This window comes from Hyla sarda, chromosome 4 (assembly GCF_029499605.1).
Source record: "Hyla sarda isolate aHylSar1 chromosome 4, aHylSar1.hap1, whole genome shotgun sequence".
NCBI lineage: Eukaryota > Metazoa > Chordata > Amphibia > Anura > Hylidae > Hyla > Hyla sarda.
The window spans coordinates 5941522-6013610 of NC_079192.1; the positions used below are offsets into that span (position 1 = coordinate 5941522).

Here is a 72089-nt window from a genome sequence, read left to right on the forward strand (position 1 = left end):
TTGGTATTGTACTTCCTAGAGGACAGTTGTTCTAAATCTGTACTGACCATTCTCACAAAGGTATCTATGTTGCTGAATTGACCAAAGTGAGGTGTAGTTTTACATTTGGGTTTTAGACTTGTAAAGGGAGGGAGTGGCAATCTCCGCTCTCCCGTCTCACTTTCTTCTAACAGGTCAGCCAAATCTGTCACTACCTGTATATCTTGTCTTGTAGTATTAGTATTTATTTCATTGTTTTTATGTACCTTATGCAAAGCAAGTTTCCTTGCAAATAAATTTATATCCTTTACCCATGTAAAGGAATCGTATTTAGGAGTGGGGGTGAAAGAAAGTCCCTTCCGTAGGACAGATATTTGATCGTCTGTAAGTTGTAATGATGTTAGATTACACACTTGCATTTCTTCATTTTCCCCTAAGTTGGTTTGGGATGAAGGGGATTTTGTAGATATGCCCACTTTTCCCTGTCCCTGAGTTGGACACCTCCCCCTAAGAAAAGGGGGGCAACTTGTGGGGGCAGGTATTGATTCACATTCCCTGCTGAGTTGACAGGTGGCATTGTTGTAGTCACTACTTGTGTAGAGGGATATAAGGACTGTGAACCAGAGGATTGTATGGGAGGACATGAGGACTGTAGACCAGCGGGTTGTGATGAAGCGGTATGAATATGTGGAGGCATACCACTTACTCCTGGGGGGCACAAATTTAATTCCTGCAGCCATTGTTGTTGGGGATTAGAATTAGGATTGAGTTGACTCTGATAACCGTATCCTCCCCTTTGTTGATTACCCTGGTTCTCCCCCTGTCCTTGGCTTCTGTAATTTCCTCGATAAGTTGTTCTTTTGTTGTTATAAGTCTTACGTTTGTTCTTGTTCCTATATCTACCCTGGTTTGGATTTTTTCCCCCAGATGGGTCATCCGATTCTGACACCTCTGTTTCAGAAATGTCAGTGTACTGGTTATTCGAATTATAATTTTCAGGTCCCCTCTTCACGTATATCAACCCTGTGTCAAAGTCTTTTTTGTCTCTGATATATTTACGATGTTTCCGCTCCTTTAAGTCTGACTGAAAACTTTCTATGTGCTTTTGTAGTTGTTGTTCTAGGTTATTAAATTCTGTCTGTGGTTTGAAAATTTGTATCTCTTCTATCTGTCCCTCAAGTTGTTTACTGATTTCATTGAAAGCCTTTTCTTCATATGCTAGGAGATACTCCAACATACGGAGTGAGTTTTCAGTTAACAGTTGTTGCCATCCACGAATAAATTCCGGGTCCTCTCTATGTGAATTAGGAGTTATGTTTATCCTAAGACCCCTATATACGATTTTTTGTGAGGAATAGGTCTCTAAACTTGCAATCTCCCACCAGGAGCGCAAGTAACTTTTATAAGTTTTTTGTAGGTTCTTGAATGCTGATTTAATGTCCACCTGATTTAAGGGTAGTTCATTAGCTGAAAAGACATGCTGTGCTTGATTCAAGAATAAATCAGGATTTGGTTTGCCAGATAAAAAGCCTGCCATTACATTTGATAGCTGTTTATGCCTGGTCTTTATTTTGAGGTAATTGTCCTCTTATTAATCGAATCAATGCACTGGTCAAGACCAGTATATGGAGGGTTAATCCAATCACTTTTCCAATAGATCACCCCTTGGGGCAATCCAATAGTACCCTAATTTCCCATATACCCACTAAAATATTTAAACTTTATTGTTAATTGAATCAAAAAATATATCAAAAATATCCACACTTTAAAAAGGTATCAGAGCAGTACTCCCTGGTTTGTATCCAAACACTGTAAGTATCTCCACTGAGACTATTATCGTTATCTTTCGCTGAGTGTGCCTGCAGCTCACACTCCAGCTTCCTCCGGAGACTGCTCTGATTTACTTAAAAACACCCTACTCAGCCCCCCCCCCCGACATGTTTCGCTACTATGTAGCTTTGTCAAGAGGTATGGGGCTTCTGAGTATGGGCAGCGTGTGTCGGGCTCTTTATTACCTCTGTTTGTAACGTCACATCCCATATTGATGGATCCCCATCCAACTAAATCCTTTCTTTTTAATCCTTGTCCTCTGGTTGGTACAAATTCCTTATTGACATAAGCTTCCTCCAATGAGATCTCGGTTCACTCCTCCGAATCCCATTGGTTTTCAATGGATAGGTATCTCAACCAATCCGTATCTTTGTTTATAGTTGTCGTCATCTGCGCGTTCTCCTCTGCGCTCAGACTTAGTTTCAAGGGGAGGGGGGGGGAGAGGGGAGGGGGGTGTTGGGTTGGATGTTGGGGGGGGGGTGTTGGGGGGGGGTGGGAAGGGGTTCTGGGAGGGGGAAAGAGTTCTTTTGAATAGAATTTCTTTATACCTTTTTGTTTCACTGTGAACTATAAACAAAGATACGGATTGGTTGAGATACCTATCCATTGAAAACCAATGGGATTCGGAGGAGTGAACCGAGATCTCATTGGAGGAAGCTTATGTCAATAAGGAATTTGTACCAACCAGAGGACAAGGATTAAAAAGAAAGGATTTAGTTGGATGGGGATCCATCAATATGGGATGTGACGTTACAAACAGAGGTAATAAAGAGCCCGACACACGCTGCCCATACTCAGAAGCCCCATACCTCTTGACAAAGCTACATAGTAGCGAAACATGTCGGGGGGGGGGGCTGAGTAGGGTGTTTTTAAGTAAATCAGAGCAGTCTCCGGAGGAAGCTGGAGTGTGAGCTGCAGGCACACTCAGCGAAAGATAACGATAATAGTCTCAGTGGAGATACTTACAGTGTTTGGATACAAACCAGGGAGTACTGCTCTGATACCTGGTATATTGGTGACACTTACTTAAGGCTAGCTACAGCCTCCACTGACTGCCTAAAGTCACCAAATAGGGAGGTACCCACTAACTACAGAAAACAGGTAAAATTGACTTGATCATTTAAACCTGAGGGGGTACAAGTACCTAATGTATAGATCCATCTGCACTCCCTCTGTAGCAGGACTCGATCAATATCTCCACCCTTTGGTGACTTTTTCTATTCCCATAAACACCAGGTTATCTGTCTGTCCGAGATGTTGTTCAGACATATGTCTGGCTAGGGGCTTATCCCTTTGGTGCCTAATATCCCCCAAATGCTCGAGGATTCTGGTCTTCAGGGCCCTCTTGGTCTTACCTACATATTTCTTAGAGCATGGGCAAATAGCTAAATAAATACCTGATATTGTCGAACAGTTGATAAATTCTCTTACTCTAAATTTTTCCCCTGTGGATTCATTCTCAAAATGTTGGGACCTGTTGATGTTTGCACAGGGCTTGCAATGTCCACAGGGGAAACAGCCAGATGGTTTCTGTCCATGCTCTAACCAGGTGGCTCTAGGTTTCCTCGGTGGAAGATGGCTTTTGGTCAACATGTCCCCTAGATTACGACCTCTTCTGAACGTCAGCAGAGGGATCTCTGGGACCTTTTCTCGTATATCAGGGTCCATTTTTAAAATGTCCCAATATCTCTGTAGGATTTGTCGCATCTCATTTGAACCCTGATCAAAGGTGGCAATGATCCTTGTTGGATTCACTGATTGATCATCCCTAGGTTTCGACTTTAAAAGTGACTCCGTAGGGGTGGCCAATGCATGTTGATATGCAGCAGATAAAACATGTTTAGGGTATCCCCTATTTTGAAATCGAGTACGAAGCTTATCCGCCTCCGGTACAAAGTCACGCCTCTCCGAGCAATTTCTCCTGAGGCGGAGATACTGCCCCCGCGGGATACCCCGTTTCAGGGGTCCCGGGTGGCAGGTCTCCCACCTCAGGAGGCTATTGGTGGCAGTGGTTTTCCTATGGATGGTAGTTCGTAAAGTACCATTCTCATTTTATGGATCATAATATCCAAGAAGGCAAAAAAATTATGATTTATCTCAAAAGTAAAGTACAGGCCCAGGTGATTCTCATTTAAAGACTTAATAAAGTCTTCAAAACTCTGGGCCGTACCCTGCCAAAGAATCAGAACGTCATCAATGAACCGCGCCCATATAAGGGCGGATTCACTGAAGTGTTCCCTTATGTCAGCAAAAACAACGGTGGCCTCCCACCAGCCCAGGGTCAGGTTTGCGTATGTGGGGGCGCATGGGCTCCCCATGGCCGTACCCCTGAGCTGGTGAAAGTAGACACCATTGAACAAGAAATAATTATGCGTTAATACAAATCGCATTAAATCTAGCACCAGTTGATTATGTGCTTGCATATTAATATCTCTAAAAGATAGAAAATATGAAATTGCTGACAACCCCACTTCATGTGGAACCGCTGAATACAGCGACTCAACATCAATGCTAATCAAAAGTGTATCTTGGTCTATCACTACTCCCTCCAGGCACTTCAATAGATCTGTCGTGTCTTGAATATAAGAGGGTAAAGACATCACAAAATTCCTAAGCACGTTGTCTATATAAATCCCTATATTTTGTCCCGAACCTCCTATGCCTGCCACAATAGGACGCCCCTTCAGAGGTGTAGTCCCCTTGTGAACCTTGTGCAAGGCATAGAAGGTTGGGACAACCGGGTTTTTAGGGATTAAAAAGTCACTCTCCTGATCACTTAATAGATGATCGGTTTTAGCCTTGGCTACAATTTTCAACAATTCTTGTTTATAGATACTGGTAGGATCACTCCTCAGTTTCTCATGTCGACCTATCATCCAGCAAATTTCTACACATTAGGACGTATTTGTCCCGGTCCATCACTACGATGTTTTTCTATACAGGTGGACTCCTGATGTCCTGTTCTATTACAGGTGGTCTTATACAGTTTTGCTGTGATTTTAAGATTCTTTCACCTACTATTTGTTAATAGGGTGCTCTCGATACTGAAAATAATTATTATAGGGTATCTGAGTTATGCTGATTTGCCTCTCCTGAAGACACCACCTACTGTTAGCAGAAACGCGTTGAGAGCTATGAGAATTACACCCTACTAAATTGTATTATCACATGCTGGAGAGCGATATATGCCTCGACCAGCATATTTAATCTTTTGTTTTGGGTTATATTTGTGCACTATAATTTGGTGATTTTTTTACTTTTCCCTATTAAAAGTTAAGTATTAATGCACCTCCCCAGGGAATTAGTATTTTATGGCCACAACTAACAGAGTTTGCCCTGGAAAAGCTGTCTTGCCCGGCCAGTAGTGTGCCATCAGAGCGGGTATTTAGTGCGGGGGCCATAGTCACCCCAAGGAGAATTTGTCTGTCCACGAAAAATGTGGAGACTGACCTTTTTGAAGATGAATTAGGCATGGATTAGCCAGGATTTCAGGCCACCAATGCCAGATGCATCAGAGTAGATTGACCATGCTGCTACACCAACATTGCACAAGTATGGATAGTGCCAAACAGATTTAAGGTGCTGCTCCCCAGTTACAGATATTCCTCCGCATCAGACCACAAGTAAGTATTGAGGATATGCATTAGCTAAAACTTTTCTACGGATAAAATATATGTACTAAAAAAAATGTTTTAATCAAACAAAAGGAAAGGTGTGCAAAAAACCCCATGTGCCACCTACACCACCAAGTATTGATGTGATGCAAAGACTTCTAAAAGGTGAAAGGGAACAACATATTGTCCATTGTATCAGGTGGGGGTAATAACTTCCCCTGTAAGTCCCTACTCTCGCATTATTAACTCCCTTCTGTGCAAGTGTTACTCGCCCTAAAAATGGCAGCCTCACACAGGAACCTCTCCCTATTTTTCCCTACAAACACTGCCGTTTCCCAGGGCAGTGGGGCTTTACATGTCTTGGTAACACTTGCCAAGAAGGGAATTAATAGTGCGAAAGTAGGGCCTTACAGGGGAAGTTTTTACCCCCTCCTGCTACAATGGACAATACATTTTTCCCTTCCACCTTTTGAGGAAAGTGTTACTTGTCTTAAAAAGGGCGGCCCCACACAGGAACCAATCCCTATTTCCACCTAAAAACCCTGGGTAATGGCAGTGTTTGTAGGATGAAATAGGGAGAGGGTGTGGGGCCGCCCTTTCTACAATGAGTAATGCTTGCAAAGAAGGGAATTAATAATGTGAGAGTTGGGCCTTACAGGGGAAGTTTTTACCCCCACCGGTTACAATGGACCATACGTTGTTCCCTTCCACCTTTTAGAGGTCTTTGCATTACATAAATACTTGGTGTAGGTGGCACATGTTTTTTTTGCACACCTTTCCTTTGGTTTGATTGGAAAACATTTTTGGGGGGCTCTATATTTTATCCTAAGCATATTATTAAAAGTTATGTTTTACATATCCTCAATATTTACCATTTTCTTCGGCCTACCTGCCTCAGCTACTAATCTGATCCAGCTACCCGCCTGATGCCACATATCTAAAGCCAAGATATCCTTTTTTTTAACCACCTTCTTCATCGGGTACTGGTATTGCCACCCACCGCACCACTCTGTCAATAGGTCACTTTCAGGACTCCTGATGCTGCTGCTGCCACCTTCAGGCTGTCTCGTTCTGCCACCATATTTTCTCCTTGTGCTACTGCCACCTCCAGGCTGTGTCATTCAGCCACTATACATTCTCCTCATGCTGCTGCCACCTCCATGCTATGTCATTTAGCTACTATATATTCTCCTCCTGCTGCCGCCACTTCCAGGCTGTGTCATTCAGCCACTATGTGGTCTCCTCATGCTGCCAACACCTCCACACTGTGTCATTCAGCCACTATGTGGTCTCCTCATGCTGCCGCCAACTACACTCTATGTCATTCAGCCCCTATTTTGTCTCCTTATGCTTCTGCCAACTCCAGGCGGTGTCATTCAGCCACTATATGGTCTCCTCATGCTGCCAACACCTCCACGCTGTGTCATTCAGCCACTATATTGTCTCCTCATACTGATGCAACCTCCAAGCTCTGTCATTGTGCCGCCATGTGACATGTGACTCCTTGTTAGATTTGGTCTTTTGTAACCACACCGTTTATTAAAGTAAATGCTGGGGCCTGGGACATTAAACTTGGGAGTGTCATATTAAATTTAAATTTCAAAATTTGTAATTTACATTTCAAAAAATTGATTTAATCTTTTCAAGACTGAGGCCCTATGGTCGTCAATGTCAAATATTACCTGTGGAATTACCACAAGAATCCAATGAAACAGGTTGGAGCGATAAAAATGAACCATAACTGATTAAATGAAAAATTTGCAGTTCCACAAAGAGTAAGACAGTGTGTGTGTGTGGGGGGGGGGGGGGGGGGCACTGAGAGGATCGGGCTGGAACAGGTGGTAGCTCGCCTCACGTGGACCGCCAGCTCGATGTTCACCAGAATGGGTGCTCAAAAAATGTAAATAAAATCAAATTAAATTAAATAAAAATTACCTAACCCCTTAAGGACCAAGCCCATTTTCACCTTAAGGACCAGGCCAATTTTATTTTTGCATTTTTGTTTTTTCCTCCTCGTCTTCTAAAATCCTTAACTCCTTTATATTTCCATCTACAGACCATATAAGGGCTTGTTTTTTGCATGACCAATTGTACTTTGTAATGAAACCTCTCATTTTACCATAAAATGTACGGAGAACCCAACATTTTTTTTCTAGGGAGGAAATTTAAATGAAAACCACAATTTTGCACATTTTGGAGGGTTTTGTTTTCACACTATACACTTTACGGTAAAAATGACATGTGTTCTTTATTCTGTGGGTAAATACAATTAAAACGATACCCATGGCTAGATACTTTTATATTTTCGTACCGCTTAAAACAAATCTAAACCTTTTTTGTACGAAATCAGTAATCTAAAATCACCCCATTTTGACCACCTATAACTTTATCATTTTTCCATATATAGGGCGGTATGAGGGCTCATTTTTTGCGCTGTCATCTGTACTTTTTATCGATCCCACATGTGCATATATAAACCTTCTAGATCATTTTTTATTAATTTTTTTAAATAAAATGTGACAAAAAAGCAGAAGTTTTGGATTTTTTTATTTTTTACGTTTACGCCATTCACCGTACGGGATAATTAACATTATATTTTGATAGTTAGCCAAATATGTTTATAAAAAAAATTACGCTTTTTGGGGGTAAAATGGGAAAAACTGACAATTTTAATTTTTATTGGGGGAGGGGATTTTTCACTTTTTTTTTCACTTTTTATTTTTACATTTTCCAAATTTTTTTTTACACTTTTTATGTCCCCATAGGGGACTATCTATAGCATCTATGGCAAACCTTTGATTGCTAATACTGTTCAGTGCTATGTATAGGACATGGCACTGATCAGTATTGTCGGTGATCTTCTGCTCTGGTCTGCTCTATCTCAGACCAGAGCAGAAGACCCCGGAAGATGGCATTACATTTACGTCTGTGGTCTGTGGTCGTTAAGGGGTTAAAAATATTTTTCGTTTTGATGCCCTATGGTCCCCCTGCTGCCACATCCAGATGCTCTGCAGCAGTGATTCTAAAAGGGATGCCTGTAATCTGCATGTCATAATGGATAACAGTATTATTTCACTAACACAGCACACTCCCTATGCGTGTTATAGCAAAGCAAAGTGTTCTACACCTTTGAGGCTCTCTGTAGACCAGAAATAGCCGTTTTTAATAGTGATTTGCCATGAATAGATTATAAACAAAACACATTTTTGGGGAAAATTCAGCGAATCGGCCAAATTGAATTTTTCTAAAAATTTGCTCATCTCTAGTCATGGGCAGTTATTGTCCTGTTACCATATGGACTTCTCAGATGAGGTCTGGCTATATTGTGGAAGGGTTCACCTTAGCTTCTCATGAATGCAACCATCAGGTAGCTTTCTAGTGATGCATATGATTTCTCCCTCTCTATAATGAACTACATATAAGAACTATATTTATTTCTTGTAAGATCTGGTATGTGTTTTTTAAAGATCTAGAATGTATTTTTGTGTAACATGGTTACACTCACCCACCTCCAAGTTCGAATTATCTGGTGGTCACAGTATTAGTTTACTATCCATTCATATTCTGACTCATATCTCTGTTTTGGGATTGTACATTGAGTTGGATTTACCCATTGAATTTCTATGCACCTTGATTTGCTATTCTATTTAATCTCCCATAGTATTTCTGTGCTTTTCAGGTTAACCCCTGAAGAGCCCACCTACGTGGCGGAAACGCGTTAGTATACCAGTGCCCGGGTATGCTTGCACTTTAGGGACTTCTAGGATGAGTCCAAGAGATAGTTCTGGGAAGGGGTTGCCCTTATTAGTGTCAGTGCCCCGACTGTCCCTGTGGGAGTAGGGGCAATAACACTACATCTCCCTGATAGGATGTTCCTGGGTTTTTGCCCATCCTAGGGATCTATACACCCAACACCCCACTCCCTCATTTTCTGTTATCCACAGGCCATCATGTGGAATAGACATCCTTATTCATTCTTCATTGTATCCCATCCAATCAGTGATTGTGAAGGTTATTTTCTCATTAGCCCAATGCAGCTGAACAAAAAAAAATAAAAAGGTATGGCTGTCCGAATATGGCAACACATAAAAGAGGGGAAAAAAAAGGATTTTGTTGTTGAAAAGTTGAAAACAACATAAAAAGCTATATAAATTGAGTTTCAACATAGTTGTACTGACCCATAGAATAAAGATAACATCATTTTTAAATGGGTTCTCCACCATAAGGTGATTTTCGTACGTACCTGGCAGACAGTAATGAACATGCTTAGGAAGGATCTGCGCATGTCTTGGGGCTATATGGCTATATTGTGAAATTACCATAACACTGTGGTTAGCTTTTTTTGAACTTGTATATCCAGGTTGAGTTTTTCTTTTTTGCCTACAAATCCCATCATTCCATTTTCCTCCCACCCACACATCAGCCACTCCACCCATTGAAACATAAATGAGCTGCATCCATTCAAAAGACCTGTAGTTTTCAATCAGGGTGCCTCCAGCTGTTGAATTAGTTGCAGATTGATCTCTCTCCTACCAAGCGATCCCTTCACCCATTGAAGCAGACAGGCTCCCTGTCATCAGCCGACTAGTGAGTCAGGTCTCGGCCACATTGCAACCTGGGAAAAATCTTAGACAACAGTCATTTTATTTGTTGTTAAAAATAAATATTGGGGTGAAAATAACATAAGAATTATGAGAAAGCCATCACACACAGGTACAGACACTATATTATGAACTACACTAACTTTACAGCCCCTGTAGCATAGTCAAAGAAAAAAAACAGGATTTTTTTTTTCTTTGACTATGCTGCAGGGGAATACCCCTTTAAGGCACAGTGAACACCACTGTGTAGCAGCGGAGAAGAAAGCTCAAGTCTGCAAAAGCATTTACAAACCACCTCCAGACCACCAAAGTAGCCATCGTCATAGAACTGATGAAAGGAGGACCAGGTATGTTGTCTACATGAAATAAGAGCAAAGATCTTGTTTGCCAAGAATGTTTGCCAACTCCTCCTCCAGAGGTAACTAGGAGTTATAAGTAGGAATTCTAATCCAGTTTACCATGGTAAAAGGTGTATATTTTTGTATTAGAATTCAGGAATAGACTACCCGATAACTCCTAGATGTTGTGCTAAATTGGGGAGTTTATTACACCTTATGAGCCAGCTTATGATTTGTCTAAGGGAGGGCAAAAAGGTGGTGGAAATAGGAATTGGAAACACTTGCATAAGATAAGGCATGGTAGCATCAGTGACATAACAGTGTTTTTCCTCCCAGACCAAGTGTCAGGAATTTACCTGAGCCTGCTCCTGCACTATGTCCTCTCTCCAGTGTCCAGGCACCACTCCCGTTTTATGCCACATTGTGTTTCCAGGAAGATAATGAAAAGGTGAAATTGTTCATGGATGGCTTCAGTGGAATAAATATAGGGACCTGAGGTTGCAAAATCTGCAACAGGGCCCCATATGGCAATTATAATACTGCATCCAATGTAGATAAACAAAAGAATGAAGCACTCATCCGGTCTTGACACGTAGTACAACTTCTTTATTGTATCATGACATGTTCAACATAATGTGTCAGGCGGGGAGTGGACAGGAGCAGGTGGAGTGGGGGAGTGGGATGGGCGTCAATCCATATCGTGCAATCAGTGCTTCGTCAGGCCCCTACTAGGCCCCTACTACATTCTTTCATTTATCTACATTGGATGCATCTTCTATCTTACATGTGAGCACTGGAATGGTCAATTAGCCAGAGGAATATAGCTGCTTACCTATTTGTGAAGTAACAGTGCCTATCTATATGAGGACTGAGTTTACAATTATAATACTGGTCCCTTATGGGGAAGATGTGCTTCGGGCCCCGATGCGACTGCTACCTCTATAGCTATGGCCCTGGGTTTATATGCTTGGAGAGAGAACTCCTAAACCACACAACAAACTTATACTACATCAACAGAGAGGTGGTACCGGGACACTGCAATCTCCCACTCTTAAGAAAAGCCGCCCTCAGAAACCATAATAGTAGGAAATGTAGCATCCATTGACAGTTTTTTTTATACTCTAGTGAATGTCCATGTGCTTATAAGTAGTCTCTTTTGGTAATAGCATACTGTTTATAAACATCACTTGATAGCATTGGAATATAATGCAAAGTCTTTGGTATGAACCAGGTATAGATATTTAAATCAATAAATAAATTGTCCAGATATAATTAAAGGATATCTAAAGGACACAGAAATGATTGACCAGAGGGACTGGATGGTAGATCCAGTAAGTGGCCAAGGAGTCTGGTCATAATTGTGACTGTTCAGACCCCTATTGCTATACCACTGCCTGGGCGCAGCCGTATAGCAATGTAACAAATGTAATGTAGAGTAAATGTAGTAAATATGCATGTGTCACTGTAATGTTAACTTTTTTATTTATTTAATTTTTTTTCCTTTTAAATATTCTTTATTCAGTATAAAACCAACAAAGTACATACTTTTGCACCATCATTATACAACATTGTTATACCTAATTATACATTTACTACCCCCACCTATACTTCCGCCTGGCTGATTATCCAAACTCTTTATTTCTAAATCTCCCTTGTTAACAACCCCATGTCGTGTGAACATTTTTTAAATTCTTTTTTGACTCTGTACTACGACACTTTTCATAAATTCTAATCTTCCTGAACAAATTGTCCCAGTGCTTCACTCTAGAAACATTTGTAGTGAACCAGGATTTCAAAATGAAGTTCTTTGCTAAGATTAGAAGCTTAGTAAGGAGTCTATTATAACATCCATAATTAGAAACCTCCTCCAAGATGATCGTTTTAGGATCCAGCTTCATTGTAATTCCTACATGTTTCTCAATAAAACTGGAAACTTCATCCCAGAATTCTTAAATTTTTTGACAGTCCCAAAACAAATGAAGTAGATTCACATATTGCAGATTACACCTTGGGCAATTGTCGTCCTGTCTACATTTTATCTTCTATAACTGCAATGGAGTGTAATATAATCGCAGAATTATCCTCAACTGAGTGTATTGATATTGTTTATTCATTGTGCAGTATACAGTTTTCTCCAAAATACTATCCCACTCTGTGCTAGAAATTATACCAATTTCCTTCTCCCATTTGCTTTTTATTTTAGCCAACCTATTTCCAAGTAAATTCCTTAGCAAAATCTTATAAATTTTCCCCAAATACCGTCCCCCTTTATCTTGAGTGTGTGTTTCTACTGAAAAAATCTCTTTTTTACTAGTGCGTCTGTATGCTTCTGCCATTTGGAAGTACCAAAATTAGTGAAAATCACCTAACCCCAGCTCTTCCCTCATACTCTCGAAGGGTTTTCAATACTCCCCAACAAATAGTTGACTAACCAATCCAATCCCCTTCTTTTCCCAAAATTCCCTCCCCATCCCCCGATTAAATTCTACAAATGAGGTTTCTCCACACTTTAGTGAAATCAAACCTTCCCTTAAAGGGGTACTCGGATGGAAAACTTTTTTTTTTTTTTTTTTTTAAATCAACTGATGCCAGAAAGTTAAACAGATTTGTAAATTACTTTTATAAAAAAAAAATCTTAATCTTTCCAGTACTTTTTAGGGACTGTATACTACAGAGGAAATGGTTTTATTTTTGGTACACAGAGCTCTCTGCTGACATCCTGACCACAGTGCTCTCTGCTGACACCTCTGTCCATTTTAGGAACTGTCCAGAGCAGCATATGTTTGCTATGGGGATTTTCTCCTACTCTGGACAGTTCTTAAAATGGATAAATATGTCAGCAGAGAGCACTGTGGTCATAATGTCAGCAGAGAGCTCTGTGTTCCAAAAAGAAAACCATTTCCTCTGTAGTATTCAGCAGCTAATGAGTACTGTAAGGATTCAAAAATTTTAATATAAGTAATTTACAAATCTGTTTAACTTTCTGGCACCAGTTGATTAAAAAAAAAAGTTTTCCACGGGAGTACCCCTTTATTGTTACATATCCCCTTTATTTAATCCCATACCTTTCTATTCATCTCACATACTCCCAAATGTGCAATTTTTTAAATAGAAATCCTGATTCCGCACCTTCCAATACACTCCTATAACTTGATTCATTTTATACCAGATATTCCATTACCAATTATATTTACCTTTTTTAAGATTCTGCAACTTGATAGCTAGATAATACATTTTAAACTTGGGAAGGCAACAGCCTCCCTCTTCTTCTAAACCAGTAAGGTCAGCATGATTCATGCGAACCCTACTTTAACCCCAAAGTAACCTACTCAATTCGGCTTCTATGGCCCTGAACCATTTATCTGAGATCCAAATAGGTGCCGCAAAAAGGAAAAAGAGAACTTAGGCAGAACCACCATTTTAATCAACCCCACTCTATCGGCTATAGTTAGGGGCAGAGCTTTCCATATTCAAAATTTAGTTTGAAACTCCTTAATTATAGGATCTAAATTTTATTTAGAGAAGGATTCAACTTTAGCTGATATTTTTAAACCCAAATATTCTAATACCTCCTCCTTCCCCAACACCTTAATACCTTCCATAACAGGAATAACCTGATTGCCAATAGGGAGTAAAGCAGATTTATCCAAATCAATTTATAGGCCAGATAGCTTCCCAAACTCTTCAACTACTTCAATCACCTAGGGGATCATCAATCCTGCATCCTCCAAAAACAATAATACATCATCTGCATATAGAAGCAGCTTATCCTTCTCTCCTTTCAACCCAACCTCCATACTCTTTTGAATGACATTTGCAAGTGGCTCAATAAACACAACATATAACAGTGGGGATAGGGGTCATGAGTACCTCTGGTCATTTGAAACACATCAGTACATTAAATAACATTTTTGCAGTGTTTATTTTATTTTTTAAAGTAATTTGTCCCATTAAATTCAAGTTTTTTTTTATAAAGTAATTTAACATATCTAACACATTTTTTCCCAAATCCAAACGCCTCAAGCATATACCACAAAAATTCCCACTCCACACTGTCAAATTCCATCATGGCATTTAGTGACAGGGATGTGATCCCAGTTGAATATTGGCAAAGATCCTAATTAGGTTTGCATGAATATGTCTACATGGAACAAAACCCGTTTGCTCTTCCCCAATAATGTCCCCAACCTTTGATGCCAATCATCTGGCCAATCCTTTGGCCAGAGTCTTGGCATCTGTACTGATCAGGGAAATCAGGCAATATGATTCTATTTTTTCAGGATTTTTTTCCTTTTTTTAAGATCAATATAATCTCTGCTTCCAACATAGATGCAGGCAAAACCCCTGAATCGTAAGAATCGTGAAATACAATACATAAATATGGTAATAGAATCCCACTAAATTCTGAGTAACTTTCAAATGGTAATCCATCCGGACCGGGTGTCGATGACCCCTGACAAGATTTAAGTGCTAGTTCTATTTCTTCCACCGTAATTACCCTATCCAACTTAGTTTTCTGTTCTTCTGTCAATTTCGGTAACTTACATTTCTCTTCCAAATATCTTAAAATTACTCTTCTCCCACTAGTCCCCTTTTGAATGATACAGATTTGAAAACACATTATTTAATCCGCACTGTATTTTTAACTTTACTGAGGCTTTCCTGGTGAGACAAAAAGTGTTTGGGTACAGTCATAGGAGATCTCATGTCCTCAAACAATATTTCTATATCTGTATTGGCTATTGCAAACCCAAAACAGCATACAAATACGAATCAAACCTTTCAGCCACTTCATCCGAATCTGAAACAAGATGAAACTTTTGATTTGCCTGTTTGTAATGGTGATATCTGAGTTAAGAGTTCCAGCACTGCTTATTAAACTGGGGTGTGATGCCAGGTTTGTCTAGGTGTATGGGGCTAAATAATCCCCTCTTCACTAACTATAGGCTGCTGGTACACCTTAAGGGGCTAAGAGCTTGGAAAATGGGCAATAAAAGTGGAGAGCTGCAATGTAACAGAAAGCACATATAAGGTGTGGGCACAAAGTCCAATAGATTGTCTATCTATTCAGCACTGATATCCAGAATATTATAAGAGGCATGAGAACACATCAGTGCGTGGAGTCCCAAATATGGCGGAATATGAAGTAAACCTGACAGCTCCTACCCCAACGTACGTTTCGCCTGTGCTTCGTCAGGGGGCTGACGAAGCACAGGCGAAACGTACGTTGGGGTAGGAGCTGGCAGGTGTGTGGCTGCATGGCAGGTGGACTTCTATGGGGTTTTCTCCTCCTTTTTATACCATCTTCTTTATTATTTCAGTATGTATCATTGTGCATGTTGGTCTACTGGATATACCTCATGAGGTCTCTACATTATTTTCTTTGTACTTTTGTTGACAGTGACCATCCTCATTATTGCTATACTGTCTTGATTTCCCCTGCATTCCATGTCTTGATACCCATCTTGCCTCCTCCATATCTTCTGTTGTTGTGACTCTAGTGCTGTATATTATATATGTTTCCATTTTTAAATGTATGTATTTTTGCATATTTGTTAATAAACTGATCAATTTTACGCAATCTGGTTCTATTTTGTTGGAGTTTGTATTTAAGGCGGACCAGCTGTGGCTTTTTATTGCTGGCTTTTGTTGGTATAATATGATGTCATTTATAACTAAATGTTACACATATTCTTATAAATAAATAATTGTAATTCTTCATCTGATGAATAACGGATTAATTTCTATATTCCTCTATAGACCAGAACCCTGTAGACTCATCAAACGATAGCAGAGATATCTCCGGGGGGTTCTTCTACCTGGTCCCTTGTCTTCATCTTGTAGATAAATATCGGCAGGTAAAGCTTCACATTCAGGGGTCTGGTGGTCATAGAAGCTGACGCTGCTCCTGTATAACATTGTCCTCCATCCCCCCAGAGACCTGAGAGAGATGAGAAGAGATATTCATCTGAACATGAAGTATAAAGAAATATCTGATGTAAGTGACATTTATACAACATTACACGAGAAAGAATTCACATTGATGACTGGAAATGTCTGAAATTTTATACAATCTACACAGATCAGACATAACTTTAAATCACCTAATATTTTGTACATCCTCCTCACACTGTCAAACAGCTCTGACCCATCGAGGCCAGGACTCCATATACCAGTGATGTGTCTTGTGATATCAGCAACAGATTCTGTAAGTTACGCACATTGTGAGGTGTGTCGGTTATGGATTGAATTTATTTCTCCAGAAAATCCAACTAATGATCAATCGAGATAAGATCTGGGAAAATTAGAGGCCAAGTCCCCATCCTGATGTCTTTGTCATGTTCCTCATTCCCAAACTATGTCCGCTTTAAGATCGGAAGCTTTATACTGCTGAAAGAGACCACTGTGTTTAGGGGATCCTGCTGCCTTCAAGGATGAAGACTTTATCTGCATAATGTTTTGGTATGGTGAACATGTTCTAGTAATATCCACATTATGCCAGGACCCATGGTTGTTTTCTTCGAATCATCCCATCCCCTTTTTCCCATAGTGCTCCGTGGTACACATTATGTAAACCATAATTTATCAGAAAGAGGCTTCTTAGGTGGTGGAAACGGGTCAGCATGGGCCGTCAGACTGGTCTGCTGTTTTATATCCCCTTACACAGTAGGGTGCAATAGCCTGTGTGAACTGACTTCTTTCTGTAACTTTCCTCCTTGGACATGTTTTATGTCGTTGAGTGTCCATAGGTGCTAACTACTGCATACAAGGAGCACCCCAATATGTCTCTAATATGAAGATATAAAGTTATAGTATAGTAGACAATATATGTTATAACATTTCTCCATGGGTCATATATTGAGGTCACTCTAAGTCTTGTGTCTTATGATAAGAGTAATTTCTTCTGGATTTATAACACATTATACCTACTGCCTAGATCTACATACAGGAGAACAACCGGACGGAGGTCACAGAGTTCCTTCTCTTAGGATTTCAGGTCAGTCGAGGGTTAAGACTTTTCCTGTTCTGTCTGTTCCTTGTGGTTTATTGTCTGATAATATGTGGGAATCTCCTGATCATCACCCTGGTGTCCACCAGCAAGAACCTCCACACCCCAATGTACTTCTTCATCTCACATCTGTCCATCAGTGACATCTTGTTATCCACAGATATTGTCCCCAATCTTCTCCACATCCTAATGAATAATGGGGGGACCATGACTTTTATTGGTTGTATGGCTCAGTTTTATTTCTTCTGCACCTCAGAACTATTTGAGTGTCTTCTCCTCGCTGTGATGTCTTATGACAGATATGTGGCCATCTGTAATCCTCTCCGTTACTCCTCTATCATGACAAGTGGACATTGTGTTATACTGACCGTCATCTGTTGGTTGTCTGGATGTTCTGTTACTTCGATTTACACAATAACAATAACAAAATTAAACTTATGTGGCCATAATGTAATTGACCATTTATTTTGTGACTTTATTCCCTTACTAGAACTTTCCTGTTCTGACACTTTCATTGTCCACTTGGAGATTTATATAATGAGTATTCCTGTTGCCCTCATCCCAACCACCATCATTGTAATGTCTTATTCTTATGTTGTTTTATCAATCCTAAGGATCCCGTCTAATACTGGTAGACAGAAAGCCTTCTCCACCTGTAGCTCCCACCTCATTGTGGTCTCCATATTCTATGGGACTTTGCTAATTGTTTATATGGTCCCAACAAAAGGCCGAACACTGACCATGAGTAAAATCCTGTCCCTGCTATATACTGTGTTAACTCCATTGGTCAACCCTATTATATACAGTCTGAGGAATAAAGACATTAATAAAGCCGTACAGAAAACACTTCATTAGTGGAAGATCTGGTAAATCATCTATAAAATAATATGTAGCTAAGGCACAAGCAAATTAAATCCCAGATCTTTTGGGTACTGTCATTCAAAATCCTTGTAAAACCTTTATTTTTTTTTTATTTTTTTTAAATATGCTTATTAAAGAAACAAGTCAAGCAAGTACAATATACATCATTAGAATATCTAGAAAAGCCGAACAGCCCATTTTACAAAATATAAATGGCATGAGAAAGAATCACAATTAAACATCCTCCAGCTGAGAGTCTATAAGTCTTATTCTTACCCATTGGCATGCATACAGATCTACCATATATTAACCCACATGAAATTCAGGTAATATACAGGCATGAACGCCCCCCCCCCCCCTTTGGAATATGAAAAAGCAGATATATTGCTCGTTACCATGTAGGGGTGAAGGGCTCTCATTTGGAGGGACTGTCTTGTTTGCTAGAAATAAACAATGTAATATGAAGATAAAGAGAACAAACCCCAAAATACAACAATCCCTTACCCTCCCAATCACCTCTGTTACGCCGAGCGCTCCGGGTCCCCGCTCCTCCCCGGAGCGCTCGCTACACTCTCGCTACTGCAGCGCTCCGGTCAGATCCACTGACCCGGTGCGCTGCGATACCGCTTCCAGCCGGGATGCGATTCGCGATGCGGGTGGCGCCCGCTCGCGATGCGCACCCCGGCTCCCGTACCTGACTCGCTCTCCGTCGGTCCTGTCCCGGCGCGCGCGGCCCCGCTCCCTAGGGCGCGCGCGCGCCGGGTCTCTGCGATTTAAAGGGCCACTGCGCCGCTGATTGGCGCAAGTGGTTCTAATTAGTGTGTTCACCTGTGCACTCCCTATGTATACCTCACTTCCCCTGCACTCCCTGGCCGGATCTTGTTGCCATTGTGCCAGTGAAAGCGTTTCCTTGTGTGTTCCTAGCCTGTGTTCCAGACCTCCTGCCGTTGCCCCTGACTACGATCCTTGCTGCCTGCCCCGACCTTCTGCTACGTCCGACCTTGCTTCTGTCTACTCCCTTGTACCGCGCCTATCTTCAGCAGTCAGAGAGGTTGAGCCGTTGCTAGTGGATACGACCTGGTCACTACCGCCGCAGCAAGACCATCCCGCTTTGCGGCGGGCTCTGGTGAACACCAGTAGTGACTTAGAACCGGTCCACTAGCACGGTCCACGCCAATCCCTCTCTGGCACAGAGGATCCACCTCCTGCCAGCCGGCATCGTGACAGTAGATCCGGCCATGGATCCCGCTGAAGTTCCTCTGCCAGTTGTCGCCGACCTCACCACGGTGGTCGCCCAGCAGTCACAACAGATAGCGCAACAAGGCCACCAGCTGTCTCAACTGACCGTGATGCTACAGCAGCTACTACCACAGCTTCAGCAATCATCTCCTCCGCCAGCTCCTGCACCTCCTCCGCAGCGAGTGGCCGCTTCAGGCCTACGACTATCCTTGCCGGATAAATTTGATGGGGACTCTAAATTTTGCCGTGGCTTTCTTTCTCAATGTTCCCTGCACTTGGAGATGATGTCGGACCAGTTTCCTACTGAAAGGTCTAAGGTGGCTTTCGTAGTCAGCCTTCTGTCTGGAAAAGCTCTGTCATGGGCCACACCGCTCTGGGACCGCAATGACCCCGTCACTGCCTCTGTACACTCCTTCTTCTCGGAAATTCGAAGTGTCTTTGAGGAACCTGCCCGAGCCTCCTCTGCTGAGACTGCCCTGTTGAACCTGGTCCAGGGTAATTCTTCCGTTGGCGAGTACGCCGTACAATTCCGTACTCTTGCTTCAGAACTATCCTGGAATAATGAGGCCCTCTGCGCGACCTTTAAAAAAGGCCTATCCAGCAACATTAAAGATGTTCTGGCCGCACGAGAAATCCCTGCTAACCTACATGAACTCATTCATCTAGCCACTCGCATTGACATGCGTTTTTCCGAAAGGCGTCAGGAGCTCTGCCAGGATATGGACTTTGTTCGCACGAGGCGTTTTTTCTCCCCGGCTCCTCTCTCCTCTGGTCCCCTGCAATCCGTTCCTGTGCCTCCCGCCGTGGAGGCTATGCAGGTCGACCGGTCTCGCCTGACACCTCAAGAGAGGACACGACGCCGCATGGAGAATCTCTGCCTGTACTGTGCCGGTACCGAACACTTCCTGAAGGATTGTCCTATCCGTCCTCCCCGCCTGGAAAGACGTACGCTGACTCCGCACAAAGGTGAGACAGTCCTTGATGTCAACTCTGCTTCTCCACGTCTTACTGTGCCTGTGCGGATATCTGCCTCTACCTTCTCCTTCTCTACTATGGCCTTCTTGGATTCCGGATCTGCAGGAAATTTTATTTTGGCCTCTCTCATCAACAGGTTCAACATCCCGGTGACCAGTCTCGCCAGACCCCTCTACATCAATTGTGTTAACAATGAAAGATTGGACTGTACCATACGTTTCCGCACGGAGCCCCTCCTAATGTGCATCGAACCTCATCACGAAAAAATTGAGTTTTTGGTCCTCCCCAATTGCACTTCCGAAATTCTCCTTGGACTACCCTGGCTTCAACACCATTCCCCAACCCTGGATTGGTCCACTGGGGAGATCAAGAGTTGGGGTACCTCTTGTTTCAAGGACTGCCTTAAACCGGTTCCCAGTACTCCTTGCCGTGACCCTGTGGTTCCCCCTGTAACCGGTCTCCCTAAGGCCTATATGGACTTTGCGGATGTATTTTGCAAAAAACAAGCTGAGACTCTACCTCCTCACAGGCCTTATGACTGTCCTATTGACCTCCTCCCGGGCACTACTCCACCCCGGGGCAGAATTTATCCTCTCTCCGCCCCAGAGACTCTTGCTATGTCTGAGTACATCCAGGAAAATTTAAAAAAGGGCTTTATCCGCAAATCCTCCTCTCCTGCCGGAGCCGGATTTTTCTTTGTGTCCAAAAAAGATGGCTCCCTACGTCCTTGCATTGACTACCGCGGTCTTAATAAAATCACGGTAAAGAACCGCTACCCTCTACCTCTCATCTCTGAACTCTTTGATCGCCTCCAAGGTTCCCACATCTTTACCAAACTGGACTTAAGAGGTGCTTATAATCTCATCCGCATCAGAGAGGGGGATGAATGGAAAACGGCATTTAACACTAGAGATGGACACTTTGAGTATCTGGTCATGCCCTTTGGCCTGTGCAACGCCCCTGCCGTCTTCCAAGACTTTGTTAATGAAATTTTTCGTGATCTCTTATATTCCTGTGTTGTTGTGTATCTGGACGATATCCTGATTTTTTCTGCCAACCTAGAAGAACACCGCCAGCATGTCCGCATGGTTCTTCAGAGACTTCGTGACAATCAACTTTATGCCAAAATGGAGAAATGTCTGTTTGAATGTCAATCTCTTCCTTTCCTAGGATACTTGGTCTCTGGCCAGGGACTACAAATGGATCCAGACAAACTCTCTGCCGTCTTAGATTGGCCACGCCCCTCCGGACTCCGTGCTATCCAACGTTTTTTGGGGTTCGCCAATTATTACAGACAATTTATTCCACATTTTTCCACCATTGTGGCTCCTATCGTGGCTTTAACCAAAAAGAATGCCAATCCTAAGTCATGGCCTCCTCAAGCGGAAGACGCCTTTAAACAGCTCAAGTCTGCCTTTTCTTCGGCTCCCGTGCTCTCCAGACCTGACCCATCTAAACCCTTCCTATTGGAGGTTGATGCCTCCTCAGTAGGAGCTGGAGCGGTCCTTCTACAAAAAAATTCTTCCGGGCATGCTGTTACTTGTGGTTTTTTTTTTCTAGGACCTTCTCTCCGGCGGAGAGGAACTACTCCATCGGGGATCGAGAGCTACTAGCCATTAAATTAGCACTTGAGGAATGGAGGCATCTGCTGGAGGGATCAAGATTTCCAGTTATTATTTACACCGATCACAAGAACCTCTCCTATCTCCAGTCTGCCCAACGGCTGAATCCTCGCCAGGCCAGGTGGTCTCTGTTCTTTGCCCGATTTAATTTTGAAATTCACTTTCGGCCTGCCGATAAGAACATTAGGGCCGATGCTCTCTCTCGTTCCTCGGATGCCTCGGAAGTAGAGCTCTCTCCGCAACACATCATTCCTCCTGACTGCCTGATCTCCACTTCTCCAGCCTCGATCAGGCAAACTCCTCCAGGGAAGACCTTCGTCTCTCCACGCCAACGCCTCGGAATCCTCAAATGGGGTCACTCCTCCCATCTCGCAGGTCATGCGGGCATCAAGAAATCCGTGCAACTCATCTCTCGTTTCTATTGGTGGCCGACTCTGGAGACGGATGTTGTGTATTTTGTGCGAGCCTGCACTGTCTGTGCCCGGGATAAGACTCCTCGCCAGAAGCCCGCTGGTCTTCTTCATCCTCTGCCTGTCCCCGAACAGCCTTGGTCTCTGATTGGTATGGACTTTATTACTGACTTACCCCCATCCCGTGGCAACACTGTTGTTTGGCTGGTCGTTGATCGATTCTCCAAGATGGCACATTTCATCCCTCTTCCTGGTCTTCCTTCAGCGCCTCAGTTGGCAAAACAATTTTTTGTACACATTTTTCGTCTTCACGGGTTGCCCAGGCAAATCGTCTCGGATAGAGGCGTCCAATTCGTGTCAAAATTCTGGAGGGCTCTCTGTAAACAACTCAAGATTAAATTAAACTTTTCTTCTGCCTATCATCCTCAATCCAATGGGCAAGTAGAAAGAATTAACCAGGTCCTGGGTGATTATTTACGGCATTTTGTTTCCTCCCGCCAGGATGACTGGGCAGATCTTCTACCATGGGCCGAATTCTCGTATAACTTCAGAGTCTCTGAATCTTCCTCCAAATCCCCATTTTTCGTGGTGTACGGCCGTCACCCTCTTCCCTCCCTCCCTACTCCCTTGCCCTCTGGTTTGCCCGCTGTGGATGAAATATCTCGTGATCTTTCCACCATATGGAAAGAGACCCAAAATTCTCTCTTACAGGCTTCATCACGCATGAAGAAGTTTGCTGATAAGAAAAGAAGAGCTCCCCCCATTTTTTCTCCAGGAGACAAGGTATGGCTCTCCGCTAAATATGTCCGCTTCCGTGTCCCTAGCTACAAATTGGGACCACGCTATCTTGGTCCTTTCAAAATTTTGTGCCAGATTAATCCTGTCTCTTACAAACTTCTTCTTCCTCCTTCTCTTCGTATTCCTAATGCCTTTCACGTTTCTCTTCTTAAACCACTCATCATCAACCGTTTCTCTCCCAAACATGTTTCTCCCACTCCTGTTTCCGGCTCCTCGGACATCTTCTCCGTAAAGGAGATACTGGCCTCCAAGAAGGTCAGAGGGAAAACTTTTTTTTGGGTCGATTGGGAGGGTTGTGGTCCTGAAGAGAGATCCTGGGAACCTGAGGACAATATCCTAGACAAAAGTCTGCTCCTCAGGTTCTCAGGCTCTAAGAAGAGGGGGAGACCCAAGGGGGGGGTACTGTTACGCCGAGCGCTCCGGGTCCCCACTCCTCCCCGGAGCGCTCGCTACACTCTCGCTACTGCAGCGCTCCGGTCAGATCCACTGACCCGGTGCGCTGCGATACCGCTTCCAGCCGGGATGCGATTCGCGATGCGGGTGGCGCCCGCTCGCGATGCGCACCCCGGCTCCCGTACCTGACTCGCTCTCCGTCAGTCCTGTCCCGGCGCGCGCGGCCCCGCTCCCTAGGGCGCGCACGCGCCGGGTCTCTGCGATTTAAAGGGCCACTGCGCCGCTGATTGGCGCAAGTGGTTCTAATTAGTGTGTTCACCTGTGCACTCCCTATGTATACCTCACTTCCCCTGCACTCCCTGGCCGGATCTTGTTGCCATTGTGCCAGTGAAAGCGTTTCCTTGTGTGTTACTAGCCTGTGTTCCAGACCTCCTGCCGTTGCCCCTGACTACGATCCTTGCTGCCTGCCCCGACCTTCTGCTACGTTCGACCTTGCTTCTGTCTACTCCCTTGTACCGCGCCTATCTTCAGCAGTCAGAGAGGTTGAGCCGTTGCTAGTGGATACGACCTGGTCACTACCGCCACAGCAAGACCATCCCGCTTTGCGGCGGGCTCTGGTGAATACCAGTAGTGACTTAGAACCGGTCCACTAGCACGGTCCACGCCAATCCCTCTCTGGCACAGAGGATCCACCTCCTGCCAGCCGGCATCGTGACAACCTCCCCCCTTTCCTTCCCAGCAGTCAGCCATCCCCACCCAGCAGTAAGCCGCTTAAGCGACCTACTAGTACCTCAATACAATACTAAGTTGTAAGCTGAAAAACTTCCACTAGGCATTCTATTTCAGGTGAATTATATTCATGTTCAATAAACAGTCTCCACTTGGTAGAAATCATTCATTCTCCTTTTCTTTGTGTCCTTTGGTCTCCAACTTATCATACTCGGTAACGTTTGGCAAGGTTTGCTACAGCCAATGCCTCATAATACATTTCTCAGCAACAAGAAAAACAATGTGGAGGATTAGATTATCATCATTAACCCCTTAATGACCAGGCCATTTTACACCTTAGGACCAGAGCGTTTTTTGAACATCTGACCACTGTCACTTTAAACATTAATAACTCTGGAATGCTTTTAGTTATCATTCTGATTCCGAGATTGTTTTTTCGTGACATATTCTACTTTAACATGGTTGTAAATTTTTGTGGTAACTTGCATCCTTTCATGGGGAAAAATCCCAAAATTTGATGAAAAAAATTGAAAATTTTGCATTTTTCTAACTTTGAAGCTCTCTGCTTGTAAGGAAAATGGATATTCCAAATAATATTTTTTTTATTCACATATAGAATATGTCTACTTTATGTTTGCATCATAAAATTGATATGTTTTTACTTTCGGAAGACACCAGAGGGCTTCAAAGTTCAGCAGCAATTTTCCAACTTTTCACAACATTTTCAAACTCGATATTTTTAAGGGACAGTTCAGGTTTGAAGTGGATTTGAAGGGTCTTCATATTAGAAATACCCCATAAAAGACTCCATTATAAAAACTGCACCCCCCAAAGTATTTAAAATGACATTCAGTAAGTGTTTTAACCCTTTAGGTGTTTCACAGGAATAGCAGCAAAGTGAAGGAGAAAATTCACAATCTTCATTTTTTACACTTGCATGTTCTTGTAGACCCAATTTTTGAATTTTTACAAGGGGTGAAAGGAGAAAATTTATACTTGTATTTGTAGCCCAATTTCTCTCGAGTAAGCACATACCTCATATGTAAAGAGTTTGGCGGGCACAGTAGAGGGCTCAGAAGCGAAGGAGCGACAAGGGGATTTTGGAGAGTACGTTTTTCTGAAATGGTTTTTGAGGGGCATGTTGCATTTAGGAAGCCCCTATGGTGCCAGAACATAAAAAAAAAACACATGGCATACCATTTTGGAAACTAGACCCATTGAGGAACGTAACAAGGAATTAAGTGAGCCTTAATACCCCACAGGTGTTTCACGACTTTTGCATATGTAAAAAAAATAAAAAATCAATTTCACTTAAATGTGTGTTTCCCCCCAAATTTCACATTTTTGCAAGGGTTAATAGCAGAAAATCCCCCCCAAAATGTGTAACCCCATCTCTTCTGAGTACGGAGGTACCCCATAAGCTGACCTAAAGTGCACTACGGGCGAACTACAATGCTCAGAAGAGAAGGAGTCATATTTTGTTTTTTGAGAGCAAATTTTGGTTGGGGGGGCATGTCGCATTTAGGAAGCCCCTAAGGTGCCAGAACAGCAACCCCCCCCCCCCCACATGGCATACCATTTTGGAAACTAGACCCCTTGAGGAACGTAACAAGGCATAAAGTGAGCCTTAATACCCCACAGGGGTTTCACGACTTTTGCATATGTAAAAAAAAAAAATTTCACTAAAATGTGTTTCCCCCAAAATTTCACATTTTAATAGCAGAAAATACCCCCCAAAATTTGTAACCCCATTTCTTCTGAGTATGGAAATACCCCATGTGTGGATGTCAAGTGCCCTGCGGTTGAACTACAATGCTCAGAAGAGGAGGAGCGCCATTGAGCTTTTGAAGAGTGAATTTGTTTGGAATGGTAGACAGGGGCCATGTGCGTTTACAAAGTCCCCCGTGGTGCCAGAACAGTGGACCCCCCCACATGTGACCCCATTTTGGAAACTACACCCCTAACAGAATTTAATAAGGGGTGCAGTGAGTATTTACACCCCACTGGCATTTGACAGATCTTTGGAACAGTGGGCTGAGCAAATGAAAAATTTTATTTTTCATTTTCACGGACCACTGTTCCAAAAATCTGTCAGATACCTGTGGGGTGTAAATACAGTATAGAGACCACTATATAGTGTTCTCGGACTGCAGCATTCCAGATGTTGCTAGGCAACTTATTGGCTTCCGTCGGATCCAGGGAGCCTGCTGCACAACATCGCTGCCCGCAGATCTCCGACACCGATCGTCGCCCGCAGCCTCCGCAGATCGGTAAGTGGACTCCGGCGCAGGTCCTCTGTCATTTCCCCATTCTGCCCTGCCTATTGTGGGTGGGCAGGACGGGGAAAACGAAAGTTAACCCCCCCGGCCCCGATCTGCTATTGGTGGTCGCGTCTAGACCACCAATAGCAGAGATAGGAGGGGTGGCACCCCTGCCACCTCACTCCTATCGCTTTACCCGCGTTCCCCCTTATATTTCGGGTCACCATAGACCCGTAATGATCCGTAATCGCGCAAATCACAAGTGTGAATTCACTTGCGATTTGCGCCGATCGCCGACATGGGGGGGCCTGATGACCCCCCTGGGCATTTGCGCGGGGTGACTGCTGATCGATATCAGTAGTCACTCTGGTCCAGTCCCCGCCCGGCTCGCGGCGGGGACCGAAATTCCCATGGACGTATGAGTACGTGCCTGGTCCTTAAGACCCAGGGTGCAGGGACACACTCACATGAGCTTGGTCCTTAAGGGGTTAAGGATGAGTGAATCGAATCTTACGAATCCGAATTCGTTATGAATTTCATGAAAAATTTTATCTGTAACAATTCTGAATATCACCTCGATTCAATAAAACAAATCACTTCAAAAGACTCCATTTAGGGCTGTCCAGGCTCCAAGGCATCTAAAATGGCGGCTCCACATGTGAGGACATGGGGCAAGGAACTCTGAGAAGGTGGGTTGGCGGGATCACCCTGAATCACATGCAGCATGCAGCCTATCAGCAGCCAGTCACCCCTGTGATGTCACAGCCCTATATAATCAGTCATCGCTGCAGCCAGCCATTTCAGTGTTTTATTGCAGAGAGATAGAGCAGTGTGTGTGTTGCACAGAAAAACAGCTTTACAGCAGCAATTCAACACAAGTTCAAATCACTGCAGAAAAGCACTGACAGGGAAGGGAGAGAGAGAAAGTACACTTTTGGGTGTACTACACAGCAACTCTGTACTGCTGCATTGGGGTGTACAACAACTCTAAAGCTAACAGGGGCCAATTAGGGTGAGCAGTGCATTAAAAGCCATAGTCACCTGATAACAGTGCCTAATACAGGTTGCAGAGATTTTTTTTCCTGTCAAACTAATTTGGGCCTAGTTACTGTGAAAGGCCAGCCACAGCTACACACTTGTTTTTGTAGCCTAATACAGTTTTAAGCAGAGCGTATTGTCCTCCTCTCATAAGTGTAAACTGTAGGTACACCTACGTGGTGTACATTTAAATTTTTCCTGTTAAGCTAATTTTTGCCTAGTTACTGTGAAAGGCCAGCCAAAGCTACACACTTGATTTTGTAGCCTAATACAGTTTGTAGCGGAGCATATTGTCCTCCTCTCATTGTCCTCCTGCCGTCACATCCAGACGGTATGCGTCAGTGATTCTAATAGAGATGCCTGTAATCTGCATGTCATACTGAATAACAGTATTATTTTACTGACCCAGCACACTACCTATGCGTGTTACGACAAGGCAAAGTGATCTACACCCCTATTGAGACTCTCTGTAGCCCAGAAATAGCGTTTTTTAATAGCGATTTGCAGAAAATAAATTCAGATTGAACCGATTTCTTTCAGAAAATTCGGCCGAATCTAATTTTTCAAAAATTTGCTCATCTCTAATCCTTATCATCATTATCCCTTGGTTATCATGTGATTTACCAGTCACCCTGATGTCATGTCAACTCTCCCAGCTTTTCCTGGTTCCCCTGGGTCGCAAAACACCATGTTTTTCATGAGATTTTGCCATTTTTTACCAGCTTGCGCAGAGGCTCAGAGGTTCCATTGTGGGAAATATGTTTTTATATCAATGAGATTAGATGAAGGGATAAAAGTCTGTAAGACTATAAGCAACAGTTCAGTGCATTAACCCTTTCTTGCCACAGAATGTATGCTTACGTAATAGTGATATCCTGCTCAATGTAATGCAGCATTAACCCCATAGATGCCGTGATCAGTCCTGATCATGGCATATTTGTATGGGATTGACAGATTTTCCAAGAAAAAACAATCTTAGAATTGCATCGCTAAGTAAAAGCGTGTCAGAGGTATTACCACTTAAAGAGACACATGCCAGCTTTTAAAAATGCCTGATCATTAAGGTAAAATAAGACGGCATCTTAAAGGGGTTAAAAGCACACACCCATTGCCTCTCTCAAAAGCAAATTTAAATTTAAGACATCAGCAAAAAATATGGCACAGAATCTGTTTTGAACAGATACAGAAGTCATCCCACTGATGAATTTTGACAATTCTGGGGTCACTACGCAAGCAACTGAGCATGCATCGTGCCATTTGCGCCAGTGACTCGGAGGGACTACCTGCCTCCATCTCCACTGCATACTGCCACGGTGTGTCTGGGTCCTCTGTCTCGCCTTCCTCATAACCCTCCAGATCCTCTGGCTGCTCCTGCTCCTCCTCACCTGTCCGATGACTAAACACTGGCCATCTCATCCAACCTAAACTGTGCTCCGCTCTGCCCCTCATCATCCTCCTCCTCCAGTTCAGCCCCAACAGAGCTCATGTAGCCTTGAGATGTAGGCTCAACGTTTCCATTGCCGTGACCAGCCATGGTTTCAATCATTTTTTGGAGTAAATGTAGGAGTGGAATTACGTTGTTCATGGCGTAATCCAAGCGACTCACAAATAATGTGGCTTCCTCAAAGGGCCTCAGCAAATGGCAGGTGTCACGTATGAGCTGCCAATGGTTCACATTGAAGTTACACAGGGGAGTACTCCTATCTGCTTGGATCATCAAGAAATCAGTGATGGCTTTTCTTTGTTCGTATAGTCTGTCCAACATGTGGAGGGTGGAATTCCAACGTGTGGCAACGTCACAAACAAGACAATGTTATGGGATACCGTTCTGACGCTGCAGCTCAAGGAAGGTGTGCTTGGCGGTGTACGAGTGGCTGAAGTGCATGCACAGTTTCCTTGACATTTTCAGGATGTTTTGCAAATGGGGTGAAAACTTGAGGAAGTGCTTGACAACCAGATTCAACACGAGTGCCATGCAGGGCGCATGTTTCCCAATTCCTTGTTGCAGCGCGGACACGATGTTCCTCCAGATTTCGTGGAGTAAGCCATACTCGGATTTCTTTACGAATGAACTTCAGCAGTTCCTCCCCTGTGTGACTCCGTTTGCCAAGGCAAACCATGTGAAGAACAGCTTGACACCGCCGTGCCCTACACACATGGTACGATGAAGGGCCACCGAGATTTGGACTTGCAGTGGAGGCCGAGGACACGGTGGAGGATGAGGAGGCGGCGTCACACACTGTAACGGGACCAACTGCCTGAGAGCGAGAGCGTGGAGGAGGAAGCGGTGTGACCTGTCCAAGTTGCTGTTGTGGCTGTGCAGGAACCACATTTACCCAGTGGGCCGTAAAAGACATGTATTGTCCCTGCCCGTAGTTTCAGCTCCACACGTCGGCGCTGCCGTGCACTTTTGAACACACCGACTGGGTCAAGGACTGGCCCACCTTCTCTTGTACAAACTTATGCAGAGCTGGTACTGCCTTCTTCGCAAAGAAATCACGGCTTGGGACTCTCCACCTCGGCTCGGCACAAGCCATCAATTCTCTGAAAGGTGCAGAGTCCAACACTTGAAAAGGGAGGGACTGCAACACCAGCAACTTGGACAGGAGCACATTCAACTTCGGTGCCATTGGATGAGTGGGTGCATACTGTTGTCTCTTGGACATGGCTTCGCCGATGGATTGTTGGCGGAATGGCTGACTAAAAGCGGGAGAAGCAGGAGTGACAGAAGGAGGGTTTGACACACAGCTCCCTTCGGCTGAGGTGGTGCAGCCTTGGCTGGATGAAGGAGGGAGCGGATGGCCACTGGGTGATGCAGCAGGCTGGACCACTACATCGGAGCCACGGTTCTCCCAGGCCGCTTTATGATGGCGGAGCATGTGTTGACGCAGGGCCGTAGTGCCGACATTGGGATCCTGGCCACGCTTCACCTTCTGCCGACAGATCTTGCATGTGGCTACGTGAACCTCCTCCGGATGCCTTATGAAAAACTTCCACTCTGCCGAGTAGCTGATTTTCCCACCTGCAGTCCGCACTAATTGACTGCTACTGGCGCCGTCTGCAGGAACCCCTGTTCCACTACCTCCCGAAAAGGTAGGCTGCCGCAAAGCAGGTGGTCTCCCCCTGGCATGTTTGGCTCCTGAATTTCCACTCCTGCCACAACGCTGAGTGTCAACCTACTACAGCCTTGCTGCCTCAAGGGCGACCTGCAACTCTCTTCTCCTGATGATGATGAAGCCCCTTCTGCACCCGCTCCCAATTGCGATCGGCTTCATCATCACAACAGGTGTGTGCACGTCACTGATGTCCTCCTCAGGTTCCCCAACAGTGTCTGCTTCAGGACCCTGAACCCTTGCAACAACGCCTCCCACTTCACTCTCCGCATCACTACTTGGCCACCTAGCGGAGCAATCGGCGCATGTCTCCTCCCCTTCTTGGCTGTCCAGTAGCTGCTGACTGTCCTCTATTAGAACGTTCTCAGTAAATAGTGGAGCTGAACCCACAGCATAAGATACTTCTTTAGGAGAGGGAACAGCATAGGACAAAGGCAATGGGAGGACAGGGACTGCTCCCGGGCCATGCCAACTGAGGTTTGTGTCTGAGGAACCCTCCGACTGTTGACTGGGGGTGTCAGATGTCACTTGTGATGATGTGGATGAGCGTGTTAACCAATCAACGATGGCAGATGGGTTGCTGGTGGAGACACGACCGCTGGCTGATAACTGGAGCTCAGGCCTCTCGCTGCGACTCCTGCTGCCACTTGCCCCAAGTCTACTGCCAACTCTGCCTGAAATATTTAGGCCTCTGCCACTCCTCTGTGCACATCCTGGCACTTCTCTGCCTGGCATTTTTGAGGGCATTACAATACGCTACACTACTCTATAAACAGTATAAACAGTATTTGTCTAGAACAGCAGCAGGTGATTACTTATGGCTGTCCTTTCACAGGCCCTTTACAGATTAACAGGTACAAGATGGTACACTACTTGGATGTATGTATGCGGTATGCACTGATGAGGGCAGTAATATTCACAACTATACGCAGAAAAAACGTTGTATTTTTTTTTTAAAACACCCGCCGGTGAATACTATTGTTTGGACTTTAACAGTATGTAGTCAGTTAACAGATTAACAGGTACTAAATGGTACAATACTTGGATGTACCTATGCCGTATGCACTGATGAGGGCAATAATATGCACAATTATACGCAGAAAAAATAAGTACTTTTAAAAAACACCAGCAGGTGATTACTTTTGCCAGGAGTCAGGACTTTCCCTGTATCTAGACTTGTTACAGATACAGAATAGTAGGCTGCTTTGCTGTAGGCATGTGTTATGCACGTATGAGGGCTGACAAATGCACTACAGTCCGCTGAAAAATCATGTATTTGTGGAACAGCAGCAGGACCCAACCGTGCAGCACCACAATAAAAAAATATACAGGGATTAAACCCTAAATTGCTCTCTGTCACACAATTCTGAGCAGCAGAAGATTTGTGGAGCAAAAAAAATAAAATCAATTGGGCTGAAAAATGAGGAGATAAGATGGGTGATAAAGTTCAGGCAGCTTGGAGATTTGTATGAGGCAGCTGACAGCTATCTGCCCCTCTCTGCTGCAATGCTCAATAACGTGAATAGGAGGTTTAGCAATCAATGATCCTTCTCAGTGTAACAGCACAGCACTCTGCACTCCTGCCTTTCCCTAATGCTGATGTGACTAGCAGTTGCAGTGTAACGCTGTGGTATGAGCTATTCACACACACACACAGTCCCTTCCTCTCCATCTGACTGCATAGATGAAATAAAGAGAGGCAAGATGGCCGCCGATTATATAGGGCTTTGACATCACAGGGGTCAATGAATGCTGATAGGCTGCATCTCACATGTGATTCAGGGTCAGCCCGCCTACCTTCATTCCCGCCACTGTTTCCCGCCTCCCATAATCCCCTGCCCCTTGTACTCACACGTGGATCCGCCATCTTAGCTCTCCAATATCCTGGAATTCTGTAAAATGAAGTTTAATGAAGCGATTTGCGCAATCGAATCGCGGCGATATTCGCATTAGTTGCGAATCGAATTTTTCATGAAATCCGAAACGATTTCGGGTTTGTCAACTTCAATTCGCTCATCTCTAGTCAAGACACTTTAAAGTGAACAAATAGAACTTCTAATAAAGGCGAGCAAAAGGAGTTAGGTAGAAACATCCTTGCATCTCTGAGGCAACATCAACAGGCATCTGGCGACATCAACAGGCCACTGTGATATCTGGTATGTATAAATAATATGTGTCCGGTACTGGAGATGCAACCAGTTAATCTCAAAAATTACCTGAGAGTGTCCTAGATTGTATCCCCATCATCCCATACATACATAGAGAAATTACTCTTGTCGTAGGTGTTTCAGAGTGCAAAAGTAAGGACGATTAGTCCTTACAACCTGAAAATAAGCAGACTCAAAAGGACATATCGATTATGATGTAGCTACTAAAGTGGGTGCACCAGTCCTACCATGTCAGGTAAATTGGAACAGCAAGAGGTCTCCTTTTTTGAGAAAATTATCCCATCTGGCAGAAATTAAAAGCTTACAGAGAACATACCGAGAGGGGTCTTGTGATCTTGGAATAACAGAGAGAAAAGAAAAAACAGCAACTCACTGCAAAGTGCATTACGTAAATTTAAGCCGTCATGGATGTCCGGGATCTAGCGAGAAGCTCAGAGGCTACAAACCGGTAGGTTTCATGCAATCATCACTTCTACCGGCCCTCATGGATTCCTTTGCACCACCGACATATTCATTTTTTTTTATTTTTGAACCGACATACTATGTGGTCTCTCTTTCCATGACTTATCCTATTGTTTGCAATTAGGTGTTATCGTCAGGTGCCTCCAGCTGTTGTGTTCTTTATTATTGGCATCTTGGGATCTTGGTTTTGCTCTCACTGCCCTATATGAACATTCAAAGATAATTTCATTCAGATGGGTGTCTCCAAAAATGACTTCTATTTAAAAATTTTAAGCCTATCTGCTGCTGTATGCTCCAGAGGAAACTGTCCAGATCCCCATAGTATACTTCTCCTGCTCTGGAATAATATAATATTAATTAAACAATGGCGTAAACATAAAGAATACCAAAGTCAAAAATTGTGTAATTTTATACTTACTATACCACTTACTATTGCTCCTCTATGACCCATAAATGTTTAATTTTACCACTGACAGAGTTGTATTAGGGCTTCTTTTTTGCAGAACAAGTTGTGAGGCAATCATTTTTTCAGGGTTTACAACACGGTAAATCTGACATGCTGTCTTTATTCTATTGATTAGTAATATTTTAACCCCTTAAGGACTGATGCTTTTACCGATTGTTTTGATTCAGAGATTGTTTTTCATGACATATTCTACTTTAACACAGTGGAAAATATTCGTTGTTACTTGCATCCTTTCTTGGTGAAAAATCCCCAAATTTCATGAAAATTTTGAAAATTTTTCTAACTGTGAAACTCTCTGCTTGTAAAGAAAACGAATATTCCAAATAAATTATTTATTGATTTACAAATACAATATGTCTACTTTATGTTGGCATCATAAAGTTGACATGTTTTTACTTTTGGAAGACATCAGTGGGCTTCAAAGTTTAGCAGCAATTTTCCAATTTTTCAAAACATTTTCAAAATCGTCATTTTTCAGGGACCAGTTCAGTTTCAAAGTGGATTTGATGGGTCTTCATATTAGAAATACCCCACAAATGACCCCATTATAAAAACTGCACCCCTGCACGTATTCAAAATGACATTCAGAAAGTGTGTTAACCCTTTAGGTGTTTCACAGGAACAGCAGCAAGGTAAAGGAGAAAATTCAAAATCTTCATTTTTTACACTCGCATGCTCTTGCAGACCCAGTTTTTCAAATTTTACAAGGGGTAAAAGGAGAAAAATCCCCCAACTTTGTAACCCAATTTTTCTCGAGTAAGGAAATACCTCATATGTGGATGTAAAGTGTTCGGCGGGCGCAGTAGAGGGCTCAGAAGGGAAGGAGCGACTATGGGATTTTGGAGAGTTGGATGTATAAATTAATTTAAATTTTTTTTTCGATAAAATGCTGGTTTTCCCCCAACTTTTGCATTTTGACAAGGGGTTATAGGAGAAAATGCCCCCCAAAATTTGTAACCCCATCTCTTCTGAGTATGGAAATGTGTGGACGTCAAGTGCACTGCGGGCGCACTACAATGCTCAGAAGAGTCACATTTGGCTTTTGGATTTTGCTGAAATGGTTTTTGGGGGCATGTCGCATTTAGGAAGCCCCTATGGTGCCAGAACAGCAAAAAAACACACATGACATACTATTTTGGAAACTACACCCCTCAAGGAACATGACAAGGGGTACAGTGAGCCTTAACACCCCACAGGTGCTTGACAAATTTCCGCTAAAGTTGAACGCAAAAATGAAAAATTTGATTTTTTTAACTGAAATGCTGGTTTTACCCCAAAATTTCATTTTCACAAGGGGTAATTGTAGAAAAAGTCTCCTAAAATTTGTAACCCATTTCTTCTGAGTATGGAAATACCCCATATGGGGATGTAAAGTGCTCTGCGGGCTCCTTCTCTTCTGAGCATTGTAGTTCGCCCGCAGAGTACTTTACATCCACATATGGGGTATGTTCTTACTTAGAAGAATTGGGGCTGCACATTTTGGGGGGCTTTTTACCTATTCTCCCTTGTGAAAATGAAAAATATAGGGTTTAATTTCTAAAATGGGGTCACATCTGTGTATTTATTGTTTTGCGTTTATGTCAGAACCGCTGTAAAATCAACCTCCCCTGTGCAAATCACCAATTTAGACCTCAAATGTACATGGCACGCTCTCACTTCTGAGCCATGTTGTGTGCTCGCAGAGCACTTATCGCCCACATATGGGGTATTTCTGTACTCAGGAGAAATTGTGTTACAAATTTTGGGGGTCTTTTTTTCCTTTTTCCGCTTGGGAAAATTAAAGGGGCAACACCAGCATGTTAGTGTAAAAATTTTTTTTTTTTACACTAACATGCTGGTGTAGACCCCAACTTTTCCTTTTCATATGGGGTAAAAGGAGAAAAAGACCCCCAAAATTTGTAACGCAACTTCTCCCGAGTACGGAGATACCCCATATGTGGGCGTTAAGTGCTCTGCGAGCGCACAACATGGCTCAGAAGTGAGAGCATGCCATGTACATTTGAGGTCTAAATTGGTGATTTGCACAGGGGTGGTTGATTTTACAGCGGTTCTGACATAAACGCAAAACAGTAAATACCCAGATGTGACCCCATTTGGAAACTACACCCCTCACGGAATGTAACAAGGGGTATGGTGAGCCCTAACACCCCACAGGTGTTTGACAAATTTCCGTTAAAGTTGGATGTGAAAATGAAAAAAATAATTTTTTCACAAAAATGCTGGTGTTACCCTACATTGGTCATGGTTACCAGGGTAGAAAAAAGTAGATGATATCCGTGGCGCCTTAAGGGTAGGTGGCAGTGAAACAAGTGTCCTGGTTGTTAGACTACTTGTTTATTCAAATATGACAAAGCCATATACCGTATTTTTCGCCGTATAAGACGCACTTTTTCTTCCCCAAAACTGGGGGGGGGGGGGGGAAGTCGGTGCATCTTATACGGCGAATACACCCCTATCGCGGCGGTCCCTGCGGCCATCAACGGCCGGGACCCGCGGCTAATACAGGATATCATCGATCAAAGCTGACCGCCGCATCTGAAGGGAAAGTGACACTGACCCGGCTGTTCAGTCGGGCTGTTCGGGACCGCCGCAATCTCACAGCAGCGGTCCCGAACAGCCCGACTGAATAGCCGGGTTAGTGCTTACAGGACACCGAGGGGGGGACCTTACCTGCCTCCTTGGTGTCTTCTCCGTTCAGGGCTCCCCTGTATGGCCGGCGCTCTCCTTTCTCGTCATCACGTCGATACCCGGCCGGCAGCAGGGACATTCCGGAGCGACGGGGACACGGCGACAGCGATGGAGCGACATCTAGGGCAGCAGTGACGGGTCCGGAGCGGCGGGGACACGTGAGTATTACCTGCTATGCAGTGGTCTTCAATCTGCGGACCCCCCGATGTTGCAAAACTACAACTCCCAGCATGCCCGGACAGCCAACGGCTGTCCGGGCATGCTGGGAGTTGTAGTTTTGCAACATCTGGAGGTCCGCAGGTTGAAGACCACTATTGGGTTCAAAATCTTGATTTTTTTAGATTTTGCCCCTAAAAATTAGGTGCGTCTTATACGCCGGTGCGTCCTATAGGGTGAAAAATACGGTACATAGATTTGTTTTTAAAAAAAAGAATAAAACAGACAAAATAAAAGCAGTGCCTGACGAAGCGGGGGTCTTCCTGCGAAAAGCATTGCTTGTATTTTGTCTGATTTATTCTTTTTTTTTAAAACAAATCTATGTTTATGGCTTTGTCATATTTGAATAAACAAGTAGTCTAACAACCAGGACACTTGTTTCACTGCCACCTACCCTCAAGGCGCCACGGATATCATCTACTTTTTTCTACCCTGGGAACCGCTGGAGCAGCGCTCCCCAAGGACCACTTTTCCCTATCTTTGCAAGACCGACATAATTGTTGTTTGGGACTGGATGCCGGGCTGTCAGAGGACCCCATGAATACACAGTGTTGTGCCTGCAGCGCAGCAGGAATAGGTGAGTGGAACAGTACTACCTATCTGCACTAATTACAACCAGTCTCACTGGCTATATTAATATGTGTTCCCACCACATATATATGCATTTTTACGGCACTTAGATAGCGCCATTTGTCTGTTGCTCTCTTTTTTCTACACATACAGCATAAACTCTTTCCTTGAAATACGAAAGGGCTCCGAAGTGAGAGAGTGCCATGTGGATTTGAGGACTAAATAGGGTATTTGAATCCGCCACAAAACTACCCTACGGCAGTGTTTCCCAAACAGGGTGTCTCCAGATTTTGCAAAACTCCCAGCCTTGACAGTCAGTGGCTATTGGCAATACTGTGAATTGTTGTTTTTCAACAGCTGGAGGCTCCGTTTTGGAAACACTGGCGTACAATACATTTAAAAAAAATAAAAAACATTGGAGTGGGGGGGGGACTAGGGGTATGTGTATATGTAGTGTTTTACCCTCTATTATGTGTTAGTGTAGTGTTTTGTAGGGGGGGGGGCAAACCTCCAGCTGTTGAAAAACTACACCTCCCAGCATGCACTGGCAGACCATACATGGTGGGAGTTGTAGTTATGCAACAGCTGGAGGCACATTGGTTGCAAAACACAGAGTTTGTTACTTAACTCAGTGTTTCGCAACCAGTGTGCCTCCAGCTGTTGCAAAACTAGAACTCCCAGCATGTACAGTCTCTCAGTGCATGCTCGGAGTTGTATTTTTGCAACAGCTGGAGGCACACTGGTTGCAAAACACTGAGTTACCTAACAAACTCAGTTTCACAACCAATGTGTATTCAGCTGTTGCAAACTGCAACAATCAGCATGCATTGACAGCCAAAGGGCATGCTGAGAGTTGTAGTTTTGCAACAGCTGGAGGCACACTTTTTCATAGAAAAAAGTGCCTCCAGCTGTTGCAAAACTATAACCCCCAGCATGCACAGACTACCAAAGGGCATGCTGGGAGTTGTAATTGGAACTCCAGTTGTTGCAAAACTACAACTCCCAGCATGCCCTTTGCCTGTGCATGCTGCAATTTGTTGCTAAGCAACAGCAGGAAGTTATCAGGCCTCACCTCCTGCTGTATCCTTCTGCTGGGCCGCCACCGTTGCTGCCGCCGATCCTGCTGCTCCTGTACTAGGCAACGATCCCGAGGGGACCCCTGCCGGACCAGGGCAAGGTAGGAGATGCCCGCCGACGCCGATCTCCGCCATCTTCGCCGTCCCGATCGCCGCCCAGCAGGGTCGTGATTGATCGGTCATTCCGACTGATCAATCACGTGATCGTGAGGCGGCACCCGTGCCACCTCACTCCTGCTGGGTAAGGGTGATTGGGGCTGTCTCGGACAGCCCCATTCACCCTTATTTTCCTGGTCACCAGAGACCCGATTTGCGGTGATCAACGACATGGGGGGGGGTCTCAGGACCTCCCCAGGGGTTTGCACAGGGTGCCTGCTGATAGATATCAGCAGTCACCCCGGTCCGGTCCCCGCCCGGCGAGCGGCGGGGACCGGAATTCCCATGGGGGTATCCATATGCCCTCAGTCCTTAAGGACTTTACAACGGGGGCGTATGCATTCGACCGCCGCCCTTAAGAGGTTAATGACACCAAACCAAATTTTTTGTTTTTTTTAAGGTAGAAAAAAAACTTGAAAAGTTGAAACTTTGTTTAATGCCATGTTCTGACTCCTATAACTTTTTTTATTTTTTCCCCTACAGAGCTTTTAGCTCCATGAGGTGTAGTTTTTAACAGTACCACTTTTGCGTATATATATGATTTTTTGATCACTTCTTATTATGTTTTTCTGGGACAATATGTGACCAAAAATCAGCAATTTTGGCATTTGGAATTTATTTGTGTTTACGCCTTTTACGATGCAACATCAGGAACATCATGATTTAATAGTTCGGACAATTGCACGTGGCAATACCAAATATCTTTTTAAACAATGAGAAAAGGGGGTGATATGAACTTTTATTAGGGGGAGGATTTTTTAAATATTTTTAAGAACTTTTTTAAACTTTTATTTACACATTTTGTTGCCAAGCCCCCCCTCCCCCCCCCCCACCTCCCACTAGGGGCCTATCATAAGCTATTAATAGATGGCTTACATAAATCAATGCAATGCTTTTGCAAACCGCGAGCAGCGGGAAGGGCGGTTAAGTCCCTGTTCTTCCCCGGCAACCCATTGGCAGCCCGCAATTACATAGGGGAGCTTCAGATAGGTCCCCTAGACCCCAGGGATTAAGGGCATTTAATGTTTAAATGCTGTGATCGTGATTGATCACAGCATTTAACCATTTCAATGATGGACATTGGAGCCAGCTCTGATGTCTGTCATTACCAGCAGATGTCAGCTACTAATAGCAACGGGGATCTGCCGGTTATGATGCGGACCCAATCCACGGGCCCGTGTCATGTTCCCCTCCCCCAACCCCTGACGTACTGGTACATCATAGGTTGGCAAGGGGTTAAACATACAAATTATTGTACACAAATTTATAATTTTATTAAAAGTAGTAAAATAAAACAAAACCTATATAAACGGTGTATAATTTTAAATGTATGGACCTACAAAAGATAAAGATAACATGTTATTTAAATAAAAAAAATCCTCAAACGTTATGATTTGTCCCACAAATATATATATATATATATGTGTGTGTGTAACATGATTAATGTCAATACAAAGTACAATTGGTGTCTCAAAAAACACAGTAGGGACAATACATTGCAGATTACTTATACAGGTAAAACCCTTAAGGACCAGGCCAATTTTATTTTTGTGTTTTCGTTTTTAACCTCTTCAGGACATAGGGCGTATGGATACGCCCTGCATCCCGAGTCCTTAATGACCGAGGGCGTATCCATACGCCCGTGGGAATTCCGGCCCCCACCGCTAGCCGGTTGGGGACCGGAGCCGGATGCCTGCTCAAATCGTTCAGCAGGCATCCCGGCATATCGCCCAGGGGGGTCATTATGCCCCCCCATGTCGGCGATCGCCGCAGATCGCTGGACAATTCAGTCCAGCGATCTGCGGCGATTCCGGGTCAATTGGGTCTCCGGTGACCCGGAATTACTGGCTGTTCGGGGCCGTCTCTGACGGCCCCGAACAGCCAGAGCCTGCAGGAGTGAGGTGGCACTGGTGCCACTTCATGATCGCCCTGATTCGTCGGCCGGATTACCGGCCGACCAATCAGGGCGCCTGCTGCGGGTGTCACTCCCGCACCCGCTCCGCCCCTCTTCCGGAGGACGTGAGCGGGTGCGGGACGTGCACCCCGGGTGCTGGGGACCCCGATCCCCGGCGTCAATGTTGGGATGGGGGCCCCAGGAGCAGCGGCGGCGACGACGAGGGACTGACTCTCCGGCGTGGATCGTTGGAGGTGAGTGACAGCCTCCTGCTGTTGCTTAGCAACAGCTCCCAGCATGCAAAAAGGGCATGCTGGGAGCTGTAGTTATGCAACAGCAGGAGGCAGACCACCACAACTCCCAGCATTCCCTTATGGGCATGCTGGGACTTATGGTTTTGCAACAACTGGAGGCACATTTTTTCTATGGAAAAGTGTACCTTCAGCTGTTGTATAACTACAACTCCCAGCTTGCACACACAGCTAAAGTGCATGCTGGGAGTTGTAGTGGTGCATCTGCTGGTTGCATAACTACAACTCCCAGCATGCCCGTTGGCTGTCGGTGACTGCTGAGAGTTGTAGTTTTGCAACAGCTGAAGGCACACTGGTTGTGAAACTCAGAGTTTTTTTTACCTAACTCAGTGTTTCACGACCGGTGTGCCTCCAGCTGTTGCAAACTACAACTCTCAGCAGTCACCGTACACCATGCACCATACACGCTGGGAGTTGTAGTTTTGCAACAGCTGGAGGCACACTGGTTGTGAAACACTGAGTTAGGTCACAAACTCAGTGATGCATAACCAGTGTACCTACAGTTGTTGCAAAACTACAACTCTCAGCAGTCACCGACAGCCAACGGGCATGCTGGGAGTTGTAGTTCTGCAACAGCTGGATGTCCCCCCCAATGTGAATGTACAGGGTACACTCACATGGGCGGAGGATTACAGTAAGTATCTGGCTGCAAGTTTGAGCTGCCGCAAACTTTCTGCTGCAGCTCAAACTGCCAGCGAGAAACTACTGTGAACCCCCGCCCATGCGACTGTACCCTAAAAACACTACACTACACTAACACAAAAAATAAAATAAAAAGTGAAAAACACTACATATACACATACCCCTACACAGCCCCCCTCCCCTCCCCAATAAAAATGAAAAACATCTGGTACGCCACTGTTTCCAAAACGGAGCCTCCAGCTGTTGCAAAACAACTACTCCCAGTATTACCAGACAGCCACTGACTGTCCAGGCATGCTGGGAGTTTTACAACAGCTGGAGGCACCCTGTTTGGGAATCACTGGCGTAGAATACCCCTATGTCCACCCCTATGCAAGTCCCTAATTTAGGCCTCAAATGCGCATGGCGCTCTCACTTTGGAGCCCTGTCGTATTTCAAGGCAACAGTTTAGGGTCACATAAGGGGTATCGCCGTACTCGGGAGAAATTGTGTTACAAATTTTGGGGGGTATTTTCTGCTTTTACCCTTTTTAAAAATGTAACATTTTTGGGAAAACAAGCATTTTAGGTAAAAAAAATATTTTTTTTTTTACATATGCAAAAGTCGTGAAACACCTGTGGGGTATAAAGGTTCACTTAACCCTTGTTACGTTCCCCGAGGGGTCTAGTTTCCAAAATGGTATGCCGTGTGTTTTTTTTTTTGCTGTCCTGGCACCATAGGGGCTTCCTAAATGCGGCATGCCCCCAGAGCAAAATTTGCTTTCAAAAAGCCAAATGTGACTCCTTCTCTTCCGAGACCTGTAGTGCGCCAGCAGAGCACTTTTCACCCCCATATGGGGTGTTTTCTGAATCAGGAGAAATTGGGCTTAAAATTTTTAGGGGTATTTTCTGCTATTACCCTTTTTAAAAATTAAAAAAATTTGGGAAAACAAGCATTTTAGGTAAAATTTGTTTTTGTTTTTTTTACATTTGCAAAAGTCGTGAAACACCTGTGGGTTATTAAGGTTCACTTTATCCCATGTTACATTCCCCGAGGGGTCTAGTTTCCAAAATGGTATGCCATGTGTTTTTTTTTTTGCTGTTCTGGCACCATAAGGGCTCTCCAAAATCCTCTTGTCGCTCCTTCCCTTCTGAGCCCTCTACTGCGCCCGCCGAACACTTTACATAGACATATGAGGTATGTGCTTACTCGAGAGAAATTGGGCTACAAATACAAGTAAAAATTTTGTCCTTTTACCCCTTGTAAAAATTCAAAAATTTGGTCTACAAGAACATGCTAGTGTAAAAAATGAAGATTGTGAATTTTCTCCTTCACTTTGCTGCTATTCGTGTGAAACACCTACAGGGTTAAAACACTTACTGAATGTCATTTTGAATACTTTGGGGGGTTTAGTTTTTATAATGGGGTCATTTATGGGGTATTTCTAATATGAAGACGCTTCAAATCCACTTCAAACCTGAACTGGTCCCTGAAAAATACTGAGTTTGAAAATTTTGTGAAAAATCGGAAAATTGCTGCTGACCGTTGAAGCCCTCTGATGTCTTCCAAAAGTAAAAACTCATAAATTTTATGATTCAAACATAAAGTAGACATATTGCATATGTGAACCAACAATAAATGTATTCGTAATATCCATTTTCCTTACAAGCAGAGAGCTTCAAAGTTAGAAAAATGCAAAATTTTCAAATTTTTCATCAAATTTACGGATTTTTCACCAAGAAAGGATACAAGTATCGACAAAAATTTACCACTATGTTAAAGTAGAATATGTCACGAAAAAACAGTCTCGGAATCAGATTGATAAGTAAAAGCATTCCAGAGTTATTAATGTTTAAAGTGACAGTGGTCAGATGTGCAAAAAAAACGCTCCGGTCCTTAAGGCCAAAATGGGCTCCGTCCTGAAGGGATTAACTCCTCACCTTCCAAAATCCATAACTCTTTTATATTTCCATCCCCAGACCCACAAGAGGGCTTGATTTTTGTGTGACCAATTGTACTTTGTAATGACACCTCTCATTTTAGTGTCAAAAGGAGACATTTATTAAAGCCAAACATAGCCACACAATATATGCAAGGATACAGTAAAATTGTAAACTAGAATGGCAACTAATGTGAACATCAAAAGGTGTAACCACCACTCATATAGGAAGGGGGTGGGGGGAGGGGACATATGGGGGAGAAGGAACATATAAGTTGCTGCTTAACATAGACTAAAGCTCACAGAAATAACCATAATCAAAGAGAACAAGTATCGTTGTCAAGCAATGGAAAAAACGATGGATAAACACTTCACAAAGAGAGGGCATATGTTATATCAGGGGCATGGGAAGAGGAAGTCCATGGATCCCAGACCTTATTAAACAAATCCATTGTATCAGCTCGGATGGCATTTAACTTTTCCGATAGCATAATGGTATTCAAGGGGTTATCCAGGAAAAAACTTTTTGTGTATATATCAACTGGCTCCAGAAAGTTAAACAGATTTGTAAATTACTTCTATTTAAAAAATTCTTAATCCTTCCTGTACTTATTAGCTGCTGAATACTACAGCGGAAATTATTTTCTTTTTGAAACACAGAGCTCTCTGCTGACATCATGAGCACAGTGCTCTCTGCTGACATCTCTGTCCATTTTAGGAACTGTCCAGAGCAGCATATGTTTGCTATGGGGTTTTTCTCCTGCTCTGGACAGTTCCATAAATGGACAGCAGAAGTCAGCAGAGAGCACTGTGGTCATGATGTCAGCAGAGAGCTCTGTGTTCTAAAAAGAAAATAATTCCCTCTGTAGTATTCAGAAGCTAATAAGTACAGGAAGGATTAAGATTTTTTAATAGAAGTAATTTACAAATCTGTTTAACTTTCTAGCACCAGTTGATTTAAAAAAAAAAAAAAAAGTTTTTCACCGGAGTACCCCTTTAATCCTTTCAGTACTTATGAGCTTCTGAAGTTAAGGTTGTTCTTTTCTGTCTAATTGCTCTCTGATGACACCTGTCTCGGGAAGCGCCCAGTTTAGAAGCAAATCCCCATAGCAAACCTCTTCTAAACTGGGCGTTTCCCGAGACAGGTGTCATCAGAGAGCAATTAGACAGAAAAGAACAACCTTAACTTCAGAAGCTCATAAGTACTGAAAGGATTAAGATTTTTTAATAGAAGTAATTTACAAATCTGTTTAACTTTCAGGAGCCAGTTGAGATATATATATATATATATATATATATATATATACACACACATATATATATATATATATATATATATATATATATATATATAAACAGTTTTTTCCTGGATAACCCCTTTAAGCTGAGCTATATCAGCAGTAAGAGATAAATCTGGGGAGCGCCATTTAGATGCCACATGTATCCCAGCTGTTAGGAGAATAAATTGGATCAAACAAAACAATGCAAATGGGACTCCATCAGGCCTTTGGCCCAGCAAACAAACTGCCAGATCCAAAGGGCACCGCCTGGATGTCACTGAGGAAATCAGATCCATCATTTCCCGCCAGAAGGCAGCTACCGTAGGGCATGACCACCAGGTGTGGAGCATGGATCCCACATCCGAACATCCCCTAAAGCAGAGCCGGGAGACGGAAGGATAGAAGACATGTAGTCTGGCAGGAACATAATAAGAGCGATGTAGAATTTTTAAGGCAGTTTGAGTGACAGCTATTTGCCAGCTCCCTTTACTGAGCTGAGCACAGCAGTCATGACATGTAGAAATAGGCAACGTAATCTGGAGATCCTCTTCACATTGCAACATAAACCTCAATTTCTCATCTTTCGGGGGGGTGGTCCTTAATGCAAATGAATGTACATTCACGGCTCCCGAGGTATGACGTGCACTCAGCAGGAGAGCGTGAATAATACCCGATGGGTCCTGGATGCTATAAGCAACCGGGACCCACGGCTAATGCCCGCCATTAACCCTTTAGACATGGCAATCAAACTTGATCGCCATGTCTAAATAATGCCAGTTAGCTCAGCGGTGGTTTGGATCGTTAGTGGATCCAACATGTCACCCAGCCTGAGGTAGGTGAGTGTTTAGGGACCCATCCGATAAGAGGCCACCTCCGCGTGGTGGATGGGGGACACGTTTTGATCAAAAAGTGCGCTAAGAGCCTCGATTTTGTTGACCAAGTGTGCTGCTGCCATTTTCTTTTTTTACATGTTTTGTACTTGCCACAGCAGCGTGCACCCGTGTATTGGGTTTAGGTGCTGGCTACATTTTCAATTTTTTTTTCTTTGCTGTGCAAATTTGGGGGGAGTGGCTCCCTCTGTAGCCGTGCATCCCCTCCCCTATTTTCACAGGAGGTGGTTTGGATCGTTAGTGGATCCAACATGTCACCCAGCCTGAGGTAGGTGAGTGTTTAGGGACCCATCCGATAAGAGGCCACCTCCGCGTGGTGGATGGGGGACACGTTTTGATCAAAAAGTGCGCTAAGAGCCTCCATTTTGTTGACCAAGTGTGCTGCTGCCATTTTCTTTTTTTACATGTTTTGTACTTGCCACAGCAGCGTGCACCCGTGTATTGGGTTTAGGTGCTGGCTACATTTTCAATTTTTTTTTTTCTTTGCTGTGCAAATTTGGGGGGAGTGGCTCCCTCTGTAGCCGTGCATCCCCTCCCCTATTTTCACAGGAGGTGGTTTGGATCGTTAGTGGATCCAACATGTCACCCAGCCTGAGGTAGGTGAGTGTTTAGGGACCCATCCGATAAGAGGCCACCTCCGCGTGGTGGATGGGGGACACGTTTTGATCAAAAAGTGCGCTAAGAGCCTCCATTTTGTTGACCAAGTGTGCTGCTGCCATTTTCTTTTTTTACATGTTTTGTACTTGCCACAGCAGCGTGCACCCGTGTATTGGGTTTAGGTGCTGGCTACATTTTCAATTTTTTTTCTTTGCTGTGCAAATTTGGGGGGAGTGGCTCCCTCTGTAGCCGTGCATCCCCTCCCCTATTTTCACAGGAGGTGGTTTGGATCGTTAGTGGATCCAACATGTCACCCAGCCTGAGGTAGGTGAGTGTTTAGGGACCCATCCGATAAGAGGCCACCTCCGCGTGGTGGATGGGGGACACGTTTTGATCAAAAAGTGCGCTAAGAGCCTCCATTTTGTTGACCAAGTGTGCTGCTGCCATTTTCTTTTTTTACATGTTTTGTACTTGCCACAGCAGCGTGCACCCGTGTATTGGGTTTAGGTGCTGGCTACATTTTCAATTTTTTTTTTTTCTTTGCTGTGCAAATTTGGGGGGAGTGGCTCCCTCTGTAGCCGTGCATCCCCTCCCCTATTTTCACAGGAGGTGGTTTGGATCGTTAGTGGATCCAACATGTCACCCAGCCTGAGGTAGGTGAGTGTTTAGGGACCCATCCGATAAGAGGCCACCTCCGCGTGGTGGATGGGGGACACGTTTTGATCAAAAAGTGCGCTAAGAGCCTCCATTTTGTTGACCAAGTGTGCTGCTGCCATTTTCTTTTTTTACATGTTTTGTACTTGCCACAGCAGCGTGCACCCGTGTATTGGGTTTAGGTGCTGGCTACATTTTCATTTTTTTTTCTTTCTTTGCTGTGCAAATTTGGGGGGAGTGGCTCCCTCTGTAGCCGTGCATCCCCTCCCCTATTTTCACAGGAGGTGGTTTGGATCGTTAGTGGATCCAACATGTCACCCAGCCTGAGGTAGGTGAGTGTTTAGGGACCCATCCGATAAGAGGCCACCTCCGCGTGGTGGATGGGGGACACGTTTTGATCAAAAAGTGCGCTAAGAGCCTCCATTTTGTTGACCAAGTGTGCTGCTGCCATTTTCTTTTTTTACATATATATATATATATATATATATATATATATATAAACAGTTTTTTCCTGGATAACCCCTTTAAGCTGAGCTATATCAGCAGTAAGAGATAAATCTGGGGAGCGCCATTTAGACGCCACATGTATCCCAGCTGTTAGGAGAATAAATTGGATCAAACAAAACAATGCAAATGGGACTCCATCAGGCCTTTGGCCCAGCAAACAAACTGCCAGATCCAAAGGGCACCGCCTGGATGTCACTGAGGAAATCAGATCCATCATTTCCCGCCAGAAGGCAGCTACCGTAGGGCATGACCACCAGGTGTGGAGCATGGATCCCACATCCGAACATCCCCTAAAGCAGAGCCGGGAGACGGAAGGATAGAAGACATGTAGTCTGGCAGGAACATAATAAGAGCGATGTAGAATTTTTAAGGCAGTTTGAGTGACAGCTATTTGCCAGCTCCCTTTACTGAGCTGAGCACAGCAGTCATGACATGTAGAAATAGGCAACGTAATCTGGAGATCCTCTTCACATTGCAACATAAACCTCAATTTCTCATCTTTCGGGGGGGTGGTCCTTAATGCAAATGAATGTACATTCACGGCTCCCGAGGTATGACGTGCACTCAGCAGGAGAGCGTGAATAATACCCGATGGGTCCTGGATGCTATAAGCAACCGGGACCCACGGCTAATGCCCGCCATTAACCCTTTAGACATGGCAATCAAACTTGATCGCCATGTCTAAATAATGCCAGTTAGCTCAGCGGTGCTGTTTAGAACCCCTGCGGTGAAATTGCGGCATCCCGAACAGCTTGCAGGACGCAAGGAAGATCCCTACCTGCCATCTGCGTGTCTGATCGCCAAATGACTGCTCCGTGCCTGAGATCCTGGCAGGAGCACTCAAGCGGCGATAACACTGATCAGTGTTATCCTATTGCAAAATAGTGATCAGTGTATTCAATCAGTGTGTGCAATGTTATAGCCCCCTATGGGAGCAATAACATTGCAAAAAAAAGTGTAAAAAAAAAAGTTAATGTAGATCATTTAACCCCTTCCCTAATAAGAGTTTGAATCCCTTTTCCCAATAAAATAAAAAAATTGTGCAAATAAAAATAAAAATAAGCATATGTGGTATCGCCATGTGTGTAAATGTCTGAATTATAAAAACATATCATTAATTAAACCGCACGGTCAATGGCGTACACTTAAAAAAAAATCCAAAATAAAAAATAGCGTATTTTGGTCAATTTTTATACCATTACAAAATGATTAAAACGTGATAAAAAAATTTGATCAAAACAAAAATGGTACGGATGAAAACTTCAGATTAAGACACAAAAAATTAGCCCTCATACCGCCCCATATAGGGAAAATTTTAAAAAGTTATAGGGGTCAGAAGATTACATTTTTCAACATATTAATTTTGGTGCATGTATTTATATATTTTTTTGTAGTAAAATAAAATCAAACCTACATAAATTGGGCATCCTTGCAACCGTATGGACCTACAGAAGAAATATTAGGTGCAATTTTTACCGAAAACTGCACTGCCTAGAAACGGAAGTCGTTAAAAATTACAAAATGGCTTTTTTTTCAATCTTGCACCACAAATAATTCTTTCTGGTTTTGCGGTAGATTTTGTGGTGAAATTATTAATAGTATTACAAAGTAAAATTGTTAGCGGAAAAAACAAGCCCTCAGTTGTACTTTTAGGTGGAAAATTGAAAGTGTTATGATTTTTAGAAGGTGAGAAGGAAAAAACTAAAGTGCAAAAGTGAAAAATCGCCAAAGAGGGAAAAAGGGGTTAAAGCAGTGCTTCTCAAATAGTGGGGGGCGCAAGGCTCCATATAGGAGGGCCCAACTCACTCACAAGCGGCGTCCCACACGGCATCGGTTACCTAGCAACTCTACGGCTGGATCTTACTTACGGCCCTGGGCTGTCAGTGTGGCTGCCTGGCAGAGGTGCTTTGAAATCCGGCGTGGCGCGCTGCTACGTTCAGATGTGAGGTCATGTCACCGGGGTGACGTGACCTCACGTCTAAGCGCAGCAGCCCACCATGTCGGAGTTCACTGTGCCATCGAGCAGTGCGCCCGCCGCCCTGTTCTCTCTCGTACAGGCCCTGCTTGTCCTCCATGTAAAGAGCCCTGCTTGTCCTCCATGTAAAGAACCCTGCTTGTTGTCAGTGCACAGAGCCCTGCTTGTTGTCAGTGTACAGAGCCTCATGTACGTTAATAAGGATACAGTGTTATGCCGAGGTGTACTTATAACAATTTATAGACAAATGATACTATTTACAGTCGCGCAGGTGGCGCAAAATGTTTTCTTCTTCCTAGGGGGGGGCATGACAGAAAATAATTGAGAAGCACTGGGTTAAAGGAAGAGTAGAGAATAGACATGTAATGGGGAGTACAGGGCCCTAGTTTCAAAGGACGTGGAGTCTAGGACAGTGTCCTGGGGAGCTAAGGTGTGGAGGAAAGAGAACACTTGGGAGACTCTAAACTATTCTTCAGGAGGAGGGTCATATGTAGAGAAGAAAAAGCTTTTTCCTTAGGAGGAGATATCATTTGTGCCCAAGAGACACATTTGCTTAGCACTGACGCATACCGTATTAAACATCATGCTGTGGTCTGCTGAGTTATATGATGTAAGGCGCATTATGCACTCTAATGGAAGGGATTACACCCACCATTCCACCGCTCATAATACATATTCTAGACTGGACGTGTTTTTAGTTGAACGGCCCTATCTACGTGTTTTAGCTGATTCTACTACTTAAACAATCAAGTGGTCCGACCACGCAGCTATTACTCTCTCCTTGTAAGAAAACTTCCACCCGGCTGCTTCCTAGCCCTTTTCTATTATCCCACCATAAACATGCCCAGTCTCTGCTTACTGAACTCTCACATTATTTTATGAATAATGTTCTTCCTGATACTGACCCGATGACTTTGTGGAACTGTCATGAGGCTTACATGAGGGGCTTTTTTTTATTAAATATGGTGCCTACTGTAAACGAGAACGTGACAAGCAACTCACTGACACCTTAGCGTAGCTTAGTACCCTTCAGGACTTAATAGAGATACCCTTTCCCCCACTACCTCTGCCCAACTGATTTCCATACGCCAGGAACTCAGAAATCTAATGTTATTCTAGTATGAGAAAAACCTGAGGCATGTAAAAGCGCAATATTACTCACAAAATGATAAAGCAGGAGCTCTTCTGGCAGACAGATTAAAAGCCACCCATGCCCACTCCCGCATTGCCCAGCTTCTACACCCTTCCTCTGGTGCCATTATATATACTCCTAAGTACAAGCAAAAAGAAAAATAGCCAGCACAACACCCAGCACAACAACCTAATACACGGGTGCACACTGCTGTGGCAGATACAGAGTATACAAAAAAGAAGATTGCAGCAGCACACAGTGAGGGACATGTATCAAAGATTTTACCCCTGTTTTGTATGTATTTTTTTGCGCAAAATTTTTCCCCCCATTTTTTTGCGCACGTTTTGGTAGAGCATGTCCTCCAGATGTGGCCGAAACGGGGTAACTTGGAGCTGCATATATAGTACACATGGATTTATTACCTGCGTTCTTTTCCTTTGCACCAAAAATTTTGAGGCAAGAGCGTCTTTTTCCCCGTAAATATAAACCAACTTTAACTGCACGTAGCGAAATCCTTTCTATTTCTGAAGGAAAGTTCTACTAAGGAACCACCAGAATGTTATAACTTTCCTATCTCTATTCCTCATTTGCTTTATATTGCTTTTTACTCCTTGGTTATTCCAAAGCACTTTTAAAATAATTTGCATATAGAATATTTGTTTCCAGTTCAGTTATTCATTAGATCACTTGGATATTGTTATTTTATGATCCAACAATTTACATAGGAAATGTTTGATAACTTATCATTGAACAAGATCCGTCACATTATAATCGCTTTGTATCCACTTAACACTGTAGATCATTCTCCTTTTATTTTTACAATTTACTGCTTTCTGTTATACTTTTCCCCAGCGCCCGGTAACATGGTGGCTATCACTGCCAGCCATCTTACCATGTGACCACGGGGGGTTTCATCCCCCCCAGCGATCGCTGCTATCAGTCAAATCTGACTAGCTGATAGCAGCGTTTCGCTATGAGAATACTTAGCAGCGCGGTGTGTGAGTCCGGATCACGGGGATCTGTACACACACCGCTCTGCTAAGTGTCCCTTACCCATCCCCCAGCGTCACTTACCCGGCCATGCGGTGTTCTGAGCAGTCCCAGTGCGAGCGGCGTCCTCCAGGCGGTCCCGGTGGCGCTGCGTCCCCGCGGTGAGTTTGCAGCAGCAGGGCGGCATCTTCATTGGCAGCAGTGAGATCGCCGTAAAGTGATCTCACTGCTGCCTCTGGGAGTTTCAAAACTGCAACTCCCAGCATGCCCAGACAGCCTTTGGCTTTCTGGGCATGCTGGGAGTTGTAGTTTTGCAACATCTGGAGGGCCACAGTTTGGAGACCACTGTATAATGGTCTCTAATCTGTGCTCTTCCAGATGTTCCAAAATTACAAATCTCAGCATGCCCACTCTGTCGAGGCATGCTGGGAGTTGTAGTTCTGTAACATCTGGAAGACAACAGATTGGAGACCATTATACAGTGGTCTACAAACTGTGGACCTCCAGCTGTTGCAAAACTACAACTCCCAGCATGCCCAGACTGCCCAAGCATGCTGGGAGTTGTAGTTCGTCAACATCTGACCCTTCAGATATTGCCGAAATACAACTTCCAGCATGTCTGGTCATGCTGGGAATTATAGTTTTGCAACAGCTGGAGGCACACTAGTTGGGAAACATTGTTCGCTTCCTAACTCTTTTTCCCAACCCGTGTGCCTACTGTTTCCAAAATGGAGCCTCCAGCTGTTGCAAAACAACAACTCCCATTGACTGTCCAGGCATGTTGGGAGTTTTGCAACAGCTGGAGGCACCCTGTTTGGGAAACACTGGCATAGAATACCCCTATGCCCACCCATATGCAAAACCCTAATTTAGGCCTCAAATGCGCATGGCGCTCTCACTTTGGAGCCCTGTCGTATTTCAAGGCAACATTTTAGGGTCACATATGGGGTATCGCCGTACTCGGGAGAAATTGCCTTACAGATTTTGGGGGGCTTTTTCTCCTTTTACCCATTATGAAAAGGAACAGTTGGAGTCTACACCAGTATGTTAGTGTATAAAAATAAAATTATTTACACTGACATGCAGGTGTTGCCGCATACTTTACATTTTCACAAGAGGTAAATGGGAAAAAAGATCCCCATTTTTGGGGACACAATTTAGCCAGAGTACGGAGATACCAAATATGTGGGTGCAAAGTGCTCTGCGGGCGCACAACAAGGCCCATGAGTGCACCATGTACATTTGAGGTGATTTGCACAGGGGGGTCACAGATGTTAAATGAAGAATAAGGACATTGGTATAATTGATGTGTTATAATTGGTGCAAAATGTGGTATTATTGTGAGATTAAAACTCTACATAATGAAGAAAAAATTTTCTAAAACTAATAACGAGGACACAATTACTGTTTAGGTGCAGAAACGCTGCAGACAAAGCTCCTACTAAATAGAGCTGCGGGGTAAATTTATGCTCTGAGGAGAATTCTAAATTTAAACGCAATTCAAGAAAGTAGCTGCGCAAGAATGATAAATGTAACGCAGCTGCGCCAAATTTAGACAACGGGCAGAGGGGTAAAAAACTTCTATTATACACTGGAAATGATACATGCCCCCCATTGTGTGCTCCTAAGGATATCTCTAACAGTTTTCAAGCTTTCTATTCTTCCCTCTATATCCAGAATGCACTACCTCTGACCCTCCCAAACTCTCCTCTTCCATTCCATCTTTCCTCTCTACTCTCAATCTCCCATGCTTAAATAATGACCAACTTGCATCCCTAAGCTCCACAATCACTCCAGCTGGAATAAAGAAGGTTATCCGCTCTATACCTTCACAAAAAGCCCCTGGCCCTGATGGGTTTATTAACCTTTACTATAAAACCTGCCTAGACACCATTTTACCCCACATGCATATTTTTTATAACTTGGCTATCCCTTAATTCGGACATTTCCGCACGCGGCGATACCACATATGTTTATTTTTTTTTCTTATTTACACAGTTTATTTTATTTTTTTTTAATGGGAAAAGGGGGGTGATTCAAACATTTATTAGGGAAGGGGTTAAATGATCTTTGTGGTCGGTGCTCAATCGTATATAGCGAGCCTACCTGACTAACCTCTTACTAAACTCCTACGTCCTGTAACCTATCTAAGCAGTCTGAGTTATGCCATATACTGCCGCGTAGGAGTACACCTGAAAATAGAGGGCATACCCTGATGTGTAATGATAGTCATGAAGTGAAAATGATATTGAGGGAGGGTTGGGTGGGACGTGACGAACCCGCGGCGTCAAGTGCAGGGACTGCCGCGGGTACTTATAGGGACTCCCCGCCCCTCCCACAAATACAGGCTAATAAATTAGCCTTAACACTTGTGTTCGGTGCTCAATCGTATATAGCGAGCCTACCTGTCTAACCTCTTACTAAACTCCTACGTCCTGTAACCTATCTAAGCAGTCTGAGTTATGCCATATACTGCCGCGTAGGAGTACACCTGAAAATAGAGGGCAAAACTCATAATGAGAACAAAGCGCTATTAACACGCGCAATAACCGCGTGACCAATGACTGAAATACATTGTGCAATACTTACTATAGCGCATGTAGTACTGAATTCCCAGCACCCCAATTCCTAACCACGTATGCTGGCACAAAATGATGTGACGTCGGTGCAGCAGCCACAATGCTAAGGGAATGACTGGATATAATGGACGGATCACTATAAAGAATTTAACAAGAATACGTATATGTTTGACAAACAACTTAGCAGCGGCTGATCCCGTTGGATCCTTGACATGTGGAAGCGAAGCTAGCCACACTCGAGCTGAGCATCACTCGTGGGACTCTGGAGAATACCGTATGATGATAACCTGACAATAACATTCATCTTCCATACAACATCAATACGTAACTATTTACATCCTTGCAAAGTTATTGTAACTACAGCCATGCATCTGCATGTAATTCCCCTAAACCTTAGGAAACCATGACAACTGAAGGACAACGCAGCCTCTAATGTTGAGCTGTCCTGATGTCGCCACTACCCAAACTACCCAAACTACCCAAAGCGTCAGCTAATCAACCAACTAACTAAGCCAGCTGCCAGAGCTGATGGCCAGAGGGCTTGCGACCCTCCCTCTTGCACACTCACCAGGGCAGATTTGATGGTATGGAATGCAAACGATGACGCCCTGTCAGAGCAAGACCACTTGATATTATGCTGGATACCTGACAGATATACTTTGATAGTATTATGCTGGATGCAAAGAAGAGTGCCAAAACCCGATAAATGCAAATAGGAATAAAATGGCACACGAGACATCCTCTAAGTATCTAATGTAAAATATCGTGAAAGTATTCCAGGCTACCTGTTGGAAGCTATGAGCAGCAGACGTGAAAAATCCCAACAGAGTACAACCCTATGCCCGTATACACAACTCCAAGTGCCAACAGCGTGTATACACAAGAACTGCGTAACCACCAGCCTAAACCTTTGTCAGGTTACCACTGTAACCCCAGCCTGTGGACGTTAACGGCAATGAAACCACTTATGCAGCAACATGATGATGAGACTCAACCAACATGTGATTACTATCGTCTTCAACCTAAGTCAAGACAAACAAAACCAACCACACAGAACCAAGCTATGTCCCTAATGCTAAGTAAACATATGCACATGATGATGTCGCCGCCGACCTGAAGGCATGTCAGGTCGCAACTGAACTGCCCTGTAGACGAGACAGGCCGAAACATGAATGAAAGACTCAACCAAACCTGTAACTAACAGTTTGACCGTCACCCTGAACCAAAACAGGTCGTAACCATGATATACCTATAGACGTGGCAATTAACAATGGAAACATAAAGCTATCCCTGTAGCATAACCCAACTGTTGAAAAACACAATGTATACAAAAACATTATCGCCAACCCAAAGTCTTGTCAGATTGTATCCAGACTGACTTGCAGATGTGACTGGTCTAGCCTAATTAAAACCTCAACCAGCACATGACTGCTAGTATCGACGTCAACCTGAAACCAAGACAGGTTGTGACCATGATTGTCCTATAGACGTGACAATTCGCATTGGAAAATAAAGCTATGTCCCTGTGCATAACCCAACAACTGAATAACACAACGTATGACGACGTAGTCGCCAACCTGAAGTCGTGTCAGGTTGTGACCGGACTGATCTGTAGATGTGATTGATCTAGCCGAATTAAAAGCCTCAACCAATGTACATGACTATTAGTATCGACATCAACCTAAAGCGGAGACAGGTCGCAACCATGCTTGACCTGTCATCTAACAAGTAATAAACGAACCCCAGCTATATTTACGTAAGCACGACTCAATGTTAATAAAATGGTAACCCACGGAATTATCCGTGCAGATTCGCCCAAAGCCATGAAACCCGCGCAGTATCATAGACACGGGTGTATGGTCTAAATACCGTAACATAGCACAACAAAATATCATGAAACGTGTACCTGGTGAACCTATGAATCTATGCCAAATAGAACAATCCTGCCCCAAGAATATATGCTTTGCATGACTTCTTGATCCACACGCAGACCATAACAATATAAACATGAGCCCGGCATAATCATCAAAGCCAGATACACCTCACTAACACCACAACCACATGCTCACGACCGTATACACAGTCAAAACTATATGGGCGTATGTATAAGCTTTGAGCCCATACACCAAACAGACTATAAACGTGTGGCTAGAAAGAACTGCATAAGCGAGCATATGCACTGAACAAACTATATGAACAAATACATGGAGCAACTTATCCACACAGTCAGGAATAATGAGTATGCCACCGCCTGTGTGTCAGTGACAACAATTATGCAACGTACACCCCTGCCGCCGAGGCAGGCATAATGAGTAAACAACACCTATATGTCGTAATGTTGTTGCTCTGAAGACGTGTCAGTAACAACAATTATGCCATGTATCCCCCTGCAGACATGGCAGGTATAATGGGTATACACCACCTGTGTGTCATAACATCGTTGCTCTGAAGGCGTGTCAGTAACAACAATTGTGCAATGCAACGTCCTGCAGACGTGGCAGGCATAATTAGTATACACCACCTATGTGTCATGTTATTGTTGCTCTGAAGACGTGTCAGTAACAACAATGCAATGCATCCCCCTGCAGACGTGGCAGGTATAATGGGTATACACCACCTATGTGTCGTGTTATTGTTGCTCTGAAGGCGTGTCAGTAACAACAATTGTGCAATGCAACCCCCTGCAGACGTGGCAGGCATAATTAGTATACACCACCTATGTGTCATGTTATTGTTGCTCTGAAGACGTGTCAGTAACAACAATGCAATGCATCCCCCTGCAGACGTGGCAGGTATAATGGGTATACACCACCTATGTGTCGTGTTATTGTTGCTCTGAAGACGTGTCAGTAACAACAACTATGCAATTTATCCCACTGCAGAGGTGGCAGGTATATTGGGTATACACCACCTATGTGTTGTGTTATTGTTGTGCTGAAGGCGTGTCATTAACAATAATGCAACGTACCCCCCCTGCAGGCGTGGCAGACATGATGGGTATACACTACCTGTGTGTCGGGTTATTGTTGTTCTGAAGACGTGTAACTATTATGCCATGTATCTTCCCGCCTATGTACAGATGTGTATATAGAACGACTATGTGCGAAACTGTCGTATAACAGCTATGCGTGGCTGTACCACTAAACTTGATAAACCTATACTCAGGCCAACTATATGCGCCTAAGCACCACCAAAGCGTACGCTCGTGCGGCCAACCACAACTGATGACAAAGAATATGAATGCATGAAGTAACTATTATGACCACATACCTGCGCACAGGGCCACACCCCACGCGCTGTGCAAGCGTGTGCACGGCACAAACGCTGCGAGCGCGTGAACCTCACGAACACCGCAAACGGATGTACAGCACACGTCACGAGCACATGCGCAGCATGATTCCCGTGAGCCCATATATAAAACAACCCTACGAGCATGCACGGTATAATCCTACGAGCGGGTGTGCAGCACAATTCTTACGAGTGCATGTACAGTATGAATCCTACGAGTGCGAGAACCATATAAATGTACGAACATGTGCACAGTATAATTCCTACGAGCGCGTGTACAGCATAAATCCTACAAGCGCATGTGTAGTATGAATCCTACAAGCGTGTAAACAGTATAAACCTATGAATGCGTGTATTGTATGAATGCTATAAGCGTATGTACCGCATGAAACCTACAAGCGAGTGTACAGTATAAATCCAACTATTGTGTGTACAATAGAAATCCTACAAGCGTGTGTACAATATAAATCCTACAAGCGTGTCCAAGCTTGTGTACTGTATAAATGCTGCGAGTGAGTGTACAGTATTCAAGTCCAACAAAATCCAACAAGCGTGTGTACGGCATATATATCCAACAAGCGTGTGTACAGCATAAATGCTACCAGTGTGTGTACAGCATAAATCCTACAGGTGTGTGTACAGCATGGATCCTACAAGCGTATGTATAATATAAATCCTACATGTGTGTGTACAGCATAAATACCAGCATGAGTACAGCATAAATGCTACAAGCGTATGAACAATATAAATCCTACAAATGTGTATAGTATAAATGCTACAAGCAAGTGTGCAGTATAAACACTACAATCATGTGTACAACATGAATCCTACAAGCGTGTGTACAATATAAATCCGACAAGCGAGTGTACAGTATAACCATTACAAGCGTGTTTACAATATAAATCCTACAAGCAAGTGTACAGTATAACCCTTACAAGCGTGTTTACAATATAAATTCTACAAGCGAGTATACGGTATAACCACTACAAGCGTGTGTACAGTATAAATCCAACAAGCAGGTGTGCCGTATAAACGCTACAAGCGAATGTTCAGAATGAATCCTACCAGCGTGTGTACAGCATGAATCCTACAAGCATGTGTACAGTATAACCGCTACAAGCGTGTGTACAGTATAAATCCTACAAGCAGGTGGGCCGTATAAACGCTACAAGCGAATGTACAGCATGAATCCTACCAGCGTGTGTACAGCATGAATCCTACAAGCGTGTGTACAGCATAACCAATACAAGCATGTGTACAGTATAAATCCTACAAGCAGGTGTGCCGTATAAACGCTACAAGAGAGTGTACAGCATGAATCCTACAAGCGTGTGTACAGTATAACCACTACAGGCGAGTGTACAGTATAACCACTACAGGCGAGTGTACAGTATAACCACTACAAGCGAGTGTACAGTATAACCACTACAAGCGTGTGTACAGCATGAATCCTACAAGCGTGTGTACAGTATAACCACTACAAGCGTGTGTACGGTATGACCACTACAAGCGAGTGTACAGTACTACAAGCGAGTGTACAGTATAACCTCTACATGCGAGTGTACAGTACAACCACTACAAGCGAGTGAACAGTATAACCACTACAAACGTGCGTACAATATAACCACTACAAGCGAGTGTACAGTATAACCACTACAAGTGAGTGTACAGTATAACCACTACAAGCGAGTGAACAGTATAACCACTACAAACGTGCGTACAATATAACCATTACAAGCGAGTGTACAGTAGAACCACTACAAGCGAGTGTACAGTATAACCACTACAAGCGAGTGTACAGTATAACCACTACAAGCGAGTGAACAGTATAACCACTACAAACGTGCGTACAATATAACCACTACAAGCGAGTGTACAGTATATCCACTACAAGCAAGTGTACAGTATAACCACTACAAGCGAGTGTACAGTATAACCACTACAAGCGAGTGAACAGTATAACCACTACAAACGTGCGTACAATATAACCATTACAAGCGAGTGTACAGTAGAACCACTACAAGCGAGTGTACAGTATAACCACTACAAGCGAGTGTACAGTATAACCACTACAAGCGAGTGAACAGTATAACCACTACAAACGTGCGTACAATATAACCACTACAAGCGAGTGTACAGTATATCCACTACAAGCAAGTGTACAGTATAACCACTACAAGCGAGTGTACAGTATAACCACTACAAGCGAGTGTACAGTATAACCACTACAAGCGAGTGTACAGTATAACCACTACAAGCGAGTGTACAGTATAACCACTACAAGCGAGTGTACAGTATAACCACTACAAGCGAGTGTACAGCATAAATCCTACAAACGTGTGTATAGTATGAATGCTACAATCGTGTGTACAGCAACTACGAGGGCATGTGCACGGAACAACTATATGATTGTATGCGTAGGATAAGTTATTGGGATGAACAAATTATACAAACATGCACAGACCAACTTATATGCACAGTAGATGGACTAAATAACAAAGTAGATGGACAAAACGAAAATACAAATGCTGTTGTGGCTTGAAACCGGCTCAGTAACACAGTCTTGATGACAAGGGAACAGGCGGAATCATCTGAATCCATATGATTTGGACTATACTGACAGCAACTGCCACCTTTTTATTTTTATTTATTTATTTTATTTTTTATTTTTTTACTAGCATGAACCATGGCAAGAAGGGAGGAGCGAATGAACAGCCTCATATACTAAGACGTGCAATACTGGTGGCCACATACAGTTTTATATTGCCACACATATAGCGTGGGTTTAGGAAAGAGAAGGGGGGGTTTGGGACTGGAAATGCAATGACCCTCGACATGACACACACACCCCTCCCTGAAGAAATGGGGTGTTCTGCCTTTAACTCGATCCAGATATGCAGGGCTTGTGGGGGGAGCGAGGTCTTGCCATAAGACATCCCCTTCTAAATACCTAAATGCGAGCACCCAAGATGGCTCCCGATGCTGAATTACATGCGCCACCAGCTGCCAACGGGGCGCACACACGAGCCATGAAGCACTTGGAACGCCATGCTAAAACCAGGGCCGGGGCTGACCGAGGGTGCCCTACATACTCCGGCTTACCTCCGGAGAGAGGGCTGCGGCGGACGCCGCCACCACGGCCGGCCCCGGCCGCTTACCATTACGCTGAACCCGGAACTGCTGTGCATCAGCTGACTCGCGTGTCAGCTGATCCCCTGTCACGTGACGAACCCGCGGCGTCAAGTGCAGGGACTGCCGCGGGTACTTATAGGGACTCCTCGCCCCTCCCACAAATACAGGCTAATAAATTAGCCTTAACACTTATTAACTTTTTTTCACTTTTTTTTGCAGTGTTATAGCTCCCTCTAGTGGCTATAATACTGCACAGACTAATCTCTTACATTGAGTTTTGTTATCTTATAGGATAACATTGATCAATGATTCTGGCGCTTGACTGCTCATGCCTGGATCTCAGGCACTGAGCAGTCATTCAGCAATCGGCAACGCAGAAGGAAGGTAAGGACCCTACTTGTGTCTGCCAGCTGTTCGGGACACCGCAATTTCATCGCAGCGGTTCCGATCAGCCCACTGGGCTAACCGGAAGTAGTTTACTTCCACTTCTGATGCAGGGATCAACTTTGAACACCGCGTCTAAAGGGTTAATAGCACACAGCACTGCGATCAGTGCTGCGCGCTATTAGCCATGCTATTATCCCTTGATAATATCCCTACTGCAGCCAGAGATCTAGCTTGCATTATTCTGATTATAGCTAAAATCTCTATTACTAGCCAATGGAAGTCACCACACGTGCCCTCACTGGACACAGTTGTCCAAAAAGTCAATAATACATACATTCATAAAAGAACAATTGCTTATGGCTCTGAGTCTTACCCAAAATTTCACGCCCGTTGGAACCTATGGTCTTCTTCTAAATATTTCACTACTGTCAATTGATTTGTCACCTCTGCATATGCTCCTTCTACTATCCTCTACCCTCCCTCCCTCTTTTCACATTCCCCCAATCCACCCCCCCCCCTTTTCCCTGCCTTTTACTTTACTCTCCAGATTGTAGATTGTTTTTCTGTAGGTTATGGACTGTTTACAACTCTCCCATGGAACCTGACATCCTATCTTTCATCATCTACCTTGGATAAGACAGATTTCCATTTTTTTCCGACATTTTGGACATTAGATTTTTGTGGACACATCCACCTATTAGATATCACTTATATTTGGCTCCACCTATGTTTCTAATCTTTTGGTTATATGTTTCTAACCTTTTGGTTATATGTTTCTAACCGTTTGGCTATATGTTCTTCTCTTTTCTTATGTTATTTTGCGATATCTTGTTTTGTCCCTTGTATTCTTTATTATATAAAAAAAACTTGTTAATAAATAACTATTGAACTAATGAAATGTGCATTTAAAGCCAAGTTGCTTGTATTTTCTGGGTTTAATCATGCACATATTATTTCTACATGGATTTAATATAAAAACTGTTACACTGAGCGCTCCGGGCACCCTGCTTGCCTTGGTGCGCTCACAGCATGTGTCCCCAGGCAGCGCTCCGGTCACGCGGTCTCAGCGTGCGCATCCCCGCTCTATAGGGCGTGCGTGTGCCAGGACTCTTAAATTTAAAGGGACAGTGCACCAGTGATTGGTGCCTGGTCCAAAGTGGTTAATTTGGGGTTAAAGGTTTCTGCTTTGACTTTATTAGGCCTGCACCTGTGCACTGCCTATAAGTACCATCTCCTCCCACAGCCTCCTGCCGGATCTTTGTTGCCTTGTGCCTGAGTGAAAACGTTCCTTGTTCCTGTGTTACCCTGCCTGTTGCCGAACCCGTTGCTACTGACTACCACCTGTGAACCGTTGCTGCCTGCCCTGACCATTTGCTACGTCTGACTACGCCTTTGCCTGATCCTCTTGTACCTTGCCTTATCTCAGCAGCCAGAGAGGTTGAGTCGCTATTGGGTGGAACGGACCTGGGGGTTACCTGCTGCAGCAAGACCATCCCGCTTTGCGGTGGGCTCTGGAGAAAACCAGTAACCCCTTAGACTCCGTTCCCCTGGTATGGCCCATGCCATCACCTCTCTGGCACAGCGGATCCACCACCAGCTCTTGCTACCTCCTGCCAGTCCGGACCCTGACAAAAACACATTGAAAATATTGAGGGTGAATGCAGCATAGCCATCTAAGAACAATGTGCATGTATTTTCTAGGTTTAATCACGCATATATTATTTTTACATGTGTTTAACATACATCCATATTAAATCCACATTAAACTGATTGGCAGTTTCTCCACCAGTTGACTACATAGCAAGTGTGAAATCACCCCAAAACTTAATAAAAAAAATATTTAAAAAAACATTTACAATGCAAAAAACATGTCTCATAAAGGAATGGTTGGCAGAGGAAAGGATAAAGGAAATAGCAAAAATGCCAGAACATCAATATATATATATATATCCAAAATCCACAAAATATGTATTGATCAACATTTAATAACATAACAAAACAAAACAGATGAGGGGCAGCCACTCAAGAGTCCTAGCCAAATGTATTAAAGTGCAGATAGAGTGTATACAAAGTGCAATTACAAATGACTTGGTCAGAGTTATTTACCTGTAATAAACATACTAGACTAAAAAGGATCGACACATGTTTTGATGCCTTCCTTAGGATGTCACCTATTGATTTCTTCATGCAGATAAAAAATTTGCTGTATTGAGATATGTGTGAATAAAATGTACCTTTTTTATTGGAGTGCTGCGCCATTGGAGGTAGTATATATATATATGAAAAAAAAGACATACTTACCTCTCCTCTTTTCAGCATCTTCTGTGCTTATTGCTATGGGGTTTCCCAACCATGAGCAGAAAATTTCTGACACATCACAAGTAAAACTTTCTGCTTCTGGCTGGGAGATCCCATAATAGTTGGCAGTTGGCAGCAAGCCAACCGTGTGTAGTACAGTGTTGGCTTGCTATGTAGTGTGGGTAACATTGCGTTCTGAAAATTCTAATACTGTCCAAACCATCTAGGTCAAGTGTCTCAAAATTGTGGACCACCAGCAGTTTCAAACCTAAAACAACATGCATACCCTAACAGACAGAGGTATATCCTTTTTATCCCCCTTCAGAATGCCAAAGCTTGCTCCTGTTGCTAGAGGGTGATCCATATAAGGTCAATGACAATCCAGGTCAAGGTAGAAGAGTTGTGGCCCAAGTTAACTATCAGGTAAAAGTTGAAGATTTAAAGTGGTACTTTGTTGGAAAACAATTTATTCTAAATTATCTGGTGCCAGTAAGTTATACAGATTTGTAAATTACTTGTATTAAAAAATATCAATCCTTCCAGTACTTATCAGCTGCTGTATACAACAGAGACAGTTGTTTTTTAATTTATTTTCAAGCTGTCCACAGTGCTCTCTGTATACATAGTAGTATATGACAGAAGAATGAAAAAACAACGGGGAGCTCTCTCGTATGCTGTTTGTGGGGAAAAAAAGGGGGGAGGACCCACTACATCATCTAATGTGCTGTACCGCCCTGCTGAGGGAATGCAACAGTGTAAGCCCAACAATGTTGGGAGGTGTGGGTAGAGATTAGTGGATGCAGTGTGCAGCTCTATCTCCCCTATCCGTGTCCCTTAGTGTACGGAATGATAGACGGAGAATGGGTAAGTAAAGATGGGGATTTGTGTAGAGCGCTCCTGCTGTCAAAGGACGGACTCAAAACGCCACGGTTGCACAGGACAATTTATTGGAATGTTTTTAAAGGACAACGCGTTTCGGCGCTCACATGCGCCTTCATCAGGTCCACAAGAGAATAATAACAATGCGTCCTGAGGTGTAGCCACTCAAGCACAGCTGACACCTCAGGACGCATTGTTATTATTCTCTTGTGGACCTGATGAAGGCGCATGTGAGCGCCGAAACGTGTTGTCCTTTAAAAACATTCCAATAAATTGTCCTGTGCAACAGTGGTGTTTTGAGTATATCCTTTGACAGCAGGAGCGCTCTACACAATTCCCCATCTGCACTTACCCATTCTCCCTCTGTAGTATACAGCAGCTGATAAGTACTGGAGAGATTAATATTTTTTTAATAGAAGTAATATACAAAGTAATATACAAATCTGTTTAACTTTTCTTTAAATAAATTGTTTTACATCGGAGTACCTATTTAAACAGATGATAGAGGTTTGGAATCTGGATCAAGCAAAAGGAGGCAGGTGGCACAGGTTCAGAGTCAGTTGTCTCTGACTAGGAGGGTAAGCTGAGTATTAAGGGTCAGGCAGAGGCAACATCAAGTAAACAAGTACAGGTCAGATACGGGATAGCAGATAGAGGAGAGGGGGACAGAGCACAGGCTCTATGGTAAGAAGGTGAAGCAGCAACTGAAATCTGGCCAGACCTCATGCCAACCAACAATGTTACACAATAGTATGTCATTGAGGAAGTTTCATGGAGCCAGACCTCCTCAGAGAGAAATAGAAATTTACTTTTACATTTATTTATTTATTTTATATAGCGCCTACAGATTATGCAGCGCTTACAATTATGGGGTACAAACAAATACAAGTATCAGACATAATATTACACAATAACTATTCAAACAAGAGGGGTGGGGATATGTTGGGGATATGTTGAGGATATGTTGGGGATATGTTGAGGATATGTTGAGGCCAAATGGAGAATGTTATAAGCCTGTCTGAAGAGATGTGTTTTTAGGCCACGTTTGAAACTATGGACGTTGTTGTTGAGTCTGAGGGATTGAGGGATAGCATTCCAGAGAACCAGTGCAGCACGAGTGAAGTCTTGGAGACGGGAGTGAGAAGTTCGGATTATAGAAGATGTTAGTGTGAGGTCATTAGCAGATCGGAGAGAACGTGTAGGATGGTAGACAGGGATGAGAGAGGAGATGTAGGGAGGGACAGCATTGTGGAGAGCTTTGTGTGTGAGACTGAGGATTTTGCACTGTGTTCTGGATTGAATTGGTAACCAGTGTAGTGACTGGCACAGGGAGGAGGCGTCGGTGTAGCGGCTGGAGAGGAAGATTAGTCTGGCTGCAGGATTAAGGATGGACTGGAGAGGAGAGAGTTTGGAGAAAGGAAGGCCTATTAGTAAAGAGTTACAGTAGTCAAGACGGGAGTGAATCAAAGCAATAATGAGAGTTTTAGCAGTTTCAGTAGTGAGAAACGGGCGGATTCTGGAAATGTTTTTGAGATGCAGGTGACAAGAACGTGAAAGAGACTGAATATGGGGAGTGAAAGACAGATAAGAGTCAAGTATAACTCCAAGACAGCGAGCCTGCTGCCCAGGAGTTATGGTATTACCACATACCGAGATGGAAATGTCAGGGTTAGGTACAGTATCAGTTGATGGAGAAAAAACAAGAAGTTCTGTTTTAGAAAGATTTAGTTTCAGATATAAAGAGGACATGATGTCTGAGACAGCAGAGAGACAGTCACTGGTATTCTGTAGGAGTGCAGGGGTGATGTTGGAGGAAGAGGTATAGAGTTGGGTGTCATCAGCATAGAGGTGGTACTGGAAACCAAATCTACTGATTGTTTTTCCAATGGGGGATGTGTAGATTGAAAAGAGTAGGGGACCCAGGACTGATCCCTGGGGAACCCCGACAGCAAGGGGAAGAGGAGAAGAAGTAGAGCCAGGAAACGAGACGCTAATGGAGCGGCCAGAGAGATAGGAAGAAAACCAGGCGAGAGCAGAGTCCTTGAGACCAATTGAGCGGAGACCACTGAGGAGGAGTTGGTGATCCACAGTGTCAAAAGCCGCAAACAGGTCCAAGAGAATCAGTAAAGAGAAATTGCCATTTGATTTGGCCATCAGAAGATCGTTAGTGACTTTGGTTAGGGTTGTTTCTGTGGAGTGAAGGGAGCGGAAACCAGACTGTAAGGGGTCAAGGAGAGAGTTCTCTGAGAGATAGCGGATAAGGCGGGAGTAGACCAAGCATTCCAGGAGTTTGGAGATAAAGGGGAGATTTGAGACGGGGCAATAGTTGGCTGCACAGGACGGGTCCAGAGATGGTTTTTTCAATAGTGGGGTTATGATAGAGTCTTTGAAGGAGGAGGGAAAGACCCCAGAAGAGAGGGAGAGGTTAAAGATTTTAGTTAGGTGACAGCTGATAGCAGGAGAGAGAGACTGGATGAGGTGTGAAGGCATGGGGTCACTAGAGCAGGTAGTGGGCCGGGTGAAGGAGAGGAGCCTGGAAACCTCATCCTCCGTTACAGGCTCAAAAACTGAGAGTGATGAAGAGGAGACATGGCTGGGAATTGGATCAGAACTTTTAGGGGACTGGGAGAGGATTTCATCACGAATGTCATTGATTTTAGTTTTGAAGTATTTGGCCAGGTCTTCAGCACAGAGATCAGTGATTGGGGTCTGTACTTTAGGCCTAAGGAGAGAGTTGAACGTGTCAAAAAGGCGTTTTGGGTTGTTAGACAGAGAGGAGATGAAGGAGGTAAAATATGTTTGTTTGGCGAGATGAAGAGCAGAGTAATAGGATTTAAGCATTAATTTATAGTGCAGATAGTCTGAAGAAGTCTTAGTTTTCCTCCACAGACGTTCAGCACACCTAGAGCATCGCCTGAGAAAGCGGGTTGTTAGCGTGTGCCAGGGTTGCTGCCGTCTGTGTCGGGAGGTTCGTGTTTTAGAGGGTGCCATTTGATCCAGGGTAGATTTTAGGGTGTCATGGTAATGTTTGGCTGCTAGATTAGGGCAGGAGAGAGAAGAGATTGGTGATAGTGAAGATTGTAGAATGTCTATAAATTGACTGGTGTTTATGGCACGCAGGTTTCTGTAAGTGTACATGGTTGGAGTGTCTGGAAGAGGATAGGAGTTATTGATAGAGAAAGAGAGAAGGTTGTGGTCAGAGAGCTCAAAAGGAGAATTAGTGAATTTAGAGACAGAGCAAAGTTTAGAGAAGATCAAGTCCAGTGTATTCCCATCCTTGTGTGTGGGAGAGTCAGTAAGCTGTGAAAGGGCAAAGGAGGAGGTTAGTGACAGAAGCCGAGATGCACAAGAGGAGATTGGGGTATCAATGGGGATATTAAAATCACCCATGATGAGTGTAGGTGTTTCTGAGGAAAGAAAGTGAGGGAGCCAGGTGGCAAAATGATCCAGAAACATTTGTGGAGGACCAGGAGGACGATAGATGATCGCCACTCTGAGAGGAAATGGGTGGAAAAGCCTGAGGGTCTGGACCTCAAAAGAGGGAAATGTGAGTGAGGGTAATGGGGGGATGACTTGAAAAGTGCATTGTGGGGCTAGAAGCACCCCAACTCCTCCACCATGCCTGGTGTCAGATCTGGGGGTATGGGAAAAGTGAAGGTCACCATAAGATAAAGCAGCGAGAGAAGCAGAAGGTTGTATCCATGTTTCTGTGAGAGCCAGCAGATTAAGAGAATTAGTGAGAAATAAGTCATGAATCTGGGTGAGCTTATTGCACACAGATCGAGAGTTTAGGAGAGCGCAGTTAAAGTTTGTAGTGGTTCCGCAAGAGGCAGGTAGTGTAGAGCAAATATTAGTGAAAGGTGAGTCAGGGTTAGGAGCAATGTCCCCAGCAGCTAAAAGCAGAAGAAAGAAGAGGGAGAGCAGATGTCTGGGTGAAGAGATGGAGCGACTTCTGTGCTGTACCATAGAATGAGGTGACTCTGGGTGGTTTATGATGGTGAGCAGTGCATGCGAGCAATACATAGGTGAGGGAAGGAGGCATGGACAGATGTATATAGAGTCAACCGGAGAAATCGGTGGGGGATAGAAGAGAAAATGTATCACAATGATGTAAGTAATAAGTGAGTGCATGATTGGTATTTTTTTTTTCTGAAAAGAGTGACTTACTTTTGCAGTTATAATGCTGAGTTAGTTCCCTTTTGTTCCCTTCTTGTTCAATTCTGTTATAATTCTTGATATCACACTTAAGAAGCACTTTAGATGGCAGTTTTAGATGGCATATTTTAATGTCTCCAGACCTAAGGTCTCCAAGACCTATAGCCTCTAATATATAGTGCTAGGCTAAGCCAGAAGATTGGCAGAGGAGTGCAATCAGGTTTGAAAAAGGGTGGGGAGCAATAAAATTTTGGGAAGAAAGTTAAGAAAAAATAAGCAGTTTGGGATCACTCAGGGGAAATAAATTGTGATCAAACAAAATAGAAACACTTGCCAGATAACAGTAATAAATATACATGACAATGCAATGATGGGGGAATGGGAGTACACATTCACAGGATGAGTGACATACCAGGTTGATTATTTTAATACAGCTAAGCAGATATGCAGTGGTGAGAACAAATGATGGTGGTAGTTGTTCAAGAGATGAATGATGACATACAAGGTTGATTACATCTCTATAATGGTCCATGTATAATTTAATGTTTTGTATATTCTTATAAATAAATAATCTTTAATTCTCTGCTAATTACTTACAGACTTTATTCTAGATTTATCTATGGACCGCAACACCGGAGACTCATCAGACGATAGCAGAGATATCTCCGGGGGGTTCTTCTACCTGGTCCCTTGTCTTCATCTTGTAGATAAATATCGGCAGGTAATGCTTCACATTCAGGGGTCTGGTGGTCATAGAAGCTGACGCTGCTCCTGTGTAACATTGTCCTCCATCCCCCCAGAGACCTGAGAGCAAAGAGAACAGATATTTATCTGAACATGGAGAACAAAGAAATATCTGATGTAAGTGACATTTATATAACATTACAGGAGAAATATTTCTTATAGGTGACTGGAAATGTCTGAAATATTATACAATCTACACAGAACAGACATAACTATAAATCACCTAATATCATGTAGATCCCCTCACACTGTTCCCATCGAGGCCAGGACTCCATAGACCAGTGATGTGTCTTGTGATATCAGCAACAGATTCTGTAAGTTACGCACATTGTGAGGTGTGTCCGTCATAGATTGAATTAAATTTCTCCAGAAAATCCAACTAATGATCAATCGAGTTAAGATCTGGGAAATTTAGAGGCCAAGTCCCCATCCTGATGTCTTTGTCATGTTTCTCATTCCCAAACTATGTCCGCTTTAAGATCGGAAGCTTTATACTGCTGAAAGAGACCACTGTGTTTAGGGGATCCTGCTGCCTTCAAGGATGAAGACTTTATCTGCATAATGTTTTGGTACGGTGAACATGTTCTAGTAATATCCACATTATGCCAGGACCCATGGTTGTTTTTTTCGAAGCATCCCATCCCCTTTTTCCCATAGTGCTCCGTGGTACACATTATGTAAACCATAATTTATCAGAAAGAGGCTTCTTAGGTGTTGGAAATGGGTCAGCATGGGCCGTCAGACTGGTCTGCTGTTTTATATCCCCTTACACAGTAGGGTGCAATTGCCTGTGTGAACTGACTTCTTTCTGTAACTTTCCTCCCTGGACATGTTTTATGTCTATGGGTGTCCATAGGTGCTAACTACTGCATACAAGGAGCACCCCAATATGTCTCTAATATAAAGATATAAAGTTACAGTATAGTAGACAATATATGTCATAACATTTCTCCTTGGGTCATATATTGAGGTCACTCTAAGTCTTGTGTCTTATGATAATAGTCATTTCTTCTGGATTTATAACACATTATACCTACTGCCTAGATCTGCATACAGGAGAACAACCGGACGGAGGTCACAGAGTTCCTTCTCTTAGGATTTCAGGTCAGTCGAGGGTTAAGACTTTTCCTGTTCTGTCTGTTCCTTGTGGTTTATTATCTGATAATATGTGGGAATCTCCTGATCATCACCCTGGTGTCCACCAGCAAGAACCTCCAAACCCCAATGTACTTCTTCATCTCACATCTGTCCATCAGTGACATCTTGTTATCCACAGATATTGTCCCCAATCTTCTCCACATCCTAATAAATAATGGGGGGACCATGACTTTTATTGGTTGTATCACTCAGTTTTATTTCTTCTGCACCTCAGGACTATTTGAGTGTCTTCTCCTCGCTGTGATGTCTTATGACAGATATGTGGCCATCTGTAATCCTCTCCGTTACTCCTCTATCATGACAAGTGGACATTGTGTTATACTGACCGTCATCTGTTGGTTGTCTGGATGTTCTGTTACTTCGATTTACACAATAACAATAACAACACTAAACTTATGTGGCCATAATGTAATTGACCATTTATTTTGTGACTTTATTCCCTTACTAGAACTTTCCTGTTCTGACACTTTCATTGTCCACTTGGAGCTTTATGTAATAAGTATTCCTGGTGCCCTCATCCCAACCACCATCATTGTATTGTCTTATTCTTATGTTGTTTTATCAATCCTAAGGATCCCGTCTAATACTGGTAGACAGAAAGCCTTCTCCACCTGTAGCTCCCACCTCATTGTGGTCTCCATATTCTATGGGACGTTGTTCAGTGTTTATGTTGTCCCAACTAAAGGACAAACACCTGCCATGAGTAAAATCCTCTCCCTGCTATATACTGTGTTTACTCCTTTGGTCAACCCCATTATATACAGTCTGAGAAATGATGACATTAATAAAGCCGTACAGAAAACACTTCATAAATGGAAGTAATTTATAAAATTATATGTAGCTAATGCACAAGAAGATTAAATACCAGATCTTGTGGGAACTGTTATTCAAAATCCTTGTAAAACATTTTTTTTAATATATGCTTATTAACCCCTTGCTGTTTATAAATGGCCCTGCGGCATTGGAGGGTCATGAAGCGAGCTCAGGAGCTTAGCTTGCATCGTACCCAAACGGTCCCGGCTGCTATCAGCAGCCAGGACCCATGACGAATGCTGGACATCACCGTTCAGGCAGATGTTCGGCATTAACTCTTTAGACGCGGTGATCAAAGTTGATTGCCGCGTCTAAAGTGACAGTGAAAGCTTCCCGACAGCTCAGTCTGCCGAGAAGCTGATCGGGACCATCGCGGTAAAAGGCCTTACCTGCCTCCTGCGCGTCCGATCGGCGACTGATTGCTCCAAGCACGAAATCCAGGCTTGAGCAATCAACTGTCAATAACACTGATCAATGCATTGCAATGCAATGGAATTGATTCGTGTATTGAATCAATGTAGTGCATGTTATAGTCCCTTATAGGGGCTATAATTAGAGATGAGCAAATCGAAGTTGACGAACCCGAATTCGTTACGAATTTCATGAAAAATTTGATTCACAACGAATGCGAATATCGCCACAATTCGATCGTGGGAATCGCTTCATTAAACTCCATTTTACAGTGTTCCAGGCTATTACAGACCTGAGATGGCGGATCCACATGTGAGTACATGTGGCAGGGGATTATGGGAGGGCGGAAACAGTGGCGGGAATGAAGGTAGGCGGGCTGACCCTGAATCACATGTGAGATGCAGCCTATCAGTGTTCAATGACCCCTGTGTTGTCACAGCCCCTATATAATCGGCGGCTATCTTGCTTCTCTTCATTTCATCTATGCACTCAGATAGAGAGGATGGGACTGTGTGTGTGTGAATAGCTCATACCACAGCGTTACACTGCAACTGCTAGTCACATCAGCATTAGGGAAAGGCAGGAGTGCAGAGTGCTGTGCTGTTACTCTGAGAAGGATCAATGATAGCTAAACCTCCTATTCACGTTATTGAGCATTGCAGTAGAGAGGGGCAGATAGCTGTCAGCTGCCTCATACACATCTCCAAGCTGCCTCAACTTTATCAACCATCTTACCACCTCATTTTTCAGCGCAATTGAGTTTTTTTTTTTTGCTCCACAAATCTTCTGCTGCTCAGAATTGTGTGACAGAGTGCAACTTAGGGTTTAATCCCTGTATTTTTT

General features: G+C 43.7%; 2 protein-coding genes across 2 annotated transcripts; both read left to right on the forward strand.

The window, feature by feature from the left end:
* The first annotated feature begins 15493 nt into the window (after positions 1-15493).
* LOC130367160 (olfactory receptor 476-like) lies at positions 15494-18226 on the forward strand. Its single transcript, XM_056569564.1, has 3 exons — positions 15494-15534; positions 16300-16360; positions 17300-18226. The coding sequence occupies exons 1-3, from the start codon at positions 15494-15496 to the stop codon at positions 18224-18226; spliced, it is 1029 nt and encodes a 342-aa protein (XP_056425539.1).
* A 49180-nt stretch (positions 18227-67406) lies between these two features.
* Positions 67407-70844, forward strand: LOC130367161 (olfactory receptor 10A7-like). The gene is made up of 3 exons (XM_056569565.1): positions 67407-67512; positions 68720-68841; positions 69909-70844. Exons 1-3 carry the CDS (start codon positions 67407-67409, stop codon positions 70842-70844), a joined length of 1164 nt encoding a protein of 387 aa, XP_056425540.1.
* The last annotated feature ends 1245 nt before the right edge of the window (positions 70845-72089 follow it).

Coding starts and splice junctions, on each gene's coding strand:
- LOC130367161 (XM_056569565.1), top strand. CDS start 67,407: ATGATCCAGAAACATTTGTGGAGGACCAGGAGGACGATAGATGATCGC. Junction 67,513..68,719: donor GGACCTCAAAAGAGGGAAAT/GTGAGTGAGGGT, acceptor AATTACTTACAG/ACTTTATTCTAGATTTATCT. Junction 68,842..69,908: donor TTGTAGATAAATATCGGCAG/GTAATGCTTCAC, acceptor CCTACTGCCTAG/ATCTGCATACAGGAGAACAA.
- LOC130367160 (XM_056569564.1), top strand. CDS start 15,494: ATGGCGGAATATGAAGTAAACCTGACAGCTCCTACCCCAAC. Junction 15,535..16,299: donor CTGACAGCTCCTACCCCAAC/GTACGTTTCGCC, acceptor CCATCCCCCCAG/AGACCTGAGAGAGATGAGAA. Junction 16,361..17,299: donor AGTATAAAGAAATATCTGAT/GTAAGTGACATT, acceptor CCTACTGCCTAG/ATCTACATACAGGAGAACAA.